Source organism: Myotis daubentonii, chromosome 6 (genome assembly GCF_963259705.1).
Source record: "Myotis daubentonii chromosome 6, mMyoDau2.1, whole genome shotgun sequence".
NCBI classification, from domain to species: domain Eukaryota; kingdom Metazoa; phylum Chordata; class Mammalia; order Chiroptera; family Vespertilionidae; genus Myotis; species Myotis daubentonii.
The window spans coordinates 96,142,534-96,212,823 of NC_081845.1; the positions used below are offsets into that span (position 1 = coordinate 96,142,534).

At 47.3% G+C, this 70,290-nt stretch overlaps 3 protein-coding genes and 1 long non-coding RNA gene across 5 annotated transcripts in view; 3 read left to right on the top strand and 1 right to left on the bottom strand.

Moving 5' to 3' along the window:
• The first annotated feature begins 5,086 nt into the window (after positions 1–5,086).
• Positions 5,087–19,814, top strand: BTNL2 (butyrophilin like 2). The gene is made up of 7 exons (XM_059702077.1): positions 5,087–5,392; positions 8,552–8,902; positions 10,670–10,951; positions 12,171–12,191; positions 16,085–16,432; positions 17,564–17,845; positions 19,423–19,814. The coding sequence occupies exons 1-7, from the start codon at positions 5,314–5,316 to the stop codon at positions 19,539–19,541; spliced, it is 1,482 nt and encodes a 493-aa protein (XP_059558060.1). The 5' UTR covers positions 5,087–5,313; the 3' UTR covers positions 19,542–19,814.
• Positions 19,815–19,848: 34 nt separating this feature from the next.
• Positions 19,849–29,805, top strand: LOC132237510 (uncharacterized). The gene is made up of 2 exons (XR_009453538.1): positions 19,849–23,117; positions 28,197–29,805. It is a non-coding gene; the product is annotated as an uncharacterized LOC132237510 (long non-coding RNA).
• Positions 29,398–50,526, bottom strand: LOC132237507 (butyrophilin subfamily 1 member A1-like). 2 transcript variants are annotated; one of them, XM_059702075.1, is made up of 10 exons: positions 50,344–50,526; positions 49,609–49,737; positions 48,705–49,052; positions 35,882–36,163; positions 35,598–35,765; positions 34,988–35,008; positions 33,420–33,464; positions 32,568–32,594; positions 32,330–32,356; positions 29,398–30,661 (listed from the first exon to the last, which is right to left on the bottom strand). In XM_059702075.1, the coding sequence occupies exons 2-10, from the start codon at positions 49,685–49,687 to the stop codon at positions 30,012–30,014; spliced, it is 1,647 nt and encodes a 548-aa protein (XP_059558058.1). In that variant the 5' UTR covers positions 49,688–49,737; positions 50,344–50,526; the 3' UTR covers positions 29,398–30,011. The 2 variants fall into 2 exon arrangements, with proteins under 2 accessions (XP_059558058.1, XP_059558059.1); XM_059702076.1 differs by having other exon boundaries at positions 29,399–30,661; positions 33,420–33,446.
• An 8,586-nt stretch (positions 50,527–59,112) lies between these two features.
• The window catches only part of LOC132237500 (butyrophilin-like protein 1), an 11,437-nt gene continuing 259 nt past the window's right edge, over positions 59,113–70,290 (top strand). The window contains exons 1-9 of the mRNA XM_059702048.1: positions 59,113–59,450; positions 59,981–60,115; positions 63,544–63,894; positions 65,816–66,097; positions 66,208–66,426; positions 67,081–67,107; positions 67,295–67,321; positions 69,038–69,064; positions 69,721–70,290. The exon at positions 69,721–70,290 is cut by the window's right edge and continues 259 nt beyond it. Coding sequence (XP_059558031.1) covers positions 59,309–59,450; positions 59,981–60,115; positions 63,544–63,894; positions 65,816–66,097; positions 66,208–66,426; positions 67,081–67,107; positions 67,295–67,321; positions 69,038–69,064; positions 69,721–70,226 — 1,716 coding nt within the window. The 5' untranslated portion in view covers positions 59,113–59,308 and the 3' untranslated portion in view covers positions 70,227–70,290. The remainder of the gene's footprint in view (positions 59,451–59,980; positions 60,116–63,543; positions 63,895–65,815; positions 66,098–66,207; positions 66,427–67,080; positions 67,108–67,294; positions 67,322–69,037; positions 69,065–69,720) is intronic.

A 70,290-nucleotide genomic window follows, 5' to 3' on the forward strand; every position in this document is an offset into this window, starting at 1 on the left:
AGTCTCCCTCCATCACCATTTATCCTCCCTTTACCCTCTTCTACTTTCCCCCACCCTTCTTCTTTCTGGCAATCACCATACTGTTGTCTGTGCTCTTGAGTCTTTCATTTTTTTATTTTTATTTAATCCTTTCTCCCTTCTCACCCCCTCTCCCCTCTGACAGCTGCCAGTCTGTTCTCTGTATCCCTAGCCTGTTTCCACTCTTAGTTTATTAGATTCCACATATGAGTGGAATCATATGGTACTTGCCTTTCTCTGGCTGGCTTATTTCACTTAGCACAACATTCTCCGGGTCCATCCATGCTGTCGCAAAGGGTAAGATTTCCTTCCTTTTTATGACTGAGTAGTATTGCTATTTTAAAGCTAAGGACATTGAAGCCCAAGAAATAAATAGACTTATCCAAATAAATCTTGTCCAAATTTACAGCAAAAGTAGAATTAAAATCTCAGACATCCTAAGCTCAGAGCTTCTTTTGTCATTTACTGGCTGAGGGAGCCTTCATGTGGGTCACACATGACAATAGCATGTGGAGGAGGAAACATCTGTGAGTGAATCACCTTTGGAAGAACAGTCCTTGAAGGCCAGACCGTGAGTGTGCCTCTGCTGCCCTCTGGTGGCCGTGTAGATGCATGGGCCCCTGGTGACTGAACCATAAACAGAATGCAGACTCCCGGGTTCCAACACTATGTCCATCTTCAAGGTGATAGGGAATATGTGCAGCAGGTAGAACATTTTCACAAGTCTGGGTTGAAAAAATTCTGCATTTTCCTATAATGGTTCCTAATTTTTAAGTCAAGCACTGTAATGTCTTAACAGTAGAGGAGTTAATCTAGCAATTTCCAGAACAGTGGCTTTCACAGAGTGAATAATTTAAAATCAGCTTCCCCCAGGGTTGTTTCTAAGTGCTGATAGAGGTGCAGGGTGGCTGCGGAAGGCTCCCCTCATATTTCCAGCCTTGACCCCCACTTCCTGTCATGGCTATTTCGTGCCCCCGGTGGTCACTGACCTGGTGATGACCATCATATCCCCACCATCTCTCTCCCCTGCTGTATCATTCCGTGCCAGCATTTTAGGCAGCGAACTTCCATTCCAGTCCCTGAGCCTTCCCCGGGCCACCTATTCTTACCGGGGTGTGTGTGGGAGGGGGCTGTGGGGGGGCAGTGAGGGGTGAGGGGTAGAAGGGTGGGGGTGGGGGAGAAGGTGGAGGGGGTGGTGGATGTTGCCTTCCTTTTGCTGATGCCCTGCAGCTTTGTGGGGAGGGAAGGCTGTGGGCACCGCTGCCATTCCCGCAACAGAGGGAAGGGGGCGCTGTCCGCCCTGGGGAATGGAGGCAGACAGGGAAAGGAGACACCAAGGTTTACTTTTTTCTCTTCCCTTCACACCCCTCACCCTCCACAGGAAGAAGGGTCTTTATCACACTGAGAGGTGGAGGGAACAAGCTCACATTAAGAATAGCAACCTCCGGAACAAAATCTTACCCTTTGCGACAGCATGGATGGACCTAGAGGGTATTAAGCCACGTGAAATAAGTCAGACAGGGAAAGGCAAATGCCACATGACTTCACGTCTATGTGGAATCTAAGGGATAAAATAAGCAAACAGACTCAGATACAGAGAACAGACTGATGGTCGCAAGAGGGGAGGGGGTTGGGGGCTGAGAGGAAAGGGTGAAGGGATTGAGAGTACAGGTTGGGAGATAGATATAGTCATGGGGGTGAATGGAGAGTGTAAGGTACAGCATAGGGAATGGAGCCAATAATTTTGTAATAACTAATATGGTGTCAGGTGGGCACTGGGAGTACCAGGGGGCTCACTTTGTGAATTACATGAACGTCACCTCAAGTTAGATCTCCAAATGCGGGCTGATCACGACAGGCGAGGGGAGACACTGCAGGGAAAAGTCAGTTTAAACCTTATCCTCATCTCGCATGTGCGTGTGTTTTACACCGAAATGAACTCCGAAAATGAAATTGTTCTGGGAGCTCTTGAATCCCCGAGAATAGATCTGCGGACCCAGGGCTACTCCACGGCGATTCAAGAAAAACTGACTTAAGGGGAAACTCAACCTGAACAACCCACATCCGTAAATGTGCCCACAAACTCGGTGCTATAATTTTGTGCCCAAACACTGTGCTGAGAAGCCTACTCAGTTTCTTTGGTCGCTATCGGGGGGTCGTGAAGCTCTTTATTTCCCAGCAAAAGGGGATGAAGAACCGGGCCTGCACTGAGGGCCTCGGCCTGGGCTGTGCTGCTGGAGAAGGCCAGTCCTTTCTCCTGCCTCCCCCATCTCGTCTCCTCAGCAAGACGAGGGTGGGACCGGCTGCTGGGTGCCCTCCTCGCTGGGCCTCAGCCCTGCTTCCAGCTCTCAGCCTGTGAGCACCGTCTTCTGAGACCTGGGCCTGGGCCGGGGTCCTTGACCTCTAAGAGGCAGCGGGAGGGGTGGGGGCAGACCCGGGGGAGGGAGCTGCTGTGGGGGCCTGACCCGTGTCACCGGCCCGCGCCCTGCCCTGGCTCTCCGGGGACGGGTGAGCCCAGCTAATGCCACCGTTCAGTCTGCAGGAGGAACGAACTCATAACTAGACCCAGGCAAAGTCCACGGGTCCGAGTTTCAGTTTTCGGAGGATTGCAGCTGAGGCGGGACACGCCTCTCCACTGGAATCTGTCTGACTTGGCTGGGCCTCGGGGTGCGGCTCTCTGGACGGTGTGGGCGAGGCAGCATTCACCCTCCCAAGCCGGGCCTGGCCCGCACCCACAGCTGTGGCTCCAGCCTCGGTCCCCTGCTGCGCGGATGGAGGGAGCCCCGGAGCCCCGGTGAGGAGGGCGCCAGCAGCCTGTCCGGAGCCAGCAGACGGGTGAGTGTGCGGACCCAGCGCAGGACGGGGCAGGGTGTCCCGGAGCTAAGAGAGGAAGGAGCGGGCGTGGACAGGTGGCATGGCCCAGACACTGCCTGTCGGAACCCCTCCCACTTGGGTCCACCCTCCGGCCCCCTCACACTCCTCGGAGGGCTGCCTGAGCCCCCGCGCGGCTGCGAGCAGGCGGGTGCGGGAGGGGCGCATGTCCGCACCCAGGAGGCCGGGCACCTGGACGCTTCTCACACCTGGTGCTTGTCTGCTTCTAGAGCCACATGGCGATGCAGGGGGAGAAGGTAGGACAATGGTCTCCATCCGGAGCAAGAAGCGGGGAGGTTCAGAAGGGGGCTCCGCTCACAGCAGGAAACCGTCACCCGAGTCAGAGGGCCCTTCGCTTCCTCTGAACATGTCCCGTCAACATGCGATACGCTGCACCTGCTCTTTAAGTTACACAGATATATAAGCTTCAAATTTGGTGAACTGACTTAATTCTCGCTAGTTAATTACTGCAGTTCCTTGGCACTTTGAGAATTTAAGTTTTGAGGTTTTATTTTAACTAGAAAACCTCATGCCGGGTGATGGTAGTTTGTATGGGTCTGCGGTGTGTGTTAATACTGAGCGCTCAGACCTTGGGCTCAGACTTGTCCACCGAATGGCTAAGCACAGGCCACGCAGCCGGCCTCCTAACACCAGTGCTTCCCGGGAAGTAAGTGAAACGGGCTTTCAGAACCCCGTGACACACCCGTTAGAGCCGCTCTGACACACCGGGGTTTGACATATTCAACATCAGCGGCAGCTTCAGAGATTCCTGGCCCACCTTCAAAAGGTAAAACAGAGGTGTCAAAAGGCTGACCGCTAAAATGCTATGATTTAAAGTCACAATTTACCAGTAAGTCCAGTTGCAAAAAGTGTGCCAACAGCTTCCCGCGCGCGCGGTGGGCAGATGGTCCAGGCGGGGTATCCTGGGCACTGACAGCGCGGGCTGCAGGGCGGCCTGTGCTCTGTGGGAGGGTCAGCAGCACCGCAGCTGCCACCTACTGGATGCCCCCTCCCCCTGTGACTCCCAAAATGTCTGCAGACATTGCCCAGTGTCCTTGCAGCTCAAAACTGGCCCCTCCCCACCAAGAACTCTGGGCCAAGGCAGTTTCTCCAGCTCATACCCGGCACAGAGCTCTCCCGGCACCAGGGAAGGGTAGATGCACTTCACAACTTTCTTCCAAAGCTTCATTGACCTGCAGTGCAGCTGTACCCCGCCCCCCCCCCCCCCCCCCGCCACACACTGATAAGCTGGTTTGTGGCAAGTGTGGGTCCTTCCTCCTCAGTCACAGGGCCAGCGAGGGTGCAGGGCTTGGCCTTTGCGTGGAACAAAGGTTTCTGCTTATCTCAGGGCGGCAAGGAGGCCTCTGCAAGTTCCTTGGTCTGGAGGGGGGGTGGGTGGTGGGTGGGTGGAGGCACTGGGACCTTCCAAAGCGCGCAGCCTCGTTTTCATGTAAATATTTTAGCTCTTTCGGATCTGGGCACTGAGACTGGACGTACAGCAGGTTCCCTAGAGGTTTTGTGAAAGTGAGCATCACTTTAAACCCAAGCAGAGTGAGTAAAACTAACTCCCAAAGCACCTGAGTCGCAGCCTCGGGCTCAGGTGGCTGCTGATTCCCGGCCCTGTAGTCTCCGGACACGAGCTTCTGGCTTACGGCTCCGAGCAGGCTCTTCTAGTGGGAGTGAAGCGAGTCCTTCTTTCAATAAGACACTTGGCACACCCTGTAGAGCAGGTCTTATATGCCTTTCATTCAGAAGTTCCCAGATTTCAAAACGGAAGCTGGGGCCTTTGGGTCCCCAGAGCTTTCCAAGGTCCTGGCCACGACGCACCGGGCGTGGCCTGCGCCCTGGCCTGTGGTTTACCCACCTCTGCCTAGCTCCTCCTTTTAGCCATTCCCGTGCCTTCAAGCCCACGCTGCCAGGCCGTCCAGGGCTGTTCCCTAGGTCCTCTCTGCGTGGAGCGCCATTTCCACGGCTCTCCCCTCCCCTTTCCAAGGCGCCCTGCCTGGCTCCCTGGGCCCCAGCAATGGAGACCTTTGCAGAAGGGCCTGGAGGAGGACTGGAGAAATATTTGCCGCCTGCTCTAGAATTTCTGCATGCCCAGGTAGACGGAACTAAGGCGATTTTTAAAGTCAATATTACTGTCCCTTTAGCCCAGGAATGCGTTTCATTTCCATCAGGAATCTTCCTTCAGGCCTGAACTCAGCTCAGAGGGCAGCACATGGGGAGAAGGTCGGAATGGTCAATGACTGAGAAGGGAGCCCAGGCCATTTCACTGTTTGCTCTCGGAGGAATTGATGGTGACTCCTCATAGGACCACGGAACCGCACCAGGAACCAAGGAACCGCCGGGAACCAGGGAACCACTCTGTGTGGCAGCCTCACTGAGGCGCAGCAGCTGTGTTCTCTCCTGTCTGCTCAAGAGAGGATGGTGGACTTTCCCGGGTACAGCCTGCCAGGCGTGGCTGCCTCCTTCCTCTTCATGCTGCTCACCATGAAGCAGTCAGGTAGGCCCCCTCCCCCACCATGAAGCAGTCAAGTAGGCCCCTTCCCCCTCCCCCTCCAAGGAGCAGTCAAGTAGGCCCCCTCCCCCTCCATGGAGCAGTCAAGTAGGCCCCCCTCCCCCTCCAAGGAGCAGTCAAGTAGGCCCCTTCCCCCTCCCCCTCCAAGGAGCAGTCAAGTAGGCCCCCTCCCCCTCCCCCTCCATGGAGCAGTCATGTAGGCCCCCTCCCCCTCCATGGAGCAGTCAGGTAGGCCCCTTCCCCCTCCCCCTCCAAGGAGCAGTCAAGTAGGCCCCTTCCCCCTCCCCCTCCATGGAGCAGTCATGTAGGCCCCCTCCCCCTCCATGGAACAGTCAGGTAGGCCCCCCTCCCCCTCCATGGAACAGTCAGGTAGGCCCCCCTCCCCCTCCATGGAGCAGTCAGGTAGGCCCCCTCCCCCTCCATGAAGCAATCAGGTAGGCCCCCTCCCCCTCCATGGAACAGTCAGGTAGGCCCCCTCCCCCTCCATGGAGCAGTCAGGTAGGCCCCCTCCCCTCCATGGAGCAGTCAGGTAGGCCCCCTCCCCCTCCATGGAGCAGTCAGGTAGGCCCCCTCCCCTCCATGGAGCAGTCAGATAGGCCCCCTCCCCCTCCATGGAGCAGTCAGGTAGGCCCCCTCCCCTCCATGGAGCAGTCAGATAGGCCCCCCTCCCCCTCCATGGAACAGTCAGGTAGGCCCCCCTCCCCCTCCATGGAGCAGTCAGGTAGGCCCCCCTCGCCCTCCTGTGCACCCGGGTGCAGAATCCACAGCCCAAGGTCTAGGACACTAGCAAGTGTGGGGTCCTGGGACCAAACATCTGGGTTCCAAAAGGGCCTCCACCTCCCGCCGCGCTGCCTTGGACAGCTGCTTGAGTACCTCCTGCCTCAGTTCCCTCAGTTTTATAGGCCACACAGCACTGAGAAAGGAGGCCGTGCCAGCAGTGAGTCAGCCCCCGGAGCATCGGGCCAGACCACTCCTCCTCCTCCTGCTCCTCTGGGATGCATTTGGGGCTAGAAAAACGCTTGGTAGCAAAAATTAAGTAGTGTGAAAACACTTGGAAATAAAGAACTAGGAGCGACTTCCAGTAAACGGGCTTGGACAGCTCAGTAGCTGAATTTTGTTGTCAAAATATTGTCCTTTGGAAAAGGACTATGAAAATGCAGTGTCAGTGGGTGATGTCCGAGCCCCAGGAAACGCAGCGGGCAACGTGGGAAAAGCACCGGCCAGAGCGTCAGAAGGCAGAGCTGCCCTGGGCTGCCGGGGACTATGTGGGGTGAGCTGGTCTGCGCTCTGGACATGGCAGGTCCCTCACGGGGAAGCAGCCTCCAGGTGGGATGGCCACCTCTGGCTCCAGCGGGTTCCATCAACAAGAAGGCAGGTGACCCGCTTGGGTCCGGCAGCACCCCGTGAGGAGCCTCTACATGACACTGAGCCACTAAGCAAGGCCAGGCTCCTGCTAAGGGGGTGGGATCTGCACAAAGTCCCTACAGCACAGAGGCTGAGAAAGACAGCACATGTGGCATAGCACTAGAGGCCTGGTGCTCGAAATTTGTGCATGGGTAGGCTCCCTGGGCCTGACCTGCGATCAGGACTGATCAGGTTCCCTGAACCCCTGCCTCCTCCTTCCCTCACAGCCCAAGCACTGCCACCCTGTGGCTCCCTGCCTCCTGCTGCCTCCTTCCCTCACCCTCAGTGCCCTGCGGCTGCCATGGTCTGCACCACCCCCTGGTGGTCAGCACATATCATAGCGAGTGATCAAACTCCTGGTCTCCTGGTTAAACTCCCGAGGGGAGAATTTGCATATTAGCCTTTTATTATATACTAGAGGCCCGGTGCACAAAAATTTGTGCACTTGGGGGGGAAAGGGGGGTCCCTCAGCCCGGCCTGTGCCCTCTCACAGTCTGGGACCCCTCGGGAGATAACGACCTGCTGGCTTAGGCCTGCTCCCGGGTGGCAGAGGGCAGGCCCAATCCCTAGGTGCAGCCCCTGGTCAGGCTCAGAGCAGGGCTGATTGGGAAGTTGGGGTGCTGCCCCTGTCATGCACAGAGCAGGGCGGATTGGGAGGTTATGATGCCACCCTCAGTCATGCTCAGGGTAGGGCTGATTAGGGGGTTGGGGCACCGCCCCCTGTCACACTCAAGGCAGGGTCAATGGGGAGGTTGCAGAGCCACCCCCTGTCATGCACAGAGCAGGGCCAATCAGGGGGTTGGGGCACTGCCCCCTGTCATGCACAGAGCAGGGCCGATCAGGGGGTTGGGGCACCGCCCCCTGTCACACTCAGGGCAGGGCCGATGGGGAGGTTATGGCTCTACCCTGTCACACACAGAGCAGGGCCCGTGTAGGGGGTGGGTTGGGCACCTCACCCTGTCACACACAGAGCAGGGCCGATCAGGGGGTTGGGGCACCTTCCCGTCATGAACAGAGCAGGGCTAATAGGGAGGTTGTGGCCCTGCCCCCTGTCACACATAGAGCCGCAGGCGAAGCAGCAATCTAGCTATGAGTGGGGGGGGGGGGAGGGGGACGGAAGGAGCTACAGGAGCAGCTCTGGCCAGAGACTGAAGACTCCCGCCAGAGCGGGGAGCAAAGACTGAAGGCTCCAGCTGCAGTGAAGACTGTGTCCAGAGAGAAGATGGAAGGCGGTGGCCAGAGTAAAGGTCTGCGTCCCAGGTGCCAGAGGAAAACTGGTGCTGGCAGCCAGGGGAAAGAAGGCCTATTGCACAAATGTTATAACGGGCCTCTAGTAAAATATAAAATAATTCAGTAATACAGTTCCTAGTTAAAAATGGATTTACACATTAACTTATATGAGAATGAAAACACCCCAGAAATGATGGCTGCAGTATTTTAAAGGTGAAGAAGTTGAGATTCCAAATCTCAAATCTCACTGAAAATAATGGATTTGCCCCCGACCACACAGCTGGCTAGCAATTCGGCACTGACTCACATTTGTGGGCTGTGTGTTATTTTCAGTACACAGAATTGTCCCTGCAACAACCACGTGTGCAAACCTCCAGGCTGGGCTTCTCCAAACACTGCATCTGAAACCCACCCTCCTCCAGGGGCCTCCACCTGGGTAGCGGGTCTCCCAAAGCAAGCAAGTTAGCATCCAGTTGGCATTCCCTGGTTCCTCTTTGCACTCTTTTGTAGAGGACTTCAGAGTGATTGGTCCTGCTCATGGCATCCTGGCCAGGGTTGGGGAAGATGCCCTCCTCACTTGTCAGCTCTTCCCCAAGAGGAGCGCGGAGCACATGGAGGTGAGGTGGTACCGCTCAGAGCCCAGCACGCATGTGCTGTTTGCACACCGGGACGGAGCTGAGGTGAGCGAGGTGCAGGCGGAGGAGTACCGAGGCCGAGTGGAGTGGGTGGAGCACGACCTGGCCGAGGGGAGCGTGGCTCTGAAGATGCACAACATCCGGCCATCCGACAACGGGCAATACTGGTGCCGTTTCCAAGAGGGGGACTACCATGGAGAGACCAGCCTGCTGCTCCAAGTGGCAGGTGAATATCTGGGGAAAGACACCAGGTCGCGGATCTCAGAGGGAGAAGTCTATTGATTTATGGGAAGTTCATGGCCAGTTAAAAAGCTCCCTTTAATCTTTGAGGCACTTCCCAACGTCCAGTCCTCCTCCCTGATCCATCTGAGGGCAAGTGGCCCCGAGGTCTCCGGAGCAGGCCCACATGGGCGATATCCCCAAACTGAACTGGTCTGGTTTTGACTATTCTTGACAGTTATTTTAAATCCCTGGCATGTGGTCATTCGCAGTTTTGCTGAGGATGATTTGTGCCACACAGGCTGATGTGCAAGGGCAAGTTCACCTCTGAGTGAGTAGCTGACTGCTTAGCATCCATGTCTCAGTGGAACTGGTTGGTCTCTTCCCACTACCAATATGCAGGACCTGAGATGTGAACATTTCTTTCTTTGTGTAATGCCTCCAATTAGAAGGCTAGTGATGGGCCACAGCGGTTAAGAACTTGGTGCCTTTATGGAGATTATCATATACTGTGTGCCATGAGTCTGGGACTCACTGTGAACGGCAGGTTCTGTCTTCACGATGCTTCTGTAAAGCAAAGCATGAAGGAGTCCGGAAGAAGGGGATCGCGAAGAAAGGATCTGTCTTTAGGGAGAACAAATAACTGAAAATTAAACTGTCAGATAGGTTGCTGGCAGGAATAACTCCTCCCCATGCTGAGGAGAAAACCAGGCAAATCCATTTACCTTATTGGAAAAATACTTCTTTGGACGAAGCAGTATCTGGCTGTTTCCTAACACACCCACCCACTTTTTCTCTTAAATACTATTAATGTTCGAGGTGGTTCCAGATGGATGCAAGAACCGCGTGTTTCTGAGGTGTGGAGGGTGCACATTACTAAGGTATTTCACAGTCAGGGACACTTGAAAATAAGCCACACACTTTCCTAGGCTCTCGCTGAAGGAGTGGGTCTCCGTCACCCAGCGAGTGACAGACACTTACCGTGTAGGGAAAATACAGTCCCCTTTGTTTGGGTTTGAGAATTGTGTTGAATAGAGAAAGAATTTCAACGCTGTGTAAAAGTAGGATTTCACAAACACATTTCCCCACTGAATGGACTATTTAGCTGTGGGAACTCCTCGTGGAGCATCCCATTTTACACAACCAACTGCCTCAGAGCGTCCCAAGGTCACAGCCACAACAGAACGAATTCGGAAGGTCCCCAGGGAGGTGATTTCAGACTTTTTATTATTCTGTCTAAATTGGAGTCAAGTTATCACCCAAAATGTCAGACAAAGTGATACCATTGCAAAGGACATAATGTTATAGTCTTATTTTCAAGTGTCCTTGATAGAGAGGCCTTGGAATGTGCCTCCCTCCCCCACCCCCCACACTCCACATCTCAGAAACACATGGATTCTTTCATCCATATTGAATCACCTTGAACACAATAATATTAAGATGAGGAGAGGCAGAGGTTGTGGCTAGGGCAAGCTCATGAATAAATTATAACACATCTCTGTTTCCAGTACTAGAGACAAGAGCCAAAGGTCACATGTCTTTTCCTCTTACTCTCCTGCCTAGATCCTAAGAAAAGTATTGCTTATCTGCAAAAATTGACAGATCCCGCCTGGGGAACAAACACAGTGGGTGGGAACTCCCACTGGGATGGATGGAAGACTTGGGAATGGTTTTTGCTCCCCAGACCCTAGACGTCTACTCTCTCCTTCCAATGTCGCCGGGATCTCAGTCTCCATGGTTTGTGACTGAATGCAGGGCTATGTCCCCTCCACAGGTCTGGGGTCCCCCCCGCACATCCACATGGCGGGGTCCGTGGCAGGTGAGACCCAGCTCGTGTGCACGGCAGACGGCTGGTTCCCAGAGCCCCGGGTTCATTGGGAAGACGCCAGGGGAGGGAAGCTGCTGACTCTCTCAGAGCATCACATCCCAGATGAAGACGGCTTGTTCCACGTGGAAGCCACGCTCGTGGTCAGGAACGCCTCCATGGAGACTGTGTCCTGCTCCATCCACAACCCTGTCCTCACCGAGGAGAAGAGCTCAGTCTTTTCCATCCCAGGTCAGCGCTCTGCCCCCAGGACCCAGATGCTCAGATTAGCGGGAGAGGTTCTGGGGACTGCTGCAGAGCACTGGATATATTTTAATCAAGAAAATTATCTAGCATTTAATAATTTGTATTGAAAGCTATAAAACATTTATGACTAAAATGTATACATTATATTTTGATTGAATAGTTATTGCTAATGGTGTTTCAATTATTTCCAAGTTCAAGATTTTATTACTCACAAGTATGCATGACACTGTATAGGAAAAAAAATATATTCTTTCAGCTGAAATGTTTTCTTATGTGATATTGTGCCGGTTACTTCTAGGAACTTGTCATATGAAGATAATCAAAGATGGAGACAATTATTTATACAATAGCATCCTAATTATAGCCTCACTGGTAAATAGCAATAAAAACAATAGCCCAATGAAATTACATTATAGCATCAATGAAAGATAGTAATGGTTGAAATTTTAATGGTTGAAAAAACTCTTCATTATGGACTATTTAATGGTAAAGATTACATCTGTCTATTATATATCTATCTGTATAGTAAATAAGCATTTCCAATCCTGTAAAGATTTTTGGGCTTTTGGGATGCCATACATATTTCGATATAAGGATATAAGGACAGAGCTATTCTTTTTTTAAAAAAATATATTTTATTGATTTTTTACAGAAAGGAAAGGAGAGGGATAGAGAGTTAGAAACATCAATGAGAGAGAAACATCGATCAGCTGCCTCCTGCACGCTCCTCACTGGGGATGTGCCCACAACCAAGGTACATGCCCTTGACCGGAATCGAACCTGGGACCCTTGAGTCCGCAGGCTGATAGGACAGAGCTATTCTTATTATAGATGAATACAGAAAAAAATTGAAGTAAATGCTATATGTTAATATTAACTTGGGGCACACTATATTTTATCTCTCAGTTTGGAACTATAGGTGATAATTGTCTAGGTCCATATACGTTATACTTTCCATGCATTTATAAAAAGGGTATGTATTATGAGGTGGTAGAACTGAGAGCATTTTTGTTGTTCAGAGGAAAGGAAAAGCAGCTGAACCATGAGGAAAGAATCAATATTTTTCTATGGTTAATTTATTTATTATGAATCTGTATTTTCCAATAAAATGTAGGACTTGCTTTTATTTTTGTGAGATATTTTAACTCCTTTTTCTTAGAAAAAAATTGCTTAGTTTACATGTTGTTCTTGTTCTTTTTTCCAGAGAAACTCCAAACTGAGCTGGGTAAGTAGCCGCACGCCCATGGGTGTGGATGAGGCCCTGTGCTGCCTGGTGGGAGCCTGGTGCCCTGGGCCTAGCAGGCCCCAAGACACCACGTGATCCCCAGGCTAAGCTCTGCCCCCTGGCTCCCCTGTGCCACAGTTTGCACCTGCCCCTTGCCCAGGGCACTCCTCACCTCATTACCACGGGACTTGCTTTCCCAGGTGCAGTCTGGGACCCTGTGCTGCCTGGACTGATAATTCTCCATTTTTGTCTGTTTTGTGTTTTTCTTTTTCACTTAATAGTTGGACTGCAGGCATTTTACTGTACCAAGATAAGTGTTTTTAAAAATAGCCAATTGATATTTGAATGTATTTTGCTTTCTCCTTTACCTCGTTTTTGTCTTTCTCCTTTTTGTGACCTCTTCTCCTGGCCCATGACCACAGCCTGCACCTGCTCAAATGCATATGAACTTGTGTCACTCATCTCTTCCATCCATACCCTGCTCTCCGCCACCTGTTACAGGAGTGTGTGTGTGTGTGTGTGTGTGTGTGTGTGTGCACGCCCGCCTGTGTGCACATCAGATGAGCGTAAGCACACTTCTGTGCCCATGTAGGAGTTTCTAGGACCATCAGGGTGGCAAACACTCCCAAACATTTCCCAGAGTCTAGTGTGACACTTTGGACCCCAGTGGGCCATAGAGATAAAGGAAAGGGCCTCAGGAAGTTCAAAGATAACTCCACAAGCTGAGGCGAACTGTACACCTGTGTGCCTCACCTTCCAAGTTGGATCCCTTTCTGTCTGGGGCAACATCTGCTCACAATCAGACAGAAACCTTCCTCAGCAGCGCTTGTCAGTTACAGATCAGAAAGCCAAGCCGGTGTTGGGCAGGTTGGCACTTGTCTCTGTCCTTCAGGAAGGTGTTAGGTGAAGTGTCATCCTCTGAGTTATGGGGACCGATGGACATGCTCACTGGCATCCCAGCACAGAGTACAGCCTGAGGCTGTGCGGCTCCTGAGTTGTGCTGGCCTCTGGGACGCACTGAAACCAGAAGAGAGCCCAGCTTCCCCAGGCTCGGAGGCTGGGCCCTCCGGTGCCCGGGGTGAGCTGCTGAGGAGGCAGGAGCGTCAAGCCGCCTCCTATTTTCCTCAGGAATTAGGGCTCCGAGGCAAAGGGGGGTTGGCAGACCGAGCTCTCTCTGGAAGTCCCAAGACAGGAACCCCAGCTCCCACTCTGGCTAATAATATTGTTGGTTTATAAAGATAATGACTAATTCTTCGAAATATTAATTATATGCTGGGCACTATGCTAAGTGCTTTACAGGAATTATTTCCTTATGTTATTTATAAAGGTCAATAAATTTATCCTTATTTTACAGTTGGGGAATAATCTTAGAGACAGATGTGGTTTGCTAAAAACCATGAATAAATTGTGATGTTTGCTTTCTAACCTGTCTAACTTATGGGTGCAAGTTCTTAATCATTTATGTGTGATTTAAGTAAAGCGTTGGTCCCTATTTTTCTCAACTTTAAAATGAACATGTTGAATTTAATCTCTAAAGTGTCAGCTTATAAGAGTATTGATATGATATGATAACATATGTAGTATAGCCCTGGCTGGTATTCTCAGTGGTTAGAGCGTCAGCCTGAGGACCAAAGGGCCGTGGTTCGATTCCTGGTCAAGGGCACGTAACTCGGTTGCAGATTTGCTACCCACCCCTGGTTAGGGCCTGTGTAGGAGGCAACCAGTTGACCTCTCACATCAATGTTTCTCTCTCTCTCTCTCCCTCTTCCTCTTCCCTCTCTTTCACATTCTGAAAATCAATGGAAAAAATATCCTCAGGTGAGGAATAAAACGAAACAAAACACATATAGTATGGTATAATATAATTGAGCATATCGGGGAATGAGATAGCCCCTTAACTGGATATGCTGACTGAATGAGGATTGTATGTTATGACGGTGAGATGGTCAGGTTTCAGGGAATGAATGTGTAAGTTGGTGGGCTTCACACTCCAGAAAGGTTTTAATTTTTCAGTGAATATTCCGAAGGCATTTCAGGAGCATGCGTCCAATTCTCAAAACTAAAAATAAATAGTAAGTGTAAGCATGGATTGGGGGTGGGGTGCTGTATGGGAAGGGTGTGTAGAGCTGCCCTCAAGTTCTTTCCCTGGTGGAGCATCAGTTCCTGACAGGCCTGCAGGGCTCCGCGGGACTTTAAACTCGATTTTCACTTGGATTCTGGAAGAACAGGGGTTTCATGTATCTATAACACACCTGATTCCAAACTTATATTTTGCTTTCTTTCAGTTTCCATTAACATCAGTTTTAGCTTTTAATTAACCGGTGCCTGGCAGGGTGATCCAGTTTGACATGCACCATGGGCCATGCACCGGGGAAATCCTCAGATGGTAGCAGAGATGAGGAAATGGTCGGTTTTACTGAGTAATTTACTGTCAGACACACGGGTGGAGGAATAGCAGCAAGCTAATCCCTACATCATTTTTTCATTATAAAAATTGAAAGCATAGTTGGTATACAATCTTATCCTGGTTATATTAGTTTCCGGTGTACAGTATAGTGATTCAACATTTTTATACCTTACAGTTGTGATCACCCCACTAATTCTAGTAATTATTTGTTTACTTTTTTGACTCTGACATTTGTTTTTAGCCTTGAACAGATACACATGGAATGGATACATATTTTATATTTCAACAGATACATACTGTTTTAGGTAAAATTGAAGGGCCAACCAAACAAAATGCTGGAAATAAGTGGGAATCTAATTTTAGCTAGAATAGAAGGAAATGATCTGAAAATTAGAACTGTGTCGACAGTGAGTTTTCTCGCTAGAGCAGTGCCTAGCAGATTTTGAATAATTACATAATGAGGATATTTTTGCCTTTGGTTACTGAGCCCCATTCAGACGATATGCAAATCTATGCCTGTCTGTCTAATATAAATGATCACAACATATGTGGAAGCTTTCCCACCATTTGATAGGAGAGGATGACTCTTCATTTAGAATAGAGCAAAGCTGGCGTGGCCAGGGCCGGGGAGCTGGAGGTGTAACAGCTCAGAGCCAGGAGAGCCGTCCGGGGACCCTCCATTCTCCAAGATCAGACTCCTCCTGTGGCTTCATCTTCCTGTTGCATTCTGTATTTTTCCAACCTCCCCCATTCTTGATCTTATTTTTCTCAAAATCATCTGGGGACATTGAACTCGGTGTGTTTAGAGCCCCACACATGTGCACCTTGGGCGACTGAAATATGATGGTTGATCTGACTTCTAAGGTTTAATGAAATTGAACCAGGAGAAGGTTTCACATTTGATTACTACGATCCACCTGACACTACCTTCCATGCACCCCTTGTCAAGGCGGAGAGCGGGGTTTGCTCCAGTGCCCTCAGGCTTCAGGCTGCATGCCTCCACTCACACTGATGGTCATCCAAGAGCTTTGCACCTATCATTTTGTTGACTCCAGAACAACCTCATGAGTTTGTAGGGATATATTTGTTTTACAGTTTAAGAAACTGAGGCATACACCGATTAAGAGTTGTTAAGGTCATGCAAATTTGAAAGGATAAAGTATTAATTGTATTCTAGAAGTTTTAATTGCAGAATGATCTTATTGGGCTGTAACCTGAATACAATTGTAGCTAGGGGCAGGTGAGGGCTTTGTTAGTGAATTTTTCAGACTGACAAACATGATGGGATGGTTCGGCCTTGAGCAGGACAACCTCTATCCTGATCACACCAAACACCCTCCTCTCCAAAGGGTGACCTTGAGCTTCGAGCTCCCCTGGGGTGCTGGTGGGACCTAAACCCCACTTGAGATGTTGTTGCAAATGACAGTTATTTTTGCTCCATTTTGAGTCTTTTGTTGTGGGTTTTTTTTTCTGTTTTATTTAATAGCTTCCTTAAAAGTGATTGGACCTACCCAGCCCCTTCTTGTCAGAGTGGGAGAAGACATACAGTTAACCTGTTGCCTGTCCCCCGAGGCCAATGCACAGAGTATGGAGGTGAGGTGGGTCCGAGCCCACCGTTACCCTGCTGTTTATGTGTATATGGATGGGGACCATGTGTCTGCAGAGCAGATGGCAGAATATAGAGGGAGGACAGTGCTGGTGACTGACGCCATCAGCGAGGGGAGGCTGACCCTGCAGATACACGATGCCAGGACCTCAGACGATGGGCAGTACCGGTGCCTTTTTGAAAAAGATGGTGTCTACCAGGAGAACACCTTGGATGTGAAGATAGTAGGTAAGGGTTCTAGATAGATGTTTGGTTCCTACTGCTTTAACATGGTCGTTCTGGGAAATTTCCCCGGCATCTGAAATTTTCTTAATGTCATTCACTCATCAAATTCATATTGAACCCTTTGATGTGCAGTAACTGCCATAGATACTTAAAGTCCACAAACTCAAATGGACCAGATTTAATTCCTTGGCTACAGAACTTGTACCCTTCTTAGGATCTCCATAAAGCGGCCATCCCTTTAGTGAAATGTGAGAATTTTTCGCCATAATTTTACACAGCCTACTATTCACAGAGTGTTATTAAAATTCTGTGAAATGTGTTGTTACTGGGAAGTGTAATGATTCAAAGATTAAACTAGATCCACATATAAACAAAAATAGTAAATACTGACAGAATTGGCAGGCTGGAGGAGGAAAGACAAAATTGTTGCCTGCCTCATAATTTGCCACTGTCTATATCTATGAATGAAATGGATTTTCCAAGGCTAGAAAATGCCATTGAAGACATAGGCCAACATCTTGGTTGCTGTACATGATTCTCCCATTGATTTTGTGTCTAAATTAATAAACACATTTAGGGAATATCGACAGGAGCACATGTGGAGGAGTTGAATGGACTCCATCACTTTCTGCCACTGGACGTACAGACAGGGTGCGCCCCTCCAAATGTGTACACACTTGAACAGGTGACAGCTCAATTTTGAATATGAATGTATTTTAACAAACACTGCCTTTATAATTCTTCAACGTGTGTGTATACATTTTTGGGGGCACTCTGTATTTATAAGATTTTGATCTTGGAAACTATATTCTTTTGCTTATTGACTCACTTCCTGGTCATGTGCTTTATGCCCTGGTCAAAATAACTTTGTTCTCAGGTAGAGAAGAAAAAAGATTGGATTTGAAATTTCTTGCATTCTTTAATAGGCCCTAGGATAATTTTAGAAATACAAATAAAAAATAAGCCAACAAAATAAAACAAAAGCAAACCACTCTGGGCAGTCTCACCCCTCAGTGGAGGATCATTCCCTGTAAGCTTTGCCCAGCCCACTCAGTCTCCTGTCCTCTCAGTGATCTCACTGCTCCTATGGCCACTTGCAGACTGAGGTTTTGTGTCCTGACACTTATTCCCCAGGTCTGGGCTCTTCCCCGCGGATCACCACAGAGGGCCTGGCAGACGGAGAAATGCGGCTGATGTGCTCGTCAGAAGGGTGGTTCCCACAGCCCCGCGTGCAGTGGAGGGACTTGGAAGGGAGGACAGTGCCCTCGTTTTCCGAGGTGCTGGCTCAAGGCAGTGATGGGCTGTTCCGCGTGGAGGCGTTCCTTCAGGTCACAAACAGCTCTGATGGCAACGTGACCTGCTCCATCGGCAACCCCCTTCTCGGCGAGGAGAAAATGACAACGTTTTTTCTCTCAGGTGGGTGATCCAGGTGATCTTCGCAGCCGTGGGAATGAATGTGAGGCCCACCCAGATGTTCTGTTTTGCTCACGGTGGATTTTCTTCTGGATTAGAAACTAATTTTCCTTAACGCCATCTTCCTGGCTGTGGCCTGGCCACTTTATCCTCCCCGCTCACTCTCCACCTGGCTGTCCACTGATCGTGGTGATGTAGCGGGAAAAGAGAGGGGAGAAATGTGTGTGTGAGTGAATGTGTGCATGTGTATGTGGGGTGTGTGAGTGTACGTATGTGTGTGTATGCTTGTGTGTGTGTGTGTCTGTGTGAGGATGTGTGTGTGAATGTGAGATGTGTGTATGTGTGTGACTGTGTGAGTGTGTGTGACCGTGAGTATGTGTGCGTGAGTATGTGTTTGTGTGTGTGAATATGTGTTTGGGGGTGATTGTGAATGTGTATGTGTGTGAGTGTGTGTACATGTGTGCACTATGTGAGTGTGTGTGTGTGTGTGTGTGTGTGTGTGTGTGTGTGTGTCTGTGAGGAGTAAACAATAACCTAAACTTCACTAAAGTTCAGCTTCTGCAGGGCGGGGAGGAGCAACCGACTTCCTCCCTGAGGCCCAGTCCCACCTCCTCTCCAGCTCAGGAGTTGGTCAGATACAGTTGGATTTTGCCCAGTTTTATGATTTAACTAGGGGCATAGTGCACAAATTTGTGCACCTTGAAAGGAACTGTGGGCCGCGAGGCTGTGGTGAGCACAGGGGTGGATGTCAACCCATCCTCCGCGCCCCTGCCGAGCCCTTCCTGCTGTGGCCCCCATCCCCTGTCTGCTGGAAGCCCTGCTCCCTCCACTGTCACTCCATGCACTGACAGCATTGGTCCTGTTCACATCCGCTGCTGGCACCAGCCCCAATGGCTCTGCGCTGTCAGCGGGTGCGAGTGGGGCCAGCGCCATCAGCAGGTGTGAGCCGTGGCTGCTGTCCCAGTCGCCCCTCAGGAGCAGCGGGGAGGTGGAGAAGCCTTCAGAGGCAATCAGGGCTGGCAGCTGCCGCTCGCACCCGCTGATGACACCAAGCGGTCGGGGTCCGTGCCAGGCACCATCAGCGGGTGCGAGCAGTGGCTCTGGTGCCAGCAGCAGGTGCAAGTGGGGCCGGCGCTGGCAGTGGGTGTGAGTGGGGCCAGCACTGGCAGTGGGTGTGAGTGGGGCCGGCGCTGGCAGTGGGTGTGAGTGGGGCCGGCGCTGGCAGTGGGTGTGAGTGGGGCCAACACTGGCAGTGGATGTGAGTGGGGCCAGCACTGGCAGCAGGTGAAGGCACTGGTGGGACTGTGGCATGCAGGAGCAAATAATTTTCAGTAACCATCAGAGGCTTGTCCCAATGACAGCAACCAGCATCCTGCCTTGGTCTGGTGGCCCTATTCACTTGCTCCACCCATCCCACTAGAGCCAATGCCCACCATGTTTTGCACTCACCCCCTGGTGGTCAGCGCACGTCACAGCAATCGGTTGTTCAGTTGTTTAGTTTTTCCACTGTTTGGTTTATTTGCATATTAGGGTTTTATATACTAGTATATAGATAGATGGGATTTTTGGTTTAATTTTAGACTCCAGTATGACTTTTTCATGGAAGATACTGTCTCTCTTGGGACTGCTTCTCCTGGGACTGACTGTTGTGGTGGCTGTCGGCTGGATCCAGATGAAGAGCTTTAGTAAAGGTACGTGAGGCAAACAGACTGTGGGCACACTCGGCAGCGGGAACCTCTCTCTTCAGGAGGCGCCTATGGCAGTCATTCTCCGAACAGTCAGTAACTGATGAACACGAGACTCCATGACTTACGTTCATGCACTCAGATCAGTGCTGAATGAGGTCAGCGTTCACCGTGATATAGAAGCAAAAGGATGTAAAGACAATCATCTGTGGCTATGGACATTCCCAAGCGCTCTCGTTAGGGCAGAGGAAGAAAAAGGTGGGAAAGCCAGCCTGGCTTTCCGGGCTGTGAGCTGAAACACAGATCCATTGGCAGGAACATCTCACTGAGTCTTTCACAATGTGGCGACTTGCTTATTGGTGATGAAAGACTTCTCATGTATTGAGATGCTATTCTATGTGCCCTGGAAAGTTCTTCCACTTTAAATTTCTCATGTCACTGTAACATTTGCTTGCCTGTTTGGATGTTAATTTCACAAAATTAATATTTTTAATGCTTCCATAATATTGCTTACTATCAGATTGGAATTTCTTCCTCTATAGTGAATCCAAATACAACTCACCCAGAACTGACCCCTTCAAGGGAAACAAGCATGGGACAGTCATGCAACCAGACATCCCACAGGGACTTGACAGCATACCCCATGCTCCAGGCCAGGAGGAGAGGTGGCACTGGGAGGCAGACACTGAGGACAAGATGGGATGGGTCCTAGCTATTGACAAGGACAATGCTGGAGGGAGTCATCTCTGTGTCACCTGAAAATGAGTTCGGGCAGTGGGTGCTATGGACACGAGTCCTGGGCAATGCCCTCTTGTCATGCCTCCTCTCCCTGAAGATGGCCCAGGAGGGGTCATATTCTCCCTTGAGTGTGCCTGTGGACACCTCTTCTTTTATAACACGACCAAGTGCCCTATTGTCACCTTCCCCCATTTTATTCTCTGAAACTCTACACCTACTCTTCATTCTTTGGCCCCTAATGTAGGTTCTCCTGGCACAGTTCCCTTGGACTTTGGAAACCAAAATTAGATTCCAAGCACCAGCTTGTTTCTTTTTTTACCTTCAAGTGGGACTCACAAGACCATCAGGTACCAGATCTAAAGTGCTGTAATCTCTGGCTTCAAATTTGATTTGGTGACTGCTCCCTTCAGAGACATAACCATCCCAAGTCCTCTGATATCCTGCCTACTGATCGCAATCTGATATCTGATGACCAAAGACCCTTAGAAAGTCCAATGGGGAATGCAATTTAGCCTAGAGAAGGACATGCAAGAAATGGTCAAGTATTTTATTGGTTTCTTTAACAAGATGACAATTAATTATCCAAGTAGGGCTGAGAAATTATAAATACAGTTTAAAAAGAGTAAAAGAAAATACAGCTGAATATACAGAGAAAACCGATCACTAAGATATAATCTAGAAAATCATGGAAAATGTGGAATCCCAGACTTTTTCAGAAAGTTAATAGAAAATGTGGAGTGGAGACAATTTTCAGAAATTCTAGTCCAAGAGAACATTTAATTATGTATCATGTATATGAAATGTCAATTTTGTTTTTAGAGAAAAATGAAACAGTTTAAAAATCAATAATTATGAAATAAACATAAGCAATAAATGTAACAGAGTAAAAATATGTTAACATCATAATAAATTAAAGAAGAGAAGTTACATGAGGAAGAAGAAATAATGTGAAAAAAATGTCTTGGAAAAAGTCTTAACATCTTCTGAGGTGAGAGTGGGGAAAACCTGCAAATGACACTGCTGTTTCCCAGGTTGGCAATCATCATAGAGTTTTGCTGTTCTGTGAAGGTCATTCATCTACAGCAGCGGTTCTCAACCTGTGGGTCGAGACCCCTTTGGGGGTCAAACGACCCTTTCACAGGGGTCGCCTAAGACCATTGGAAAACACATATATAATTACGTATTGTTTTTTTGATTAATCACTATGCTTTAATTATGTTCAATTTGTAACAATGAAAATACATCCTGCACATCAGATATTTACATTACGATTCATAACAGTAGTAAAATTGCAGTTATGAAGTAGCAACGAAAATAATTTTATGGTTGGGGGTCACTACAACATGAGGAACTGTATTAAAGGGTCGCGGCATTAGGAAGGTTGAGAACCACTGATCTACAGCATTCTGGAGTTTCTTTCCAGTCATGATATTCTTGTTTTGTGTTTGAAACCATGTTAATTCTTCCACAGTTATGGACACATTTATTTTATTTAGTTCTTAAAATTTTTTAATTGAGGTATGTGGAGAGCGGCTACAATGTTTGGACAGGTTCAAGCCTGGGACTAATGAGAGGGCACGATCTTCTCATGGCAAAGCCACGTGCAAGTCCCAGAACAATTATAGCCAAAGGCTATAGTTGTAAGCTTGACCTTATGGTCCAAGCCTGTGGTCCCACATGGCTAAGTGATATGGGCTGTGGGAGGTGCAGCAAGTAAACAAAGCTTGATCAGGCACATAATTGAGTAGATTCGAAACCTGCAAGAGCATTGTAAATATCTTGACCATGCCCTTACTTTGCCTCGTGGAATCTGGCTATAAAATAAAGACTTGGCTTACAGGCTGTGGCGTTATCTCTCCATCAGAGAGGGCAGTGTCTCACCTAGACTAAGTTTTATTCTCTTGGCCATGCCAGCTCAGCACAGAGGTAAAATACACATAACATAACGTTTATCATTTTGACCATTATAAAGTACACAATTCAGTGATATTTATACTTTCATAATATCATGCAGCCATCATCATTATCTATTTCCTGAATATTTTCATTATTCTAAAGTGAAACTCCATACCCATAAGCAGGCACAACACATTTTTCCCTCTCCCCAGCCCCAGGTAACTGCTAATCTATTTGGTCCTGATGTAATTACATATTCTCAATCTATACTAATAAAAGGCTAATATGCTAATTAGACTGGAAATCTTCTGGATAACCTTCTGGACGTCCTTCTAGACAAAGCCATGGTGGCGAGGCTGAAGCAGAGATGGTTAGGGGAGATCAGGCTGGCAGGGTAGAGCAGTTAGGGGGATCAGGCTGACAGGGGAGAGCAGATAGGGTGATCAGGTTGGCAGGGGAGAGCAGATAGGGTGATCAGGCCAACAGGCAGGTGAGCGCATAGGAGCCAGTGGTTCTGGATTGTGAGATTGGGATTGGGCCAATCAGACATCCCCTGAGGGGTCCCGGATTGGAGAGAGTGCAGACCAGGCTGAGGGACAACCCCCCAGGTGAGTGAATTTTGTGCACCTGGCCTCTAGAATCCTATCTAATAAAAGACAAAAGGGTAATTAATCATACCTTCGCTACGCTTCCCATGGGCTGACCAGTGAGATATGCAAATTAACTGCCAACCAAGATGGCGGCCGGCAGCCATGCAGCTGAAGCAAGCAGGAGGTTTCTTGCTCCAGTGATGGAGGAAGCCAAAGTTCTCCACCTTCTGCAGCCCAGCTCTGAGTTCTGGAAGCAACAATGTTTCAATTTTAGAAGTTAAACAAACCCCAGATACCTGCTTTCAGCCAGCCGCAGCCTCAGAGCTGGGAGTGTCAGTGAAGGCAACAATGTTTCAATTATAGAAGGTAAATAAATCCTAGAATAAAATAAAAAGAAAAAAAAGTAGAGGCTGGGAGCTTTAGTTGCAGGCCAGCCTGAAAACAGCCTTCAGCCCCTCACCCAGACTGGCCAGGCACCCCAGTGGGAACCCCCACCCTGAAGGGGGTGTGACCAGCTGCAAACAGCCATCAGCTCCTCACCCAGGCTGGCCAGGCATTTCATTGGGGACCCTCACCCTGATCCGGGACACTCTTCAGGGCAAACCAGCCAGCCCCCACCTGTGCACCAGGCCTCTATCCTATATAGTAAAAGGGTAATATGCAAACTGGCCCTAACAGCAGAAAGACTGGGAATGATTGGTCACTATGACACATACTGACCACCAGGGGGAAGACGCTCAATGCAGGAGCTGCCCCCTGGTGGTCAGTGTACTCCCACAGGAGGAGCTCTGCTCAGCCACAAGCCAGGCTGATGGCTGCCCAGACAGCGGTGGTGGTGGGAGCCTCTCCTGCCTCCTCAGCAGCACTAAGGATGTCGGACTGCAGCTTAGGTCTGCTCCCCGTTGGCAAGTGGACATCCCCCGAGGGCTGCCGGGCTGCCAGAGGGATGTGTGATTGACAGCTTAGGACCAATCGCCCGGGGAGCAAGCCTAAGCCAGCAGGTGGACATCTCCCGAGGGGTCCCAGACTGCAAGAGGGCACAGGCTGGACTGATGCTCCCGCCCCCCCCCCCCACCGAGTGCACAAATTTTTGTGCACTGGGCTTCTAGTCCTATCTAATAAAAGAGAAACATGGTAATTAGCGTACATCCGCTACCCTTCCCATTGGCTAATCAGGGCAATATGCAAATTAACTGCCAGCCAAGATGGTGGCCGGCAGCCAGGCAGCTTGAAACTAACATGAGGCTTGCTTGCTTCAGTGACAGAGGACTCCAATGTTCCCCGTCTGCATTGCCAGTCTCTGAGCTTGCAGTTTTAAACATTGTTACAAATATAAAAGCTAAACAAAACCCCAGAAACCTGCCAGGATCTCAGAGCTGGAGTTGATACAGTGTTTCGATTATAGAACCCAAACAAACCAGATACCTGCTTTCAGCAGCAGAGGCCTCAGAACTGGAGCCAGAGCTAAAGATGGCCCAGAATAAAAAAGAAAAAAAGGAGCGGTTGGGAACTTCAGTCACCCGCCAGCTTGAAAACAGCCCTCAGCCCCTCACCCAGACTGGCCAGGCACCCCAGTGGGGACCCCAACCCTGAAGGGTGTGTGACCAGCTGCAAACAGCCATCAGCCCCTCACCCAGGCTGGCCAGGCACCCCAGTGGGGACCCCCACCCTGATCCAGGACACCCTTCAGGGCAAACCAGCTGGCCCCCACCCGTGCACCAGGCCTCTATCCTATATAGTAAAAGGGTAATATGCCTCCCAGCACAAGGATCAGCATGACAGGGGGCAGGGCCCAAACTCCCTGATCACCCTGCGGCTGTGTGTGTGACAGGGGGCAGGGACACAACCTCCCTATCCGCCCTGCTCTGTTCATGACAGGGGAAGGTGCCCCAACCCCCTGATCAGCCCTGCTCTGTGTCTGATACGGGGGAGCTCCCCAAACCCCTGATCGTCCTGCGGCTCTGTGTGTGACAGGGTGTGGCGCCCCAACCCCCTGATCAACCTTGCTCTGTGTGTGACAGGGTGCAGTGCCCCCCCCCCACTGGCCCTGCTCTGTGTGTGACGGGGTACAGCCATATCCTCCCCATCGGTCCTGCCCTGAGTGCAACAGTGGAGGCACCCCAACCCCCTGATGGGCCCTGCTCTGTGGGTGATAGAGGGCAGCACCCCAACACCTTCCCCCCCCCACAGGCCCTGCTCTGTGTGTGACTGGGTAGAGCCATAGCCTCCCCATCAGCCCTGCCCTGAGTGTGACAGTGGAGGCACCCCAACCCCCTGATGGGCCCTGCTCTGTGCATGACAGGGGGGAGCTCCCCAACCCCCTGATTGACCCTGCTCTGTGCGTGACAGGGTACGGAGCCCCAACCCCCCTGATGGGCCCTGCTCTGTGAGTGACAGGGGGGAGCACCCCAACCCCTTGATTGGCACTGCTCTGAGCATGACAGGGTATGGAGCCCCAACCCCCTTGATTGGCCCTGTTCTGTGCGTGACTGGGTGGCGCCACAACCTCCCCATCGACCCTTCCTTGAGTGTGACCCGGGGAGGGGGGCCCAACCCCCCAATCGGCCCTACCGTGAGTGTGACTGAGTGTGGCATCGCAACCTCCAGATCTGCCCTGCTCTGTGCATGACAGTGAGCGCGGCCCCAACTCACCAATTGGCCCTGCTCTGAGCCCTACCAGGGTCTGCACCTAGGGATTGGGCCTTCCCTCTGCCACCTGGGAGCAGGCCTAAGCCAGCAGGTCATTACCTCCTGAGGGGTCCCAGACTGCGGGAGGGCAGAGGCCGGGCTGAGGGACCCCCCCTCCCCCCCGAGTGCACAAATTTTTGTGCACCGGGCCTCTAGTTTTATATAAATGGAACCATGAAACATATGGATATTTTTGTATCTGGCTTTTTATAATCAGTATAATGTTTTCAAAGTTTGTCCATGTTGTAGCATGTAACAGTACTTCATTCTTTTTTTAGAACTGTTTAAGGTTTACAGCACAATTTAGTGGAAAATCCAGAATATTTCCATATATCTCCCCCCCATAGCTTCCTTTTAATAACGTCTTGCATTGGTATGGTATATTTGTTACAATAGATGAACAAATATTGATACATTATGTTCAACTAGAGTCCAAAGTTTAAACTGGGGTTCACTTTTAGTGTTATATGTTCTATGGAGATTTACAAATTATACATTTTGATGCATTAATATGCCCTTTAAATTTTTAATACAAATTTAGTGTTACACTTAGTAGTAAAAAAATTTAGTAGTAAATAGGTTAGCTTTGCCTTAAAATATTTTTGACATTTCTCTATTTTGATTTAATGTAACTGAAAATGTTTTATTTAATATCTAGAGGTTAACTGTCTTCTTTATTTTTTGTTTTTATTTTTATTACTTTAACCTTTCTTCATAATCAAACTAGCTCTTTGCTTGTTAGTCTTGTGTCCTTGTGCAGATCTTATATATAAATGCATATATTCCTTAAGAAAATTTCACAAAAATATTCTTTTATCACTCAAAATTTTTACTAGCTAAAGAACATAATTTTTTGTTAGCTCCCCAAATTAGGGATTAATATACAATCTCACTTCCAGTTCCAATAAAAAAAAAATCCATAGGAAAGAGAATGATTAGAGGCTTGGGTAAAATGCCACAATTGGTGAGTCAAAAGGATCTTGATGCATAGATGGTTGTAGTCATGTAAAGCATGGCAACTCTCAGAATAGATGTAGAGACTGGATGAATCTTAGTTTCAAGGAGAGAACTGGAAGAAACAGAGAAACTAAATTTGTTAATCTCCCTGCAGGACTTTTTCCTTATTTGTCAGTAGATTATAAGTTCCATTATGGCAGAAATAGTTTTTCTTTTATGTGTCCTCACAAACTAGAAAAGTACCACCAGTTAGTTGATCAATAAGCATTTGTGGGATTCATGAGTAGATTTATAAGTAGGATATTTTTTGCATCCTTATTTGTAGAATGCACTCTCTAGGCCCTAGAGATAAAATGCTTAACAAGATATAATTTCTGCCCTCCATTTTTTATTCTATTGAAGCTTATTTGTTTTTTAATGTCCTATCATACCTTTATAAACTCTACTCAGAATGAGATTTCCAGAGTAGTTTAGCATTAAAGAATTCAATTGATGGAGTCAGACTGTGAATTCAAGCTCATTACTTTGCCAGAAATCATAGGCTACTGGGCCACCCTTCGCTGCTTGTTGTTTTGCCCACACTAGAGATGAGGATGCTGTGGGTGATGTCACCCTGACATTTCTACAACTGGTTCTAAAAACACCAATATTCACACTTTATTTCATTGCCCACCTCCAACCTATGCTGCCCAGTCTCTAAGCTTAGAGGACAAAAGCTCATTAAAATGAGCGGAGAAGTGACAGGTGGAAGAATCCTGTGTAGAATAAAGTATGCATTTAGTTCCAGTGGGAGAGACACTGAAAACTCATTTGAGAACCTCATGTTGAATATCCTAAATTTAGAACAAAATAAAAATATCCTAAACTGAGCCCATTATCCTTCCTGCTCTATATCATAGTTCCAAACTCATTTTTTTTCTGTTTTGTTATGACCCTGTGTATAGGATTCTCATACATGGAAATCCCTCCTCATCTACCATGTCTATTTAATTATATCAATTTAATATTTTTCCACTGTTCACTTACTTCTCTCCTGCCTTTATTATTTCTTAGGTGCCGTGTTAGTCCCTCCCTTTCTCCCACTATCAGTGATGTGAATATTCTGTGCTCTGGGTTTATTCTTCTTTGGTTGAAATACTGGCTTTGCCACTTAATGAACCTCATCCAGCATGGCCAGGGGTGAACCTGAGGAGGGGCGGTGAAGGATTAAAGAAAACAGACAAGAGAATGTAGTTGGGGCCAGGTGGATCCCTGCACCTGGATGAGGACACAGTGACACAGCCTCTTAGCCAAATCTTTATTTTATAGTCAGATCACACAAAGCAAAACAAGGGCAAGATGTTCATAATCTTGCGAGTTTCAAATCTGCTTCTTTTCTGTTGTTGCAATTCTCTGAACTTTATCAAGCTTTGTTTTGGCGGCACTTGCTGCACCTCCCACAGCCCACATCCCTCAGCTACCTAGGACCACAAGGTCAGACTATAAGGTCAAGGCTACCATATATAACCATAGCCTTTGGCTATAATTGTGCTGGGAGAGCTCTTCCCTCCAAGCAGAGACTTGTATGTGGCTTTGGCATAAGAGGACCATGCCCTCTCATCAATCCAAGGCTTGAACCTGTCCAAATGCCGTAGTCGCTCTGCACAACTAAGTGTTCCAGGGAATTTTTGCTAAGGAGATTCATCTCCAAGAGAGATTCTTAAGAGACTCTTAAGAATTCTTAAGTCTCCAAGAGAGACCTGTGGTTTAAAGAACTGTCAATAGTGTAGAAAAAGCTAAGTTGTTCTCTTCTATCACCAGGAAGGGAAGGCTCACTCAAAAGGAGAAGCTCGTATTTTATATCCTTGAAGACACAAGCTTGGTGATGTTAGAGAAGGCTTAGCTGCATTGAGGCAAAGGAAACCTCAACAGTGGGAAGGACACCGTCAGCGAGGAAAACAGGCAGTGCTGTCAACTCTTCTCCATGAAGGCTGCACATGTTTCTCCGTGTTTATTTGACTAATTTTACTTTTTACTCTGAAATCATAAACTGCAACGTCAATTCCTTTCTCATTCACATATTCACAGAGGACAGAAGTCTGGACTTGCTGACCAGTGAGAACTTGTCTGTATACATAAAAGCCTCTCTCTCTATATAAGCCTAAGCTGCCGAATGACCAAACAACCAGTCGACCGGTCGCTGACCACCAGGGGACAGACGCTCAATGCAGGAGCTACTCCCCGGTGGTCAGTGTGCTCCCACAGCGGGAGCACTGCTCAGCTGACTGACAGGCGCTAGACACAGGGCTCATGGCTGGCAAGCGCAGCTGCAGCCTCTCCCGCCTCCACGGCAGTGTTACCAAGCAGTGGCTACCAAGCGACAGTGGTGGCAGGTACAGCAAGGCCAGGATGAGTGGGAGCAGTGCCCAGCCCAGGCTCAAGCTCCTCCCTGGGTGCCTGCTGCTTCACACACTACTACATTCCTTGGGTGATGTCAGACTGCCGGTTTGGGGCCTTCAGGGATCCGGTCGAAACCAGCATTCCAACATCTCTTGAGGGGTCCCAGATTGCTAGAGGGCACCAGCCAGGCTGAAGGATACCACCTGTGCATGAATCTGTGCACCAGGCCTCTAGTTAATAAATAAAAGGCTCACCTCAAGAAAGCTTGGTCTCCCACTGGAAAGGTTTTACCACTCCTCCACCACATGGAAGACTCCAGGTTTACAAGTCGAAGGGCAAGGAGGCAAGGACAAGCTGAGCTATTAACTTTCAAAAGATTTGAATGATTTCTGTGTATTTCCAATAACAGTAACATGTACCGAGAATTCACTCAGATGTTGACCCTTCCCTTTAGACACCACCCCTCCTCCACGTTTGATAACACAAACAATAAGTGTAGAAAATTTCTCTGTAGATGTATTTTATAAAATATTTTAATATAAATCTTTATTGTTGAAAATATTACATGTGTCCCTTTTTCCCCCCATTTCCCTCTCCCAACTCCCTCCCCTCTAAGCCTTCACCACCCACTGTCTGTGTCTAGGGGTTATGCATGTACGCATGAGTTCATTGGTTGATCTCTTCCCCCTTCCCCCCTCCCCTGCCTTCCATCTGAGCTTTGAAAGTCTGTTCGATGTTTCTATGTCTCTGGGTCTATTTTTCTTCATCAGTTTGTTTTTCATTAGAATCCACATATGAGTGAGATCATGTGATACTTATCTTTCTCTGACTGCCTTATTTTGATAAGCATAATGCTCTCTAGGTCTGTCTATGCTGTTGCAAATGGTAAGAGTTCTTTCTTTTTTTACAGCTGCATAGTATTCCATTGTATAGTATTTATTTCAACACACACTGAGCAATGGAACAGAAGAGATACCATGCATTTGTTTGCAGTTTTCTTGTGACAAATGGTTACTGCTCATAGAGACCACATTGTCCCAAAGGTAACATCAGAGGAAATTCTCCCAACGATTTTCCAGTTGCCCCATTCCTCTCTCTGCTTCCCCCTCTTTGAAAGGGGCTGAAATGTTAACCTACTGAAAACGGGCTACTCTCCACACAGAAACAGCTTTCTCACCCATAAGAGCTTTGAGGAGAGGCAGCTCAGAGATACCTAAGGCACTGACACTTCACTTCTTATGGAGGTAACAGAGAGTTAGCTTCTTGGGGGACGCCCACATCAGAACTCCTTGATTGAGTCACAGAGGTCTTTAGAGAAGAATCAGGACAATTTTCAGTGTGATCTGAGGCTGTGCAGATGGCCACAGATGTGCCAGGACCCTGAAGGCTAAAGTAAGGACGGAGGATCCCACAGAATTGGATTCTAGTGAAGGAATAGATGTGAGATCCATCAGCCATGTTGTAAAAGGACACATCCCCAGTCTCCCAGTCCAGGAACACTCCTATCTTGTGGGGGCACTGCCTCAGTGACAGAGGCTCTGACTGGGAAGTGAGAACCCTGATTTCCCCTTCCTTGTATGCCACCACCCAGAAATTCTTTTCTGGACTTTCTACAAACCACCCCTCTCTCTTCACTGTATCTGAGCAGACACCTAGCGCCCATCTGGTTCCAGGTCCACCTTCTGTTCCCACTTTTACTTCTGCCTCCCAGTAATGTCTCCCTGTGGTAAAGCAATTCTGGCCCAGAACACTGAAGGTGCCCTCTTGCTCCTGCTGTGTGGGGCCATCATGGTTCTGAGAAACATTTTCTTTTGAAGAAACATGTGTTCTATCCTCAGATAAGATGAGTTTGGTATGAGCTGTGTCTGGATCCAGAGTAACAGCCACTGCAGGTATAAAAAAAAGAAAAAAAAAAGAAAGGTCATTCCACAATAAAGACTGGTTGGTTTTAGGAAAGATTCAAATACAGGAAAGGGGGCATGTCAGAAAGAAGGGGAAAGCAATGGAAGAGTGGGTAAACCATTGTGTTCTATCCATATCTAGTCATAGGAGACGTGTGGTGTGTAGATCATAGAAGGTAGGGGTTGACAGGACCTCAGGTGGCCACCTGTTCCCCACAGGCAGACACTGTTTAGGGAAGATGACTGTATCATCTGAAAGCCCAGGATTGGGTATTGCAGGATGGGGTCTCTCCAACTTCCTTCACATGCTGGCTGTTTGCTTTTAATAATTAAGTCTTGCCATATTTCAGTCACACTGTACCTATTTGCATTTAAGTTTCTTTGGTATCCTTTTTCTCTGGGCTTATGTAATAACTCAGTTATCCTTCTCACACAAACACTTTTTATACTTCTAATGGTTGAAATCCCAGGCTCTTTAGTCAGAAAACCCACATTGTGACAATCACTCCATCCTTAGGAGCTTGGAAGTTGGAGAAACGACTTTGCCTCTCTCAGTCTTGCTTTGCCCTCATGACAATGAACATAATTCTGAGCCTTCAGCATAGGAGTATGGTGAGCAAGAAATGAGGTAACCTGTAGAGTTTAATACTATGTCTTGCCCGTGATGAACACTTGGTAAACTTTAGCTTCCAGTAGCTCTAGTAACACTAACACTGTACATTAAGAGTAGCAGTAGCACTAGTACTAGTACGTAACCTGCTTCTTGTCAAACCCAACATTTTCAATAATTAAAGTTTTTCTAAGAATTTGTATGTGGGATATTATGTGTTTGGAGGATTATGTTAACTAGAAGATGGGTGTGGATGCAGGGATATTCAGAGTAAAGCAGTATTCAGTAGACAAGCAGTTCTCAACCTGTGGGTCACAACCCCTTTGGGGGTCGAACGACCCTTTCACAGGGGTCGCCTAAGACCATCGGAAAACACATATATAATTACATATTGTTTTTGTGATTAATCACTATGCCTTAATTATGTTCAATTTGTAACAATGAATTGGGGGTCACCACAACATGAGGAACTGTATTAAAGGGTCGCGGCATTAGGAAGATTGAGAACCACTGCACTAGTCATTGACAATCAACTCTAACTCTGGAAAGACTCTGAGGCCAGGGCCATTGTGTGCTTGCACTGAGCAGCAACAAGCTCTGCTCTGTCTCAGGATGGCTACATAGCAGACTTCCTTCTGGCTGAACTTCTTTCAATGTTTTTCGCATGAATAAATCTACCTTGTCGCTGAAGTCTCAGATTGAACATAATTTCGTCATGGCAGTTTCTTTAATACCCCATTCCTTCCCTTCACAGCAATTGCTTTTTCCTTGATAACATTCATCACAATTTGTATGTGCACTTTCCCATGGAGTCAGAGACCAGCCCTGCTGTATTTATTTGACACTGAATGAATAGTTGTATAGATTTAGGCTGAATGAATGATATCAAAATAGTAAGAAATCTGTTAATGTTTCAGCATGAAATTGAGATTGAAGTGAAAGCCATGAAATGCCTAACCAAGGAGGTATTATTGGGTGTTTATATACACGTTTCTGGTTTGTATAAGGGAGATTATGTAGGACAAAAGAATAGGACCACTCACCCGCTTTGAAATGTTCCTTTCTCCAGTCTAAAGAGAAAAAAAAAATCACGTTAAAATACAGCAAGAACATGTCCTCTGAACTAGTGGGATGCTTATTCACTTAGCCGCTATTTTTTTTTTCTGGACTCTCAGTTTCAAAATAAAATCTCCAGAAGATGGCGCCTTTCTAAACACGCCCTGGAAATGGCTCATGAAATCCTGGGGCACCTGAAGCCCCAAGACAACATCAGTTACTCACCAGCATATAACCCAGCTTTTCTCCAGTCTGAAATAAAACAAAGAAGTTAGATATTCCCATTCAAAGGACATTTGCTTCAGATTGAAATTGCTGCAACCACACAAAATCTGAAGGTTTATGATAGTGTTATATTTCTGTGTTCATCATCTCAATGAAAATTATGGGATATTTGTTTTCTTTTATTTTTCCTGTACTATCTCTTCACACTTTCCACATCCACCAACCCATCTGTGATAAAATATGAGGGGTCTGGTTCTTTAGGGAGAAGAAGAGGATGGGCTATAATTGTGAAACTGTGTTGTAAATCCTGAAATTGCATTGCTGCCTTGACATCTTTAAGCCTCACACGGCTCCAAATGCCCAACTGTGAGTTGCCCTGTTCTCACCATCCAGCATCAGATATGCTCTGCATCCAGAAGGAAAAGCTCCCACCCAGCTAATTCCCCTACCAGCCAAAGCCGCTGGCCCCCACCTGTCCTCAGCCCAATAGTGGGGTCACCTCCCTGTCAGCTGGCAAAATTATTCAAACATGCCAGTCACATACTTCTACAGAAAACAGGAGTGCCTCATCCTCCTGTCATTATGACCCAACCTCCCACAGCCCTGCTGGTTGACTCCGCTCCCAAGTGCAGCCTCCATGTGTCAAAGGCACCTGCATGGTGTGTGGTACCTTCCCCCAAGATGTGAGTATATGTGATTAACAAACCGCTGTCAATCTCATCTGCCCAGTGTTGTGTGACCCCCTTATTATTTTATGGTGGAGTATTCCCCTTCACCGACAAGGTCTATAGGAGGGAATCAGAACAGAGGGGCAGATGAGATGGTTGACCCAACAATATCAGTATAACTCACCTTGGTGATATAATTCCTTCCTTCTGTCTGAAAAGCAATAACATCCTGTGAGATGCCAAGTGTACAGAATAAAGTAATGACTAGAAAATCTACACTAATAAAAGAGAAACATGCAAATTGATCATCACTCTGCTATGCCCACCAGCCAATCAGGAACGAATATGCAAATTAACCCAACAAAAAAATGGCAGGCGCCGAGCAAAGACTGAAGGCTCCAGCCTGAGTGAAGACAGAAGACTAAAGAGGCTTGAAGAGGCTTGGCTTCTCTGCTGTGGTTGGAGCAGAGAAGCCTCCAGGCATGGCTTCTCCGTTGAGGCAGGAGCAAAGGCTTGGGTCCTGGGTGCCGAAGGAAAATTGGTGCTGGCAGCCAGAGAAAGGAAGGCCTATTGCATGAATCTCTTCATGTCATGGGCCTCTAGTCTATATAATAAAGAGCCAGGATGCAACTACCATTAGAGAAGGACCAGACTGGAAGTCAGTGCTGGGTTGCCGTGGTGACCCAGCACTGACTGGGGCTGCTACTGGCGCCCAGACCCAGCACTAACTGCCTAGGGCAGTGGTTGGCAAACTGCAGCTCACGAAGTTTCAATCACACTGTACGTGTGCACCCGCACATGGTATTTTGTGGAAGAGCCACACTCAAGGGGCCAAAGAGCTGCATGTGGCTCGCGAGCAGTAGTTTTCCAACCACTGGCCTAGGGGTCTGCGGATCAGGCCCCGAGAGAGGCCTTCAGAGAGAGAGGCAGGGTCTGATCTGCAGTCTCTGTGGCAGTGGTTGATCAGAACTTGCCTCTCTTTCTCTCCTCATCTGGCCACCAGTCATGCCTCTGTTTCTCTCCACCAGGGCTTCTGATCAGCCCTGCCTTTCTGATCAGGCCCTGTTGATAGGCCCAGAGACACTGACTGGCATAGAAATTAACCAATCAGAAGCAAATCTGGGTGAAAGTAAGGAGCCAATGACTGCCTAGGAAGTGGAGCTTTTGATGCTGACTGGCATAGAAATTGACCAATCAGAAACAAATTGGCCAGCAGAGGAGGGCAGTTGCGGGGAGATCAGGCCAGCAGGAGGGCCGTTAGGGGTGATCAGACCAGCAGGGGAGAGCAGTTAGGGACGAGATCAAGCTGGCAGGGGAGGGCAGTTGGGGGCAAGATCAGGACGGCAGGTGAGGGTAGTTGAGGGCGATATCAGACCAGCAAGGCAGGGCAGTTAGGGGTGATAAGGCAGGCAGAGGCAGCTGGGGGTGAGATCAGGTCAGCAAGGGAGGGAAGTTAGGGGAAATCAGGCAGGCAGAGGCACTTAGGGGCAATCAGGCAGGTAGGCAGACAGGTTAGGGGTGATCAAGCAGGCAGGCAGGTGAGTGGTTAGGAGCCAGCAGTCCCAGATTGTGAGAGGGGTGTCCAACCGCCAGCTTAGGCCCCATCCCACAGGGGTCAGGCCTAAACCAGAAGTCGGACTTCCCCTGAGGAGTCCCCAATTGGAGTGGGTGCCGTCTGTGCTGAGAGAACCCCCTCCTCCATGCACGAATTTCATTCAGCAGGCCTCTAGTAAAAAATGAAAAATAACTTACCAAGCTCTTTCTTGAATGATTCTAAAAAGGCAAGAAAATAACAAATCAGATTTTACAGAAAAAGTCCAACGTTTACTTTCTAGACTGTTACTGAGCCCAGATCCTAAATGCTGCTTCCATATGTCTAGATCAGCGGTTCTCAACCTGTGGGTCTTGACCCCTTTGGCGGTTGAACGACCCTTTCACAGGGGTTGCCTAAGATCATCCTGCATATCAGATATTTACATTACGATTCATAACAGTAGCAGCATTACAGTTATGAAGTAGCAATGAAAATAATTTTATGGTTGGGTCACAACATGAGGAACTGTATTTAAAGGGCCAAAAGGTTGAGAACCACTGGTCTAGATCAAGAAATTTATCTTAATTGAGAATTACTGTGACCATTTATTCTTGACCCCATGTTTATACCAGTGAGTTTCCTCTCTCCATTGGACTCTATTATCATATTTTTCTCATGGAGGTCCTGGGCTGCATTTCTTCTTGATGGTCTTGGGCTCTAACTAAGTCCTACACGTGTCTCTGTGCCCCAACAGATGCCATCCATATACACAGCAGTGCTAACAAACTCATACATTTACAGATGTCCCCACGTCTCCTTCAGTTTTACCTTTGGCTTGGCTTTCTTTTTCTTTTTCCTCCTGGGCTTCCTGTACTCTCTTCCTTTCCTGTTGCTCTTTCCAGGTCAAAAATACAACAGCACCGATGAAAATCCCAAGTATGAGGAAAGTCACAGCGAATGCTACTTTCCAAGGAGAGGTCCTAGGGAAGAAGGGCTCTGATACAGGGCCCCCAAAACCTGATCATAAACATACACTGAGCAAGCCTATCCCACCCCAGTTCCCACACATCTCCTCCTTACTCCTGTCCTGTCTCCAAATTAGCAGTGCTGACCTGGGATAAAAATGGTTTCCACCTGCTCTTGTCCAAAGAAGGGGTTCTTCATGGTGCAGGACACCTCTCTCCATGAGCTGTCCCTCACAACGAGGGATGCCTCAATTTGAAACAGCCCATCATCGTCTTGGGTCTTGTCCTCAGAGAGAGAAGGTATCTTCTCTCCCGTCACATCTTTCCATTGGACCTCAGGCTGGGGGAACCATCTCTTGCCTGTGCACTTCAGTCTTATTCCTCCATCTTCTGGACCCACCATGAAAACATTAGGACCAGAGCCCAGACCTGGAGAGAAAAGTCATTCATCTGAGACCTGGATACATTTTGTCCAGAGGTCCTAGCGTTACACACTAACACTGTGTGGGGAGATGGACAGAGTACCATAGTTCTTGGTGGAAGGGCAAGGCATCTTACCTCCTCCCACGAGTAAATGGGTATATGTAGTTCAAATTCACAAAAGACTTGAAGTTTGTACTGGGACTTATACTGATACCTGTCACATCTTCCCTACCCGGAGATATCTGCAATTGGTCATAGAAGGTTTATAGAAGGAGCATAGTAAAATTTGCCAATGTTGAATTCTTTCAGAAAACAACAATATCTCTATCTCTATCTCCATTTTTATCTCTATCTCTATCTATATTTAATCTATATCTATATCTATATCTATATCTATATCTATATCTATATCTATATCTATATCTATACCTATACCTATACCTATACCTATATCTATATCTATATCTATATCTATATCTAATCTATATCTATATCTATATCTACACTTGATCTTAGCCAAAAGGCTGAGAAGCTATGTATATCTATCTATATCTATATCTATATCATCTATATCTATATCTATATCTATATCTATATCTATATCTATATCTATATCTATATCTATATCATCTATCTACATCTATATTATACCTAATCTACTAGTGGCCATGAATTCATACACATTGAAAGGAAATCAATTAGAAGAAAGATTTGTGAGGTAATTACATTATTGCAAAAAATTACATATCAACATAGTATATATAATACGTATAAAATATTTTAATATCGCTATTTGCCCTTTCTCTATAATAGAAGTGTATGAGTCAACGTTTATTTTTAAATTTCCAGTGCACATAAACTGTACTGGCCAGTTGGTCAGCAGATCGGATGGATGGTCAGTCACTTAGACTTTTATATCTATCTATATTCATATCTATATCTACCTATTCCATTTATTGGAGTCTCAGGAAAACTAACTTTTTGTGCTTAAATTGAGACTTCTTATAGTCACTTCCTTAAACAATCTCTATCTTTTTCCAAATTTTCTTTCTTGTTCTGATTAGGGATTATATACAAGATGAAGGTAGCCAGGTGAATTGAGTCAATTAAGGAGTGAACACGTATTTTATTTTTTACTCTCATCCATTTCTTTTCCCTTTACCAACTCTCCTCTTCAACTCAGCACAGGCTGGGTTCATATGGGGATCCATGTCCCCAGCACCTGTATCAAAACATCACATTACCAGAACGCTAGAAGAATACACTGTCTCTTTGAGAATAATGACTGTCTTGACTTCTAAAACTATATATTATTTTGTATTTTTATGAATCCTCTTACGTCTGACTCAGTCCTCCTTCAATTCCTTGGATGTAGAAAATATATTAGGAACCTCAGCTACAATATCTCTCTCTCTTCTTTTTTTGCTGAAAATAATTGTTACTACCAGACCCTGGCCTGCCCAGGAGGGACACACTACTAGAAAACAGAAATCAATCTGCAAGACAATCCTCAGAACTGCCTGGGGGGCTTCTAAATCTCTGGGAGAAAGAAAATGACTGTACGCAGGTGAAACTGGTTCTAAGCAAAATGAAGCAGATCAAAACCTAGGGAGCAAGTACTAATAGACCAAACAGACCTTGTACCTCCTGGAAGAATGTAACCATTGAAGTGCCAAGTTGAAATAAGCAAACAGAAACCACACTGGCATTGAGAAAGGAGCAGGAAGGGATGCCCATTTCTGAGCATAGAAGCAGCTGGTTGTACTAACTAGACAAAGGTCAACTAGATGGAATATAATACAAATGTATAATCAAGTAATTGCTTCTGAACATTGCACTTGCCTTTATATGTATAGGTCATTCGAAGAACTGATATGGAAAGGTACTAAAAATACTGACTCCCGCGAGGTTATTACTGGGAATCTGAGAATCTTTTACCTCCTACTGGGAGGTCTCAGTTACATGGCTCAGGAGAATATGTCACTCTTTCTTTCAAGGCTGAATGGATTTGTCTTCTTCCCAATAAAGTTACAGATAAAGAAAACATAAAACAAGCCCATAGATATCTTATCAGATATAATCGAATGAGAAGTGTTAATTTAAGAGGTCAAATATTAAAAGAAAGAAAACAAAACATTATAATTAAAAAAAAAAACATGTTTGTCTTGGCAGAGAATGCAAAGCTTTAGAAATGGGAACTCTATGGTATTGTCAAAGAAATGGTCAGATAAATCATTGTAATCACACAAAGAATTTAGAATTTACCCCAGTATTTATGAGAAGTTTATGGGAAACAATGTATTTGTTTCCCACATTATTCACTAATGTTATAGAGATGAGTGAATATGTCTAGGAAAGATATTTTGAGAATTCCATGAATATTTATGCTAAAACAATTTCGAAGGATTAATGATTAAAATGTAAATAGGAAAACAATAAAAAGAGATAGAAGTGAATTACAACTACAGGCAGTTAACTGTAAAAAAATCTCACAAACATAATGGTGAGCAAGAAAATCCAGACATAAAAGAGTTTGTGTATGTGAAATTCAAAACCAGGCCAAATTCACCTGGCCAAGTTAGGAGTCAGATGAGTGATTACTCTTGAGGAAATGGTGAACTGAAGGGAAAAAGCAGATTTGGGTGCTGATTTCTCAAGGTGTACTCGCGTTGTGAATATTCATTGAGTGATATATTTAAAGTCAGTACTAAATTTGCTATGGATGTTAAATTACAATATATTTTACAGAAAAGTATTAGGAGAAAGGAGGTAAAATATTTTTGTAATGTTATTATAGAAGAGTTCATCTAAGAGCATCATAAAAATAAGACATAAAAAATAATGTTGACAGTTCTGACAGCATACCTTTAAACTTTAATTGAAAATTACCGTAAAAATTATAAGACAAATACATACTAGGAAAAAGTCTTTCAATATTTAGGAGTAAAGGAGCAACTAAAACTCAATCAAAAAAATTTTAAAAAGATGCCTCCCCCCAAAACCCCAGTTAATTAAGGGGCATGAACTAAAATAATTGAAGGTAAAAAAAATATTAAAAACTATCCAATGTAAATTTTTGTGAGATATCAGTTTTTACTTTATTTTTATTGTGTGATATAATATTTTTATCTATCATATTGGTAAAAATAAAAGCAGAAGAAATTGAATATTCAGTGTCATCAAACATGTGAAGAAATGTGTATTCTCATACATTGCTGTTAGAAGTGTAAACTAAAACAATTATTAGACTGTTCACATATTTAATAAATTTTATGATTACCTTGAAATTGGAATTGTTAAATTATAGGGTATAAATTTAATCATTTAAGAAAATTTATCTGGTAAGAACCAACTGCACAGAGACTTATGTGAAAATATGTGTATTTTGCTATTTTTACAATGACATGAAATTGAAGACAATGTTCATTATAAATAAACTAGGGGCCCGGTGCACGAAATTCATGCACTGGGTGTGTGTGGGGGGAGTGTCCCTCAGCCCAGCCTGCCCCCTCTCACATACTGGGAGCCCTCAGGCGTTGACCCCCATCACCCTCCAATCGCAGGATCGGCCCCTTGCCCAGGCCTGACGCCTCCGCCAGAGGTGTCAGGCTTGGACAGGGGACCCCCATCTCCCCCTGATCACTGGCTCTGGCCCCCACCCAGGCCTGAGGCCTCTGGCCCAGGAATTATGCCTGGGCAGGGGACCCCCATCTCCCTCTGATCACTTGGTCCACCCCCCGCCCAAGCCTGATGCCTCTGACCCAGGCTTCAGGCCTGGGCAAGGGGACCATCATATCCCCCCAATCCCCAGCTCCACCTCCCACCCAGGCCTGATGCCTCAGCCAGAGGAGTTGACCCTCATCACCCTCCAATCACCAATCACCGGATTGGCCCCTTGACCAGGCCTGAGGCCTCCAGCAGAGGTGTCAGGCCTGGGCAGGGAACCACCAGCTCCCCGCGGTGGCAGGCTCCACCCCTGCCCAGGCCTAACGCCTCTGGCTGAGGCGTCCGGCTCGGGCAGTGGGGACCCACAGCTGCAGCGGCCCCGCGATCGTGGGCTCCGCTTTAGGCCCAGGCAAGGGACCCCTAGCTCCCGGGACTGCCAGCTTCGACCGTGTCCAGCTCCCATCGCTGGCTCCACCCCTACTTCCTGCTATCACTGGCCAGGGCGGCAAAGGCGCCTGATTCTCCGATCATGGCTGGGGGGCAGGGCAAAGGTGGCCCCAGGGCCACCTTTGCCCTGCCCCCCAGCTCTTAGCTCCCCCCTGGGTTTCCAATCACTGTCAGTGGCAGGGGGCTTCTTCCTGCTTTCCCTTTCGCCTCCCTGCATTGTGCCTACATATGCAAATTAACCGCCATCTTATTGGCAGTTAATTTGCATATAGCCCTGATTAGCCAATGAAAAGGGTATCGTCGTACGCCAATTACCATTTTTCTCTTTTATTAGTGTAGATATTCACATAAATTATGAAATTTCTATATCATGAAATTATTATTTTTATATCAATTATTATTTCTATATCATGAAATTTCTATATACCTGTTACTTGAGTTTTGCTCTTAGCTTTTCCCTGTCCTGATTCCAATTATAATATTTCAGTTTCAGGGATATTTGTTCAGCTTAAAGTAGGCACTACATTGTTTTGCTATATTGTTGAATGCATGTTATGACAGAAGTTGTGTAATATGAGTGGGAAAAATAGATGCCAATGAGCTAGTGTCTTTAAGGAGAACAGAAAGAAGCTTTGATAGAGTGAAGGGGAGACTTCTCAAAAGTCAGAAATCCTCAGGTGCCTCTTGATTCATTGCATCAGAGACTTTATACTAACCTTCCCCGGGTCAAGGTGAAGAGATGTGACAAAGCCCAGATGAAGAGCATCCTAGTGGTAACCAGTGAGGGGCCAGGACTAGGGGGCGGTTCCTGAATCCTGAATGCCACAAGCTGCATTAGACTCCAAAGGCATATTCAGAATTATTACTCAAAGAAAAGAGGGTCAGATAGCTCCAATAAGAACTGAGGCATAACTTTACACCAGCCTGAATGGCTGAGAGCTCAAAGACAGACTTAATTTTGTTTAAAAAAATATCTATCTATCTATCTATCTATCTATCTATCTATCTATCTATCTATCATCTATCTATCTATCTATCTATCTATCTATCTATCTATCTATCTTATCTAATAAAAGAGAAACATGCAAATTTACCATAATTTTGCTACCCCTCAAGCAACGCCCACCAGCCAATCAGAGTGACTATATGCAAAATAACCCAACCAAAATGGTGGCCAGCAGCCACGGAGCTGGAGCAAGCTGGAGGCTTGGTTGCCCTGGCGATGGAGGAAGCCAAACTTCCCGCCTGCCCTGGTCAGCTGTGACCTCCGCTAAAGGCAACAAAATTTCAATTATAGAATATAAATAAATCCCAGATACCTGCTTCCAGCCAGCCTCCACTGGGAGATTGGGTGGCTGGGGGCCGTGGCCAGCCTGCAAACAGCCATCAGCCCCTAACCCAGGCTGGCCAGTCACCCCAGTGGAGACCCCCAACCCTGAAGGGGCTGTGGCCAACCTGCAAACAGCCATCAGCCCCTCACCCAGGCTGGCCCACCCTCAACGGGTGAGGGTCCCTGTTGGGGGGCTTGACCAGACTGCAAGCAGCCCTCATCCCCTCACCCAGGCTAGCCAGGCACCCCAGCAGGACCCCCCTCCCTGTAGGGGGTGAGGCCAACCTGAAAAGGGCCCTCAGCCCCTCATCCAGGCTGGCCAGGCACTCCAGCAGGGACCCCCACCCTGAAGGAGCCATGGCCAGTCTGGAAACAGCCCTCAGCCCCTAACCCAGGCTGGCCAGGCACCCAGTGGGACCCCACCCTGATCCGGGACACCCTTCAGGGCAAACCAGCCAGCCCCCACCCATGTACCAGGCATATAATAAAAGGGTAATATGCAAATTGACCCTAACAGCTGAATGACTGGGAATGACTGGTCACTATGACACACACTGACCACCAGGGGGCAGACGCTCAATGCAGGAGCTGCCCTCTGGTGGTCTGTGTGCTCCCATAGTGGGAGCTCTGCTCAGCCACAAGCCAGGCTGACGGCTGCCAGCACAGCAGTGATAGCGGGAGCCTTTCCCGCCTCCTCAGCAGTGCTAAGGATGTCCGACTGCAGCTTAGGCCTGTTCCCTGCTGGCAAGTAGATATCCCCTGAGGGCTCCTGGGCTGCCAGAGGCATGTCTGACTGCCAGCTTAGGCCCGTTCTCCCAGGGAGCGGGCCTAAGCCAGCAGGTGGACATCCCCTGAGGGGTCCCAGACTGCGAGAGCACAGGCCGGGCTGAGGGACCCCCCCAAGTGCACGAATTTTTGTGCAATGGGTCTCTAATATATATATATATATATATATATATATATATATATATATATATATATATATATATATATTTGATTTTATAGAGAAAGGGAGAGAGAGAGAGAGAGAGAAACATCAATGATGAGAGAGAACCATTTATTGGCTCCCTCCTGTATGCCTCCTACTGGGGATCGAGCCCAAAACCTGGGCATGTGCCCTGACCAGGAATCAAACTGTGACCTTCTGGTTCATAGGTTGACACTCAACCACTGAGCCACAATTGCTGGACTTAATTTTGTTTTTAAATAAGTTACGATAAACATTTTTGAAGATTAGTTTATGAACAGACATCAACTAAATGCAATGTAAATATATTACATACTAGTGGCCTGGTGCACGAAATTTGTGCACATTAAAAGGGAATTAATTAGAAGAAACATTTTAATATTGCAGTTTGCCCTTTCTCTATAATAGAAGTGTCAGAAGTGAAAGAAAATTAGTAAAATTTATATGAAAATCTCCCTCCTGTCTGAGGAGCGCCGCAGGACCCAGAGTCAAGTCCCTGCCCACTTGCGTGTGCCTCAAAATTGCACGAGACCCAGAACCAGTTGACCCCACCCCCATCAAGCCCCACAGGGAGGGGGCACAGCCTCAGGTCCCCCAGCCTCGGCGCGAGGGCATAGTGCACGATGGCCATTTGCATATTAGCTTTTTATTATATAGGATTTGCCCTAGCTGGTTTGGCTCAGTGGATAGAGCGTTGGCCCACAGACTGAAGGATTATATATAACTATATTTATATAATAGTATCCTATCTAATAATAGACAAACATGGTAATTAACCATACCTCCGACATGCTTCCCATTGGCTAATTAGGGCAATATGCAAATTAACTGCCAACCAAGATGGTGGCTGGCAGCCAGGCAGCTGAAGCGAACAGAAGCCTTGCTTGCACCAGTGAAGGAAGAAGCCAAGGTTCCCCACCTGCTGCTGCCCGGCTCTGAGCTTGCATTCTAAGAAACAATGTTGCAATTATAGAAGCTAAACAAACCCCAGAAACTTGCTTTCAGCTGTCAGAGCTGGAGCTGCAACAGTGTTTCAATTATAGAAGCCAAACAAACCCAGATACCTGCTTTCAGCAGCCGAGGCCTCAGAGCCGGAACCGAGCCTTAGAGCTAAACCCGGCTCTCAGCTCCAGTGACAGCCATAGAAGGTAAATAAATCCCAGAATTAAAAAAAAGACAAAAAGGAGAGGTGTGCTGGGTTGTATATCTGGCGCTTCGTCCAGACGGGTCATGCTGTGCTGTCTGTTCCTAAAACACATAGATAGGAAGGTACTGACATCAGGCCAGGCCTTGAGATATGGTCTCATGGCCCCTTCCCAGCATGCAGGCCTTCTTTCTCAGAAGGCCTGGAAGTCTCATTCCAAATTTAGGAGACAAAGGATTAGAAAAAGTATAAATAGAGTTTCCTCCATATTGGGGGGTCCAGAATTTGAAAGACACATTTTTCTCTGGGCCTCCACAAAATTTAAGAATAAAATGTAACTCTTGCAGTCAGGGCTGCAGTTCAGCCTCTGCTTTGACAGGGTGCTGTAACTGTAGTCAGCTGACCAGCTTAATAAAGGCTCTTAAATTTAAATTCTGAGTCAGTGGTCTATCTCACTGAGTGAACCCATGACAGAGGTTGGGAGCTTCAGTCACCCGCCAGCCTTAAAACGGCCCTCAGTCCCTCACCCAGACTGGCCAGGCACTCCAGTGGGGACCCACACTCTGAAGGGGGTGTGACCAGCTGCAAACAGCCATCATCCCCTCATCCAGGCTGGCCAGGCACCCAAGCGGGACCCCCACCCTGATCTGGGACAACCTTCAGGGCAAACCAGCTGGCCCCCACCCATGCACCAGGCCTCTATCCTATATAGTAAAAGGGTAATAGGCAAACTGACCCTAACAGCAGAAGGACTGGGAATGACTGGTCACTATGACACACACTGACCACCAATGGGCAGCCGCTCAATTCAGGAGCTGCCTCCTGATGGTCAGGGCGCTCTCACATGGGAAGAGCTCTTTTCAGCCACAAGCCGGGCTGATGGCTGCCAGTACAGCGGTGGTGGTGGGAGCCTCTCCTGCCTCCTCAGCAGTGCTAAGGATGTCCAACTGCAGCTTAGGTCTGCTCCCCACTGGCAAGTGGACAGCACCCTAGGGCTGCTGGGCTGCCAAAGGGATGTCTGATTGCCATCTTAGGCCCAATCCTCAGGGGAGTGGGACTAAGCCAGCAGGTGGTCATCCCCTGAGGGGTCCCAGACTGCGAGAGGGCCTCTAGTATTATATATTTTACTATTATACTATACATTTATTAATCATTTTAATTATATGTAGGTATATTTAAATTACATATATAAATATATAAAGAAAGATAACTGGAAGGGCATAGAATAATTTGGTATTAATAATTACTTTGGAAGAGAAAAGGGAATATAGAGAAAGGGAAGATTATCAATTTATATTTTACTAGTGGCCTGGTGCATGAAATTGGTGCATGGGGGGGGGTTCCCTCAGCCTGGTGTGCACCCTCTCTTATTGGGGACCCCTTGAGGGATGTCCAAATGACATCCTGGGATTGGGCCTAAACCAGCAGTCAGACATCCCTCTTGCAATCTGTCTCTGCTGGCTCCTAATGCTCACCTGCCTGCCTGCCTGACCGCTCCTAACTGCTCTCCCCTGACAATCTGATCTCGCTCCCAACTGCCCTCCCCGGCTGGCACAGTCACCCCCAACTGCCCTCCCCTGCCAACCTGGTTGCCCCCCATAGCCCTCTCCTGCTGGCCTGATCTTGCCCCCAACTGTCCTCCCCTGCCAGCCTGATCTCACCCCTATCTGCTCTTCCCTGCTGGCCTGATCACCCCTAACTGACTCTGCCTGCCTGATTGCCCCTAACTGCCCTCCCTGCCTGCTTGATCTTGCCCCCAGTGGACCTCCCCTGCAGCCTGATCTCATCCCTAACTGCCCTCCCCTGATAGCCTGATCGCGCTTAACTGCTTCTGCCTTGGCCCCCACCACCATGGATTTGTCTGGAAAGAAGTTGGATACCTGGAAGATGGCCAGTCAACCTGGTCTAAGTAGCATGTTATCCTTTTATTAGTATAGATAGATTATACAGGATAGTATTGCTTAAGTGTGTGTGTGTGTGTGGGGGGTGCCTTTTTCAGCAGGAGGAGATGCTCTTGGCAGGCAAAAACACATAATCCCTATATCTGGACTGATAGCCAGCCTTATGCACTATACTAACAAACCAGTTATTAAAAAATTGAACCGCTTTCTTACACCTTACACCAAACAGCTGTTGCCCTTAAAACCCCTCCTCAGCCCCCACCTTATGTTCTGCCTTCGCAGTTCACCCAGATTAGGTTCTGATTGGTCGGTTTCTATGCCAGTCAGCGTCAGAAGTTCCTCCTCATAGGCAACCATTGGTCCCTCCCAGTTCACCCAGACTTGGTTCTGATTGGCCGGTTTCTATGCCGGTAACATCTCTGGGCCTATCTCTTGGCCTTATCAGAGAAGTGGGGCTGATTCACAGCCATTCCAGGCTGCTGGCCAGCGGGCTGAACTGCTGATCTCTCAGAGAGAGAGAGAGGCATGGCTGCTGGCGAGGCCCGAAGAGAGAGAGAAGCAGGGTCTGGACTGCAGCCTCAAAGTTGCAAATCAGACCCTACTTCTCTCTCTCTCCGGGTCTCACCAGCAGCTGCAGTAGCCACTGGTCAGCTCCTCCTCTTTCTCCCCAAGAGGTCAGCCCATTCGCCAATCCCTGCCCACCTGAGCCTGCTGCCTGCACAGCGTTCAGTCATCCCTCTGGTGGTTCTGGATGTGACAGCCCCTGGGTTTTTATACATTAGGATACCTTTCTGAATTGAGTTTGATACAATGAGTTTACAGTATTATTGTAATTAAATGAAATAGCATCAATGATGATAAAACTTATGGTGGTTCATTCAGTTGTGACCAAGCCTCAGTCCATGGTGGCCCTTCCCACTGGTCCACTCTTCAGGGCCTTTTTATTTCCCCCCAAACCATTAAGTCCATGTTTTTATCTACTGTTTCACTTAGTTATTGAATGTTTATTATTTTCTGACCTCAGTTCTCTAAGGATAACTTTTTTCCTGCAATATCAAGCCACCCTGTCACAACCCTCAAGTCACTTTCTCCAAGCAATGCATTTAAGACACGACCACCAGCCATCCTCCCTGAGCCAGTCCCTTGCAGCAGCTACCTGGGATTCTTGTCTGAGAGTGATGGCACATTTGGTAAGCATGGCACTCTCCTGCCCATGTGTAGGAGAGACACAAGAGGCCTATTTTTATGGTAGACTAGAGGCCCAGTGCACAAATTTGTGCATGGTGGGGTCCCTCAGCCTGGCTAGTGATTGAAGCCTATCGGGGAGCTGGTGGCTGGGAGAAGGGACTCTGGATCCATCCCCGGCTGGGGTGGGGGACCTGATTGGGGGCCGCTGGGGGGAGGGGCCATGGGAGGTTGTGGGGGGCCCATAGGGACCCAGATTGGGCCAGTTGACTGCTGCAGTTCCCGTCATAGTGACCTGTGGTTCTGGTCATTCCAGTTGTTCTGGCATTTGTTCGCTCAGCTTTTATATATATGTAGATATTTAGGGAAGTGCCGGGGTCCAACCCCAACAGGTCCAGGGGTTCCCAAAGGCGTAGACGGAGTCGGCGAAGAAGGAATGACACGGAGACAGCATTCAGTTGATCAGCAGCCTAGCCAGGATCTCCAGCCAAGTTCTGGTCTCGATCTCCAGAGAGGTTCTGCTTCAGATCTCCATCCAGGTTCAGTCACCAGGTTCCAGTCAGGTTCTCTTGCCATATCTCTGTAGTCAGGTTCAGTCCAGGATCTCCCACCATGTTCTCTCGCTAGGTTCTGCCTCCAGGCTCCGAGGCCAGCCTCTGTCCAGGATCCTTTGCCATGCTCTCTCCAGCGAAGCTCTTCTGTCCCCAGAGAACGCTCTTTGTAGGTTCTGTGTTCTGAGTTCTCTTCTAAGCTCTGTCTCTTTCTGTCTTGTTACATCTAGGGGAATCCTGTTCCAGGGGTTCCCAAAGGTGTGGACGGAGTCGGCGAAGACTATCCACCCTCTTCCTACGGTGGAGTCCGATCCGTCCCGAGTGCGGGGCGCTTACCTAGGGGTCCCTGTTCGGGCGCCAGATGCCGGGGTCCAGCCCCAGCAGGTCCAGGGGTCCCCAAAGGTGTAGACGGAGTCGGCGAAGAAGGAATGACACGGAGACAGGGTTCAGTTGATCAGCAGCCTAGCCAGGATCTCTAGCCCGGATCTCCAGAGAGGTACTGCTTCGGATCTCCAGCCAGGTTCTGTACTAGGTTCTCCAGCCAGGTTCAGTCACCAGGTTCTAGTCAGGCTCTCCTGCCAATCTCCGCAGTCAGGTTCAGTCCAGGATCCCCTGCCGTGCTCTCTCGCCAGGCTCCACCTCCAGGCTCCGAGGCCAGTCCCGGTCCAGGATCCTCCGGCATGCTCTCGCCAGCGAAGTTCTTCTGTCTCTAGAGAACGTTCTGTGTAGGTTCTGTGCCTAGGCTCTGTCTCTCTTGGTCCTGTCTTCCAAGCCCTGTCTCTGAAGTTCTGTCTTATAAGTTCTGTGTGTTTCTGTCTTGTTACATCTGTATTTATACCAGTTGATTCAATCCTATCAATCTCTATTACAAAGGTTAGGGCGTTTCTTATCTCCATTCCAGGGAGAAAAGATTATGTAGTTTAAGCATGATTGTTCGTAGTTAAAGGGATTAATTTCCCGCCTGGCACTTAGTTGAGGGGTTTTATTCCCTCCCTAACTTCAGGGGAAAATCCCTACCTGGGGATTCAACCTTTCTCGGAGAGGTGACCTTGGTTAAAACACAGAGCCAAGAAGGTGAGCAAACATATTAAGAACCGTATGCCATATATGCCAGGTCCCTTGAAACAGCAAGGATGGACCAGCTCCCGGCAGGGAAGTAGTTTAATTTTGAAGTACAGAGCAATGTTTGTATAAATGGAAAAGAAGGTGTGGGGCTAAGCCCAGTCTAGGATGTCAACCAGCTTGCAGCATACTTGCCTTTGTGTCTCTGTCCTGTTCGCCATCCTTCCCCCCAAATCAAATGCGGAACACTTGCATTTCTTTTAGAGTGGTCTATGCTCTCAGACAATTACTCACCGATCACCTTTAGCTCCAAAATCGCTTCTTCAAAATCATTTCCTTTTTTAAAAAAACAGGTGTACATCCCATTGTCCGAGACCCTAACACTGTGGATTCTCACAGCCACTCTTCCCTCCGTGATGTGATCTTTCACCAGCTCGGCCCTCCCTCGGAAGTCCACCAGCTGCTGCTCCGTCTGCTCCACTCGGTCCTCATACGCGTACACAGCATCTGCGAACCGCGAGCGGAACCACCGCAGCTCCATGTCCTCAGCGCTCATGGCCGGGGCTACGCGGCAGGGCAGCGCCGTGTCTGCGCCCAGCAGGGCCACAATGGGCTCTGAGGGAGCGAGGACCGTGAATGAATCTGTGGGACAGACCGAAAGCGACAAGAATAACACAGGACCCAGGCGTTTTCTGACACAGCGTCATCACAGCCTGTGGAGACCCATAGGCACTCTGTCATCCAGAAGGCCGCCTTCTGCTGCACACACCCAGGCTGAAGGTGGGGGAGCAAAGACAGAGAGGGTGTCTCCGCCTCCGGAGCTTACAAGCGACATGGTCATCTCATGTTAAATAAATGACTTTTTAAAATGCATTGGTGGTAAATTCCATGAAGGGGGAGGGAAGAGGGTTGGGAAATCATGAAGCTAGAGTTTTTCATCAGTGCTTGGGCATTAGGAAGTGCATTCCCCATGAAGCTGAGACCTGCACGAATTAGAACGCATTAGTGAGGTAATTCTGTCTGATCCTTCTCTCTAAAATAATTGTATGATGACTTATTTGCCGTTGTGTATGGGCAAATAAATCATTGTATCAAAATGAAAGATTTATAATTAATCCAGGTATGTATGAGAAGTGATTGAATCCTTCTCTTCAGAGAACGAGAGAATCCAGGGATAAGAATCTTTAAATATTCTCACCTGAGCCCCACATGGACACCTGGAGAAGCAGGATTGAGAAGAGATCTCTGGGCAGAGAGAAGTCCAGGGAACCCACCATCTTTCCCAGAGCGGAGGACAGTGTGCCACAGAGGGAGGCCCTGAAAATACCTGGAGGAGCGACAAAGATGGACCCACAGTAAAAAGTCTAACCAAGGTGGTTCACAGAAATGGCTCCTATAGCTCTCAAGCAACTGTGGTGTCTCGCTCAGGGACTCCAGGGAAGCCTTTCACACTCACTAAGGACACCTTTTGCCTCCTTTTCCAAGGAAACAGTCTTGTTCCATCTTGACAGCCATGTTCTGCAGTAATATATCTGCCCATGATCTCTCTAAACTCTAATTCAAGAACATTTTATTCAATGGATGGGGCAGACAGGAGGTGAAGAGCAGTCGCTGAGATAGATGGCACTAGGGCAAATATTACTCTGGCCTCAACAAATTCTGTCCCCACACATTCCTACGGGATTAAGGGGCAGATGTCACCTGGTCTGCCCTGTCAACCCCCAGGATCCTTCCCCAGGCTCAACCTCTTCCCTCCCTCTTGCCCACCACCTACAAAATGCAACCCTCACAATTTTAAAATCTTACACACAATATCCAGAAGATGTATTATAGAATTGTTCACCTGAAACCTACATCATTTTACTAACCAATGTCACCCTACTAAGTTCAATAAAAAGTATAAAAATACCAAAATTAATTAAAAAAATCTTACAGAGATGAAGGCATCCGGGAACTCCTCACCCTCACTGCCGCAGGCACTGAAACGAATGTTCTGCCATTCTGCCCGGTTACCCCTCTTGGCTGCCACAGGTCTCTCCTCTGAGACTTGCTCCAAGAAGCCCGGGTGATATCAGTCCTTGGAAAACTCGTGGCTGAGAAGGAGGCCTTGGGTGGCTGAGAAGGAGGCCTATTCAGGTCTCTCGTTCTCTGAATAGAAGGATTCAATCACTTCTCATACATACCTGGATTAATTATAAATCCCAGGGTTTCAGAAAACTGGAAGACAGACGCCCCTGAATAGCTGCTTCTCAGCAGTGTGCTTCTCTTTGGCCACCTGACATACTGAAAACAAAGTAAAAAAAGATAAGGAAAGAGAACTTTAACCTGGCATGGTAATAAATCCATCAAATAATTACATACTTATTGTGCCATGCCAGCAAGGCCAAGGGTGAACCTGAGGAGCTGGCACAGTCAAGGGTGAACCTGAGGAGGAGAGGTGAAGGATTAAAGGAGACAGACAAGAGAATTCAGCCGAGGCTTGGCAGATTTCCCATTCCTGGACGAGGACACAGAAAGACCCAGCCTGCAAGCCGAGGCTTTATTTTATAGTCAGAGCACACAAAGCAAAACAGGGGAAGTGGTCAACATGTTTACCATGTTCTTGTGTGTTTCACCATGTTTTGGCAGCACTTGTTGCACCTCCCACAGCTCAGTAGCTACCTACGAAGGAACTAGGGAGGGCTATAATTATGCTAAGAGGCTCTGCCCTCCAAGCTGGGACTTGTTTGTGGCCCTGCCACAGGTTTATCCGAGGCTTGACCCTAACACTCCCAACTTATGAGCTATAGAGAGAATCAGGAACAAGTGCTTTCTTTCTTTCTGAGAGGTATATTACCCAAGTTAATAGCAATGATATTAGAACTTGCCTGACTGACTTAAAATCCTGGTGAGGCTATTTGCCAGCTGGCGATTCTAAGCAAGTTATACACCCTCTCTGTGCCTCACTTTTCTTGTGTGATGATGGGTTTGATGATAGTACCTACTCTAAGTTTCATGTGACAATTACATGAATTCATACATGTAAAGCACTTAGAAGACTGCCAGTAACTTTTAAATTCTGTAAGTTGTTAGCAATTTTTCTTTTAATGTCTTGCTTCATTCACTTCAATATATCTGCTGCTCTATTGCTTTCTAGTTTATTTTTCCCAGTTTTATTGAGATATAATGGACATATAATACCTGCCAGTTAGGCCCTTTATTTATTAGACAGGGAATTAAAATTACATCCATGCTTTCTGACTCCCTTTCTCCCAGACTTATAAATTCTCTCCACTGACATGTTCTCCATTTTGTCCAGGATAAAAGGAAAAGAGCATAAAATTCTGAAGGTGATTTTCTGAAACCTTTTATCTTCCTTTCCTGCTGTAACTATGAGAGGTAAGGGTGACATTGCTGTCATGGGTCTTCACAATTCTTTTTAATTTTAAAAGTCCTCCAAGTTCTATGAATTCTAGAATAATTGTGTTTCTTGTTTAGAAAGACAGAACAATTCTGAGTTAGATCCTGAAAGAATTTAAGCAGGTACATTTTTAAAATTCTGGATATACGATTGAACATCTATATATGGCTTATAAGAAACACAGAAAAACAAATACACACCAGACATAGCCTAACAAAATTGGTGAAATGTCAGTATTAATTTGGAAATAAAAACATTCAGGTAGAAATCACTCCAAGAAGCAAGATGCTCTTTCAAATACAGACATTTGCTAAGCACACATAACTTTTTAGGTTGTTTGGTGCTGACAACATACAGCAGAATTAAAAAATGCCAAATTTGTTGAGACCTCAAAAAGAAATTTATAACTGTAATAAATCAGAAATGAACAGACTATTGCAAACATTTAAATGAAGTGATAGAGGTTTTAAATAAATAGCAACTATGCCATATCAAATCATTTATTTTATGACTTGGTAAGATTCAACAACTTCTCTTAAGTTGAATAATACACATCCACTTTAGGCAGTTAAGATGGATTAGTAGGATGACTCAGTGTGACACTTATCTAACCCCTTCCTCCACCTTGCTCAGTGTCAGACCTTTCCTAGGTCCGCCTATGAAAATAAATACCAAAAGTCTGTCACCACCACAGGAAAGCCACACAGTCTCCCTGGAGACAACTACTCTATTCGAAGGGCTGCCCGGAAAAGAAGAAAACAGATCAAATCAGCAGGTGACTCCTCTATTTCTAGGTGGTTAAATTTAGCAGATAACATCTGCCAAATCTCTTACCTCCCACCTTACCCCAACTCAAATAACAGTGACCACCCAGGGGAGGAGAAAACCAAGCCTAGAAGTATCTATATGTTCACCCTGCTCCAAGCCCTTGCATTGAAACCTGTAACTTTCTCTCTTTATTTATTTTATTTTTTTAAGTATATATTTTTACTAGAGGCCCGGTGCACAAAAATTTGTGCACTTGGGGGGGGGGAGGGGGGGTCCCTCAGTCCGGCCTGTGCCCTCTCGCAGTCTGGGACCCCTCGGGAGATAACGACCTGCTGGCTTAGGCCTGCTCCCGGGTGGCAGAGGGCAGGCCCAATCCCTAGGTGTAGCCCCTGGTAGGGCTCAGAGCAGGGCCGATTAGGGAGTTGGGACCCCTTCCCCTGTCATGCACAGAGCAGGGCAGATTGGGAGGTTGTGATGCCACCCTCAGTCATGCTCAGGGTAGGGCCGATTGGGGGGTTGGGGCATCACCCTCTATCACCCACAGAGCAGGGCCGACCAGGGGGTTGGGGCATCGCCACTGTCACACTCAAGGCAGGGCAGATGGGGAGGTTATGACTCTACCCCATCACACACAGAGCAGGGCCCGTGGGGGGGGGGGCTTGGGGCGCAGCCCTCTAACACCCACAGAGCAGGGCCGATCAGGTGGTTGGGGCACCGCCACTCTCATACTCAGGGCAGGGCCAATGGGGAGGTTATGGCTCTACCCAGTCACACACAGAGCAGGGCCCATGGGGGGAGGGGGGGGTTGGGGCCCCTCCCCCTGTCACACACAGAGCTGCAGGGCGATCAGGGGGTTTGGGCGCCACCCCCTGTCATGCTGATCCCGGTGCCGGGAGGCCTCGCGGATCCGCTGATCCCGGTGCTGGGAGTCATATTACCCTTTTACTATATAGAATAGAGGCCTGGTGCATGGGTGGGGCTGGCTTGTTTGCCCTGAAGGGTGTCCTGGATCAGGGTGGGGTCCCCACTGGGGTGCCTGGCCAGTCTGGCTGAGGGGATGATGGCTGTTTGCAGCTGGTCACACACCCTTCAGGGTGGGGGTCCCCACTGGGGTGCCTGGCCAGTCTGGGTAAGGAGCTGAGGGCTGTTTTCAGGCTGGGGGTGACTGAAGCTCCCAACTGCTCCTTTTTTTCTTTTTTTATTCTGGGCCAGCTTTAGCTTTGGGGCTTGGCTCCAGCTCTTTGGCCTCCGCTGCTGAAAATAGGTTTCTGGCCTTTGCTTACAATGTTGCAATCCTACTGGCTGAAGCCTGGCAGGTTTCTGGGGTTTTGTTTAGCTTCTATGTTTGTTACATAGTTGCTTGCAGCTCAGAGGCCTGCAGCGGCAGGTGGGGAAGGTTGGAGTCCTCCATCACTGAAGCAAGCAAGCCTCATGTTACTTTCTGGCTGCCTGGCTGCTAGCCGCCATCTTGGCTGACAGTTAATTTGCATATTGCCCTGATTAGCCAATGGGAAGGGTAGCGGTCGTACGCCAATTACCATGTTTCTCTTTTATTAGATAGGATTGATTTCAGAGAGGAAGGGAGAGGGAGAGAGAGTTAGAAACCTCAGTGATGATGAGAGAGAATCATTGATCGGCTGCCTCGTGTATGTTCTCTACTGGGGATTTAGCCCTCAACTGGGCATGTGACCTAGACCGGAATCGAACCTGAGACCCTTCTGTTCACAGGCCGATGCTGTACCCACTGAGCTAGGGTGCAACTTTCTCTCTTTATATGAGAGGTTTTATGAAGAGAGAACTTCTGATTCCTTGCTTGTCCAGAACTTTACTGTTTTGTTTTGTTTGTTTTTTTGTTGTTGTTTGCTTTACACTTAGATGATAGTTTTGTGCCTTAGATAATTGTAGCTTCCGCTCAGGGAAGTAAAGCCTATATTCATTTGTTTTCTAGCAGCAAATGTTGAATGACAGGTGTATGGAGGACTCTGGAAGCTTTGAGGTTTTTGTTTGCTTTTCTTTTTTTGGAGATCTAAAACTTTACAAGATTTCATGTATAAATGACCCATTTTTCTCCAATGATCCAACTTTATTTAAGTGTCCTTTCAATCCAGAGACCTGGTTCTTGTCCTTAATTTCCTTCTTTCTATTTGGGGAATCCTATGAGCTGAATGTTAACATTCTGGATCTGTTGCTCCTAAACTTGTGCTTCCTAAAGTATGTCTCTGATTTAATGTACTGTATTCTGGGAGAATTCAGTAACTCCACTTTTCTAGCCTGATGTGTTGATCTTCAGTGCTGTCTACTCTGATATTGCCCTTCCCACTTGGTTTCTATTTCAAGCCAGTTTTTCATTCCCAAGAATGTTGATTGGTTCTCAAATCCTGCATCTCCCACAAATGAATCTTTACTTTTACACTTCACAGTTTTATTTTAAAAATCTTTCTATTCACATTTTACTTTTTCATGTTAAAGAAATCTGGAAATTAGAAATAAGCAAATATAATAGACTAGTAGCACAAAAATTTGTGCACTCGGGGCGGGGGTCCCCTCAGTTATTAAACATTTATCGGCACAACATTGACCACATTGGTGGTGATGGTAGTCTTGTCAGAATGTGTTATATTGTGCAGATGAAAATCTAAACAGATTTGATGTAGATATTTTCAAAGATGGAAGAATTGTCCCTGTCAACTGTTTTAGTTGATTCATATCTTCAGTAATTGTCATCATTGCAAAGTTTTCAGTCCCCATATGGATTGCTGGATATAATAGGTCATGTGCTGTCCCTGTCCTTTGTAGCCTTTGTTACCTTAAGGACTCTAGTTTTCCATTTATATGTTTAAGTACCAACCTTACTGGCTTAAAAATGTCAGCTTTTAACACCGCTCTCTCTGTTCCGTATCCTTCTGATGAAAAGTGGAGTTGGGTTGCAGGACAGGAGAGAAATTCTGAAGGGGAATATTGAAGTAAAGACTGCAGTCGGAGAAGAGGGAACCTATTTCCCTGGCCACAGGCGCTGGTGCCCTGGACCACAGGGCTGGCAGCTTCTCTGGGTGGCTGCAGCCTGGGACCTCGGGCGGGTGGCTTGTTCGTCTCCTGGGCTGGGGCCAGCTGCAGGCATTGGCGCCTGGACCAAAGGTGGGCAGCTTCTTCTTTTGGTGGCTTCTTTCTCTTCTGTGCTTCCAGGAAGGGCATTAAGTTATGTGTATATGTGTGTTCATGCAAACATAGGCGTGTACACGTGTGTATGTGGAAATCTGCTGGGCAAGTCAAAACCATACAAGAGTTGCCCCCTATCTCTTGAATCTTCCAGAGATATCCCCCACTTTTTTATTCTATCACTATTGGAGAGTCAGTATTTGCAGCCAGCAAGCTGTAACTCTCTCAGTGTCTATTTATGACTTCTTCTTTCCCTGTCTGTCTTCCAACCCCTAATCATATTTCCATCTGGATGCATCATATTTACTCCCAATATGCTGTATAGAGAAGGAGTCAGGATGCTGTCTTCCCATGAATAGTACTCAGTAACAAACCAATTGCATTTTAGTTGGGCAATACCCCTACCCACCCTTCAAATCCCTTCCACCATGCATTTCTGCTTCCCTTTTTGTTTGCTGGATTGTTCTGCTGCTCCTTCTCCTCACCCCACCACCCTTGGATCATAATGTAAAATTCTTTTACCATGTCAAGAAATTATTAAAAATACATGTACTTTGAAAAAAAAATACAGGTACTTCTCCAATCACCGGCGGGGGGTAGGGGGTGGGGTGGGGGGGGCAGGGAAGAGGCAGCTGCTGGCTGCCTAAGATCTACGTGGCAGCACGTAGAGGCCAGGACCTGGTCTCACAGGTTTTACCCATGCAGTTTGAAAGGTGCTCACAATCTACGCGGTGGCCAGGGCCCGGTCTCATTGGGTTTGCATTTTGAAAGGTGCTCGAAATCTACGTGGTGGCCAGGACCCAGTCTCAGGGGGTTTTACCCTCGCAGTTTGAAAGGTGCTCACGATCTACGTGATGGCATGTAGTGGCCAGGACCCAGTCTCACCGGTTTTACCTGCGCAGTTTGAAAGGTGCTCGCGGCACGTAGCGGTCAGGACCCGGTCTCAGGGGGATTTACCCGTGCAGTTTGAAAGGTCCTCACGATCTACGTGGCTGTCAGGACCCGGTCTCATGGGGTTTGCCGTTTGAAAGGCGCTCGTGATCTATGTGGCGGCCAGGTCCCAGTCTCAGGGGGTTTTACCCTCGCAGTTTGAAAGGTGCTCATGATCTATGTGGCGGCATGTAGTGTCCAGGACCCAGTCTCACCAGTTTTACCCACGCAGTTTGAAAAGTGCTCATGGCACGTAGTGGTCAGGACCCGGTCTCAGGGGGATTTACCCGAGCAGTTTGAAAGGTGCTCACGATCTACGTGGCTGTCAGGACCCGGTCTCATGGGGTTTTCAGTTTGAAAGATGCTCGTGATCTACGTGGCAGCACGTAGCGGTCAGGACCCAGTCTCATGGGGTTTTTCCCATGCAGTTTTGAAAGGTGCTCGCGAACTATGTAGGGGTCAGGGCCACGTCTTCTCTGCCCTGCACGGCTTCTCTGATCACCGGCTTGGGGTCTGGGCAAAGGCAGCCCCGGTTCTCAAATCACGGCTGGGGGGGTGGGGCAGTGGTGGCCGGGTTCTCCGATCATGGCTGGGGGGCACAGCAAAGGCGGCCCTGCCCCCCGGCTCTTGCCTGCCGCCTGGGTTTCTGATCGCCGTCAGGGGCAGGCAGCTTCTTCTGTCCTTCCCCTTTCACCTCCCAGCATTGTGCCTACATATGCAAATTAACCGCCATCTTTGTTGGTGGTTAACTGCCGTCTTTGTTGGCAATTAATTTGCATATCTCCCTGATTAGCCAATGGGAAGCATAGCAAAGGTATGGTCAATTACCATGTTTGTCTATTATTAGATAGGAAGATAGAAACGCCCATATTTCTACCATTCAGAAATAAATACCCTATCATTATTTTTTTTGTAATTTTGATGTCTACTCTTCTGTAATTATTAAGCAAATACAATTATACTGTTCACACTGTTTTAAAAACTGTTTTTTGAAATGAATAGCTTGTAGTTTTCTTTCTCCTCACTTTTCTCTCTTAAACAACAAACACTGATGTGTATGTAATATAACTCACTCAAAATATTTTCCACAGATTAATGGACTCTACTTAAACAATTTTCTATTATTGTGGAAAATATATGTTATATATATACATTTTCCAAATGTATTTTTTCAGCTTTGCTGGAAATGTATATTAATATATTGATGTTTTAGAACAGAGTACACACACACACACACACACACACACATATCATAAGTTTCAAAGTAAACAAAAGAGGCAAGTAGTGTTTCAACTCTCTCTCTTCCCCTCAGTGTTCCCTTCCCATTCTCCAACATTTCAGACCTAACTGTTAGGTGGGGTCAGGGCCCAAGTGCACCAGAAGGGGCTGCCCAGCCTGGTGTGAAAGAGTTTGAATGCACTAGGAGGGAGGCACGAGTGGGGGGCAGCCCTGAAGAGAACGGCAGAAGAACGTATTTTACTTTAGTCAAACAATGCAATATCATGCAGCAATAAAAATAAAAAAGTGCCGATACATACAACGTGGCTGACTCTCGAAAAACATTGTGTTTAACTGAAGAAACCAACACAAAATCACATATTGTGTATGATTCCTTTCTCCTTGTTTTGAAATTTTAGAACAGGCAAGACTAAGTTATAGTGATTTGCATCAGATTCCTTTTGTTTGTCCTGGATTGTCCTGGCGAACAATGGACATGAAGAAAATTTTCAACTGATGGAAATGATCCACATTTTGATCCAGGTGGTGGTTATATGAGTTGAGCATTTGTAAAACCTCACTGAAATGTCTTTTCAAAACCATGTCTCCATTGTGTGCAAACTAGATCTCAGAAATTTAATTTGTTAAAAGCTGAATGTACCTCACTGTCTCTAGAGAACTTAGGTGTTTGGTATCCCTTTGGCTCCCACAGTAATGTTTATGCAGTGGCTAGTTGTGTCTCTATCTATAAACCTTGTGAGAGAGCAGGGTGTAGTGACGTGCAGGTGGAGAATCAGATTGAACTTGGAAAGTATGTGGAATGGAAAGAAAACACCTTTTGAGCACATTCTATGTCTGGCACTGTACAGCTGTGCTACTGCTTCTTTCCACTCCTGGGAGCCCTAAGGTTCTTGGAGCACAGAGCCTCCCCTTTCTGACCTCCTATTTTCCCCGCAAAGCTCTGCACACGACTTCCAATGTCCTTCAGGGTGTGGTTTTACTCCCCAAAGGGAAGCATGCTCCTGTTGGTCTTATTGTCTAAATCAGTCCCATTTGTGAACTGAACATTGGGAGGACCAACACCTGCATATCTTACAGGAAGATTTCCTCTCTGAAATATGTGACTGCCGCCCTCTGCAGGCAGGAGGAGGAACTGCACTGAGCATTTTCCACCAAAGCAACTTGAGAGTTCTTATCATTCCATACTCAGCTCAGGCCAAAGTCCACCGGGATGGTCTTTATTCCTCCACTTTCAAAGTAACTAGAGAGTGGAGGCAGGCTGTATCTTTCTCATCAGACCCTTCTCGGAGAGGCATGCCAATGCCAGTGCCTCCTGGCAGCGCTGTTTGCCCTCCTCCTGAGGATTTTTTCCCAATCAGGGCGGGTTGAAGCTTGCTGCTCCCAGCCCCTGCAGCCACAGCCTTGGATGCTGACCACAAGGACAGCCAGGTGCAAACTGCCTCTGGAGCGGGCACTGTGGGTGCACGGAGGAGACCCGGGGCTTCCAGGAACACCCACCCTGTGGCCCAGTCTGGACGGTGAGAGAGAAAGGTGTGGGATGCGCAGGTGTGTCTTTGGGGCATGTGGGTCCTGGAAAAGGGAGGGCTTGACCTCAGGGTCACATGGTGAGAAAACTGCCTTTCTTAGGGAGCTAAGCCACAAGAGCTGTTTGTGGTCAAAAGAAATAAAAAACGTATCAATGAAGGCATGAGTAAGTGAATGCATGAATGAATGACAAGAAGGAGAAAGATAGATGGGCTGAGAGAATGGACTGATTTTGTGTCTGACTTTGTTTCTCAACGTTGAACTCAGGGCTTTCTCTTTCAAGAGACCCCTGGTGAGAGGTGTGTCCCCAGGCGAGCAGACAGCTCACAGGACACAAGAGGACGGTTACAGCTGTCCACACCTGTGGGGGAACCAGCTGGTTTTCAGAAAAAAGAGGAAAGAAAACCCATTGGCAGGTGGGTGGGAGTTGGTGGTGCTTATCGGAAGGCCTGTGAGGGACAACAGACAAAACCCTGTGTACAAAAGTCAGTGTTTGGGAGGGGACTTTTTTCTAAGACCGTTCACCCTGTGGACTTTCTCACCCTCTCCTCAGGCCACCCTCCTCCCTCAGTGAACAGTGTGTGTCCCGTGCTGCCTCCTGCTCTGAAGATGGTGGGTGTTCCTGGCTGTGCCGCTGGCTGTCTCCTCCCCGTCCTCCTCCTCCAGGTGCCCATGTGGTGCTCTGCAGGTCCGTGTTCTCCCTCAAGTTTTTTACTTTTTGCCTTGTTTTCAATGGTTCTTCTGTGAGGATAAACAGGCTATCCAGGGGTCACACTCTATCCGGGACTGTGGCTGTGTCTGCTGCCAGCAGGGGGCTGGAGGGCTGGGCCAGGAATGGGGTGATCGCCTTCATGTCAATGTCCCTTATTCCTGTGGTTAGACCTCATAAAACTCAAAGCTGTAATATTTATCTAAACTTTTATTGCCTATGTGTGATTTTAGCCTGTTTAATTTTGATGTAAATGTTTGTAAAATGATGTTTACACTGCCGAGAAAACTCAATCTGTGTACAAAGAATTTGGACTCAAGATCCCTGAGCTCTACCTGGTTATAATCTTGAGAAAAGGTATTTATTTTTTCTGGGACATGAGTTTTTCCTTTATATAATAAAAGGACCTTCAGTATAAAGTTTTCAGACACCAGGCTTAAAGATAAACCAGCTATGAGATTATAATAATGATATTTTTACCTCTGATTTAAGGTCAATTAGGCAGTGAGTATCAAATGTTTAATTTCCATATATGTTGACTCAGCAATCCTACAAGAATGTACCCTAAAGATAAGCTCTCCCATATGTATACTTATTATATACTAGAGGCCTGGTGCATGAATTTGTCTATGTGGGGTCTGGCCAGACCACACCGATGGGGGCCGATTGCTGGGCCAGCCAGGGGGTGGAGCTGTGGTGGTTGGCTGGCCAGCCCCATCCCCTGGTCAAACGCCCAGTCAAGGGGACAATTTGCATATTAGCCTTTTATTATATAGGACTAGGGGCCCGGTGCACGAAATTCGTGCACTGGGTGTGTGTGGGGGGGAGTGTCCCTCAGCCCAGCTTGCCCCCTCTCACATACTGGGAGCCCTCAGGCGTTGACCCCCATCACCCTCCAATCGCAGGATTGGCCCCTTGCCCAGCCTGACACCTCTGGCCTAGGCATCCGGCCCGGGCAGTGGGAACCTGCAGTGGCAGTGGGGGGGGGGCTCCGCCCCTGCCCCTGCAGGATGCCTCTGGCTGAGGCGTCGGCCTGGGCAGCAGGGACCCACAGCTGCAGCGGCCCCGCGATCGTGGGCTTCGCTTTATGCCCAGGCAAGAGGACCCTAGCTCCTGGGACTGCCAGCTTCGACCATGCCCAGCTCCCATCGCTGGCTCCACCCCTACTTCCTGCTATCACTGGCCAGGGAGGCAAAGGTGCCTGATTCTCTGATCATGGCTGGGGGGCAGGGCAAAGGCGGCCCCGCCTTTGCCCTGCCCCCCAGCTCTTAGTTCCCCCCTGGGTTTCCGATCACCGTCAGTGGCAGGGGGCTTCTTCCTGCTTTCCCTTTCGCCTCCCTGCATTGTGCCTACATATGCAAATTAACCGCCATCTTGTTGGCAGTTAACTGCCAATCTTAGTTGGCAGTTAATTTGCATATAGCCCTGATTAGCCAATGAAAAGGGTATCGTCGTACACCAATTACCATTTTTCTCTTTTATTAGTGTTGATAGTGTTTATTGTGGGGCTGTCTGTAGTCATAATCGATGTAGGAAAGTTTAAATGTGATGGTGGCAACATTTAGGACTTTCTGCACTAAAATAGCTGGATGTTCCTATTGCAGAAGTTGATACACAATCACCCCATTTATGTGAAGCAGAATGATATTTTCCAGTTCATCATGGCTTTAAGGAATGCCAATGCCTTTTTCTAAATTAAATGGCTCACATAACATTCATGGCCAACAGCCCAGTACAGTTGGTAAGGAATGGATATCCTTCGAGGTATACCAGTTCCCTGGGTTGTACGCAGGAAGGGAAAGGAAGGGGCCTTGGCTCAGTCCAGCCGAATGGCCAGTGTCACGCTCCTTGTCCAGGACTGCCTGATCCACGCTCCTGGGACAGACCAACCAGGAGCTTCTTCTCTCAGGTCACATGCCTTTGCCATTTGTGCTCAGCCCTCCTGAGCACCCACACAGCATGCCTTTCTGAACCCTTCCCACCCCGCCCTGCGTTTGCCGGCCCTTAAATCCTAACCACGTACAGGATCCCCAGGGTCCTGGGCCTCCGAATGCAAATGTCGCTTTTTAGTCATCATGGCTTTCTGTGGGAAAACAGCTTTCAAGCAGATGCCTGCAAGTGACTCGGCAAAAAGGGGTATTTTATAATTTAGGCAAAGTTCCCATTTAGGCCTGCAGGCATCCCCTTTCCCTTCCTTGGGGATCCAGCCCTCCTCTCTGGTAGGACTGCCCTGCTTCTCAACACCTGGAACCGCTGGCATCCAAGTTTTGCACTTCTCTCAGTAATTCTTTTACATTATTATTTTTAAATTTAAAATATTCTTTAAAATTTTCAGTCATAGTTAACCTTCAATATTATATTAGTTTCAGGTGTACTGCATAGTGGTTAGACAATTACATAATTTACACAGTGTTCCCCCTGATCAGTCTAGTGCCCCCCCGACACCATACCTAGTTATTACAATATTATTGACTACATTCCATATGCTGTACTTTACATCCCCAAGACCATTTTATAACTGCCAATGTGTACTTTTTAATTCCTTCACTTTTTATACCCAGTCCCCTTAACCACCCCTACCCTCTGGCAACCAAAAGTTTGTTTTCTATATCTATACATCTTTCTTGTTTTCATTTATTTATGTATGTATTTATTAGATTTCACATATAAGTGAAACCATGATATTTTTCTTTTGTTTGTCTGACTTATTTCACTTAGCATAATACCCTGTAGGGCCATCCATGTTGTCATAAGTGGTAAGATTTCATTCCATTTTCTGTGGCTGAATAATATTCCATTCTGTATACTAGTATGTACCACATCTTCTTTATCCATCCAGGAAAATAGTTTGTATGAAAAAAAAATTCTTTATGATTCCAAGCCTTCATAGTTATTAAAAATAAAAGAACTAAAATAGCTTACCTTACCTTATAAATTCTACTTTTCACCTTGGGATAGCCATACACTATAATACTCCCGGCATCCCAACCCAACATTCAGTAACCTAAATGTCAAGGTCAGAAACATCTACTTATCCTTCTAGGAGCAGAGTGCTGGGAGGCAAAGGGAAGAATGACGAGGGAAGTACCTTTCAATATCCCTCTCTCCACCACAACAAAAGAAAAATGCTTAATAAGTTACTTTGCCATATTTAATTATCAATAAATCTCTTTTACATTGGTTTTACCTAATTCACATATAAATGCATAAAAAAAGATGCCTTCTCAAAGACCAAACTATCAAGAGTTGTTACTTCAGGGGAATACAGTTGAAGAAGTCAGATTTTTACATATAAATCAATTTAAAAATATGTATTAACTTTTTGGAAAGTAATACAAATAAGAATGGGTCTTTCATCTCATCTCCCCTCACTCATCCCCTCTAATCTCTCTCTGATTCTTATGCAGCGCCCGGGTTTTCTGTGAAGGGGCCAGCTGAACCCGTCATGGTCCTGCTAGGGGCAGACGCCACTCTGCCCTGCCAGCTGTCCCCTGAGCAGAGTACAGCCCACATGCACATCCGGTGGTACCGAGCCCAGCTGTCCCCCGCTGTGCTTGTGTACAAGAATGGGCAGGAACAAGGTGGAGAGCAAATGCTGGAGTACCGTGGCAGGACCGAGCTGGTGGGGGACTCCATCAGCAAGGGGGCCATGGCCCTGCTGATCCACCACGTCCGTGCCTCTGACAATGGCCAGTACCGGTGTCAGTTTAAGGACGGTCACATCTCCCAGGAGGCCACTGTCGAGCTTCACGTTATAGGTATGTCCATCTGGCTCACCTGTCCTGCTGTAAAGCAAAGAGAAAGGTGAGGATGTCTGGATTCCTAAGCATTCCTTGTGATGCTGGCACGCTACTTTACCTTGCAGAATATTTTTTTGTTTTCTTCTTTTTTAAAATAATCATTGTTGAAAGTATTACATATATCCCTTTCATGTCCCCACTGACCAGTTCTAGCCTGCCCCTGTCCCCTGCCCCAGGCCTTCAGTCTATTGCAGGACAATGGCAGATGCAGTTACGACTGGCCCTGAGAACTCTGTTTAGAGCTATCAGCAATCCACACCTTGTGGCTCCCGCTGCTGGGGCTGAGTGCCTTTGCAAAAGACCAAGATGTACATCAAGGTCTGCTTTTCCTAGCCCCAGGCCCAGAAGCAGGGCAGGCCAAGACTGAAAGCCTCCAGAGATCCTCCTCTGTCTGCCGTCTAACTTTTATTCTCAGTCTTAATGAGCCTCAGGCTATGAAGGCACATACAGCAAGGCATAGACTCCACAGGGTGGGGTGAGTGGTTTTCCCACAGTGTGGGGCAATTGCTTCCCCTCCAGCCAAAGCTGCCTGGGTGGCAAAGGTCTCCCTGAGAAGGATGTCCTCTTCAGTATGAGGACAGGAAACTGGGGTGGCTGCCTTCTGAGCTCTAAACCCAGACCCCCAACCCAGCTCCAGTCCACTCTGCCCTCCCTCTGCCAGAGGTCAAGATGAGTGGCTGCACACGAAATTTTGTGTATTGTCCCTTTAAGAGTGTGCCTGAATTTCCAGCCATCTCTCCCTGGCAGACAGAAACCCTGCTGCTTTTCACAGCCAAATGTTATGTGGGTACCCTTCTCAGTTCTGGTGTTCTGGGCTAGGGCACCAGACCCAAGACCTCTGGAACTTTCGCTGCTGCCTGTGGGAGCCCAACCAGCCCTCTCGAATCTCTTCCCTACCTACCAGTCTCTATGTGGTGTCCACTTTTCATCCTTGGTTATTGGGGTTCTCTCCAGCTAGTCTTTAGTTGATTATTCAGGACTAGAGGCCCAGTGCATGACATTTGTGCACAGGAGGAGGGGGTTCCTCAGCCCGGCCTGCGCCCTCTCACAGTCCAGGAACCCTGGTGGACATCCCCCTCAGGGTCCTTAGCTCTGCTGCAGAGGCAGGAGAGGTTCCCACCACCGCCACTGCGCTTGCCAGCCATAAGCTGGCTTCTGGCTGAGTGGCACTCTCCCTGTGGGAGTGCACTGACCACCAGGGGCAGCTCCTGTATTGAGCATCTGCCCCTGGTGGTCACTACGTGTGAAAGTGAGCAGTCGTTCTGCCTATCAGTTAATTTGCATATTAGCCTTTTATTATATAGGATGGTTTTTCTGTATTTTAGTTGTAATTTCACTTTGGTCTCGGGAGAGTATCAGTGTAGCTTCTACTTAATCTGCCATCATTTTGGAACCCAGACTACCTTGCAGAATGTCAATTTCCTAAGCTCCCAGTGAGAATAAGAGTACATACCCTGTTCACTTTTTTGAACAATAATGAAGGCAATATTTCTGATGTTTTGGTACCCCAAAGGATCCCAGAAAATTAATTGACTAGCATTGATTCAGATAGGTACTGATACCCCCAAACATTAGTTTTATCCAATCAGGAGAGAAAGATAACTAATATAATTAAACTCTTTTTTCTAACTTTCATTTTTCCTGTTCTTTTCTCTTCTTAATATTACCTCAGTGCTCTCTTAGTCCAAGTATAGTGCACCAGCATTATGTTGATTTTGAAACTGAATCACAGGTCACCCTAATGCTGGCTGTGAGCGGTTTCTTGACCTCTGAGCTTCAGTTTACTCATCTGCTTAGTGAAGGGCAGTGTGGCCTTTAGCCTCAGAGACTCCTGAGCACCAAAGACCACGTGTCTCAGGCACATGCCTTCTCTCCTCAGGCTTGGGCTCTGACCCTCACATTCACATGACGGGGCCTGAGGACGGTGGGATTCGAGTGCTGTGCTCCTCAGGTGGCTGGTTCCCAAACCCCAGGGTTCAGTGGAGCGACAAGGCGGGAGTGAAGCTCCTGTCCCACTCTGAGTCCCTGACCCAAGATGGAGATGGGCTCTTCCACGTGGAGGCATCACTTGTCGTCACGGACAGTTCTCTAGGCAATGTGACCTGCTCCGTCCAGAATCCCCTCTCTGGGCAGGAGAAGGTGTCAACCATCTTCCTCCCAGGTCAGTGAGGCACAATCTCCAAGGCACAGCTGGGGGTGTGGTAGGGGGAGGGAAGGAGGGTAGGGCTTCCCTCAGGTGGTCCTCACCGCGTCTGTCCCTGCCTGTGTCAGAGCCCTTCTTCCCCAGGGTGTCTCCATGGAAGGCAGCCCTGGCTGGGACGCTCCCTGTGCTGGTGCTCCTCCTCATCGGGATCAGCTACACTGGCTGGAGAGAACACCTGGCCAAAGAGAGAGAACTAAAGAAGAGGGATGATGAATCTGATGAACGTAATCAGATGAAGTGTGAAAAGGAAAAGGCGCTTAATGCCAAAGGTAAATTGGAGCAGCAGGGCAAATCAGAGCTTTATAAAATAGCTGGGGATACATTGTGCAGCGATAATGGGGAAATAAAAGGTTGCCAAAAGGCCTCAAGGAAAGCACAGGGTACCAAGAATTCCACAGGAGCCCCAGGGAAGGAGCAAACCATGTGGGAAGCCAGGAGGTCTGTGGGAGTGGCCATGAGCCTCCTCATGTGGCTCAGACCATGCCGCGTCCTTCCATGCCTCTGTGCCCCAGCCTATGCTGATGCTCCAACTGTGGAACTGTCTGCCACCATCTTCTCTTCCTATTCCTCCTTCAAGCACAAGCTTCAGAAACCACTAAGAAATGTTAAACCTCATGAAGCATGGGCACGTCTTCTTCTGTGGCTCTGTGACACTTCCCAAGTAACTTCTCTTAGTTCTTGTCATGTTAGATTTGGCATGTAAGTCCGCTAATTTTCTTGCCTACTTTATTATGGTGCCCCTAAGGGAAAGCCAAATTTAATTTATTTAGCTACTTCCCGAACTCAGGAGCAGCTAAAACCCACTTTGATGGAGTTTATATCTTCTCTTTCAGCGACTATCGAAGCAGAGCTGGGTGAGTTTTGCTTCTTCTCATGCCCTGGGAAACTTGCATTCCTTTCACACTTGTTGTGGGTTTCTCATTGAGTGCTGTTTCTTCCAGAGAGGCGGAAGAAGTTATACGCTGCAGGTAAGACTCCCTGGTTTCCCCTGCCACCTGACGTCCTGATGCCCAACACTTCTTCAGCTCCTTCTCCTCAGAGGGGAAGACTAAGAGATTCAATAATAATCAGTGGAAGAAAAATAAGGGGGAGGGGGAGGAATGTGAAACCCCAGATGAATGTCTCACATGTTTTACCTGGATTTGTTCTGTTCAGATTGGAAGAAGGCCCTGCTATATCCTGGTAAGTAACTCTTTGGCCTCAGACCTTGCCTAGTGCTTCTGGTATTCTGAGAACAATAAGCAGAGACAAAACCACAACACACACACACACGCACGCACACACACACACACATACACACACATTGTGAAAATGTATTCAGTTTCAACCTGTAGTATTTTGTATTTGGATGCTTAAGTAATCAATTGTTTTCCAAAACTAAGGATAGAGGAGAAATAGCTGCTAACCAGGGACTTTTACAACACGTATAGGGTATGATTCAACAATAATTGTTAGCTCATCCATCATGGAGAAGGAAGGCACAGAACTCAGAGCAATTTTGATGAGATTTGGGAAGAATAAAAAGTACCCCATTATAGCAGCATTTCTATACTGAAATTAAGGTTTAAAAGAGCAGATAATGTATTATATTTTAAATTTGGGAAATATATTAACTATGACTTTACCTATTTGAAACAAAGAAAGTAAAGTTCAATATACAGGGATGGATTTATGTTTGCAAATAACTCAATATCATTTATAAAATTTTAAAAAATATGTCTATCTGGTGGTAGAAGGAATAGATTGTTGTTATACCTTCTATGTATTGTGTGGGTTTTAAGTAAGTGTGTGTGTGTGTGTGTGTGTGTGTGTGTGTGTGTAATAGAGTTGGACCTTGAAAACATATCAGGTCATTCTTTGAACGTATGTGTGTGCAATTTCATATGCCAGACATTGTGCTGGATGTTGGTGGCATGAGCCATTATCTCTGACCCTATGGAACTTAAATCCACTGGGAAAGTTAGCTAGCAACTGCACACAGCCTGAAAAGTGCTTTGATAGGAGGAGGTCAGAGGAGCCCCTCACAAGAATATAAGTTAATGAGGCAGTTTCTATAGAGTTTTCTGTTACAAGACGCTTAAAAATGTTCCCACAATTCCAGGGGAGACAGCAAGTACTGAGGATGAGGACAGAAGTTTTAGCTCTAACTCTTAACGGTTTCAGCTGAGGAATAGGGTCATTCTCTGTCTTGGCCTCAGTCTCCTTACTTCTAAGGCAAAGAGCTTGGGATGATTTCCTGTTCCTCAGGATTCTCTGTATCGGAGCTATACTTGTTCCAGGAGGGAAGTTCTGTGAGAGACCATAACACTGCTCCTGTCGAGAATCATGGCCATGTCTTTATTTGCCTATCATCCTAAGACTCTATGTTAATATCCAAGCTTCAAATAACAACACAGGTCTTATTATAAGAGAAGTGGCCATGAGCAGAAGCAGATGCAGGAATCTGTCTCTGAAAAACATGCACACATTGAAACTGATTACAGGGGTCAAAATAACAGAGGTCAGTTGAGTAGCTTAAGCCACATTTGAGGAGGTCACAGGCAGGGAAAAGCCCCCAAATAAAATAAAATAAAATGAAAGGACATTTGATAGGTCTGGTCCTCACTAGGGAGGGCCATGGAGATCTGAAGAGCATAGGCACCTGGAACACGGGACCCTCTACAGGTGTCCCCTAACCCAGTATCCGGATGAACTAGGTGATGGTTCCTAACCTGAGGCAAGGCACAGGAAGCTACGTGTGTCTCGTAGTTTCTGGACACTACCAGAGTGAGGGGCTTGGAGGGGGAAGTGAGGAGAGTCCAGAAAAATTAGCAATGAGCCAGGGTTGAAGCATCCTCCTCCTTTTCATTCCCTGGCTGTGTGTCCATCTTGATCTCAATTGGTATTGCTCTTTTTCAGACTGGAGGAAGGAACACTTCCACCCTGGTGAGAAGTTCTTTATTTATCTTTTTGTCTCTCTTCTAACCGCCCCCCCCCCCCATTTCCCTTCCTAACGTCAATGCCTAGTTGAAGATGGAGGCAGCATTATTCTGGTAAAGAGAGGGAAGAACATGCAGGTCAGTAAATGTTAACCTGAACTGAAACTTGCTGCTGGGATTAGCTACTCCATTGTGCTTCTGCCTTTGTCTATTGGCCCAGCTTTCTCCTCTGTGGAGTCCACTTGGTTCTGAAACAGAAATTAGTGCAGCCCCTTTGTGAGGAGACCCCCAACTAGTAAAAAGTGCTCAAAATGGCAAGAGTAACTGGGCTGCTGTCTTTAAAGAGGTCAGCCCTCATGGAGCCTGTTACTCATTAAGAACTGTAGGTCTGATTTGCAGAAAACACGGAAAGAGCATTATTCTCAAGTGAACACCGCAGTCCCTTGCTCACTGACATTCTTCCAAAACACTGATAGCAGCATGGATGAGATAAGGCTAGATGAGTAGCATCGCACCCCGGGGAGAGCACAGCTAACCCCCCAGCCCCACCTTTCCAAACACAGTCAGAGGAGTGGTCTTTCACCCACGTTTGCTGGTTTGTGGTTCCCGGTATAGCAGATGTCTGAAATTTACAGTGTTCTCCTTTCCTTTCTTTTCTTCCAGCTACTGTGACTCTACATCTTAAAACTTTTCTCCAGAACAATTCTGACACGGAGAGAAAAGAGACCTTGAGAGAGGAAACACAGGATCTCTCTCTTAGTAACAAGCAAGGAAACGGCAACCTCATCACACTTAATATGGAAGGCTTCACGTCAGGGAGATATTACTGGGAAGTGGACATTGAGGACACTGATGAGTGGACTCTAGGCATTTATGAGGAGCCCACAGACAGCAGGAGATTACAATTCAGAATCTTAGAGAAGAAGGGATGTGACTACAGGGCTCTTGCCTGTTGTCTCCAAAAATATTCTCTATCAGAGCATCTCCTGATAGAAAAGTGTCCACAAAAGATTGTGATTTTCTTGGATTACGAGGACGGTGACATTTCTTTCTATAACATGACTGATGGTAGCCACATCTTTTCTTTCACCCAGCTCAGCTTCTCTGGGTCACTGTATCCTTACTTCAAACTGGAATCCATGGAGCTTTCCCCATCTTCTCAATATTAAGTGATTTAGAGGGAAAACCCGGTACCATGAAGACAGTAGCCCATTCTCTGTAATGCTGCTGGGA

What these genes read in the sequence shown, in the direction of transcription:
- BTNL2 (XM_059702077.1), top strand. Translation starts at nt 5,314, where the DNA reads ATGGTGGACTTTCCCGGGTACAGCCTGCCAGGCGTGGCTGCCTCCTTC. An exon ending in GCTCACCATGAAGCAGTCAG is followed by an intron (nt 5,393 to 8,551) that starts GTAGGCCCCCTC and finishes ACTCTTTTGTAG; the next exon opens with AGGACTTCAGAGTGATTGGT. An exon ending in CTCAGTCTTTTCCATCCCAG is followed by an intron (nt 10,952 to 12,170) that starts GTCAGCGCTCTG and finishes TCTTTTTTCCAG; the next exon opens with AGAAACTCCAAACTGAGCTG.
- LOC132237507 (XM_059702075.1), bottom strand. Translation starts at nt 49,687, where the DNA reads ATGGTGGGTTCCCTGGACTTCTCTCTGCCCAGAGATCTCTTCTCAATC. An exon ending in GGTGTCCATGTGGGGCTCAG is followed by an intron (nt 49,053 to 49,608) that starts GTGAGAATATTT and finishes TCTGTCCCACAG; the next exon opens with ATTCATTCACGGTCCTCGCT. An exon ending in AAAAGCTGGGTTATATGCTG is followed by an intron (nt 32,357 to 32,567) that starts GTGAGTAACTGA and finishes TTTTCTCTTTAG; the next exon opens with ACTGGAGAAAGGAACATTTC.